This window comes from Bos taurus, chromosome X (genome assembly GCF_002263795.3).
Source record: "Bos taurus isolate L1 Dominette 01449 registration number 42190680 breed Hereford chromosome X, ARS-UCD2.0, whole genome shotgun sequence".
Classification (NCBI taxonomy): Eukaryota; Metazoa; Chordata; class Mammalia; order Artiodactyla; family Bovidae; genus Bos; species Bos taurus.
The window spans coordinates 35,324,001-35,396,089 of record NC_037357.1 but is presented as its reverse complement, the minus strand read 5'-3'; the positions used below and the strand labels follow the sequence as shown (position 1 = coordinate 35,396,089).

The 72,089-nt window shown below is 39.7% G+C and overlaps 1 protein-coding gene across 1 annotated transcript; it reads left to right on the top strand.

Moving 5' to 3' along the window:
• Positions 1–25,136: 25,136 nt before the first annotated feature.
• VAMP7 (vesicle associated membrane protein 7) lies at positions 25,137–69,913 on the top strand (the record flags this gene model as incomplete). The annotated part of the gene is given in 8 exon segments (NM_001076302.1): positions 25,137–25,249; positions 39,013–39,167; positions 45,621–45,678; positions 50,972–51,109; positions 63,107–63,205; positions 64,595–64,603; positions 68,520–68,533; positions 69,887–69,913. Coding segments are annotated over 5 exon segments (450 nt in total), but the record flags the coding sequence as incomplete, so codon positions are not given.
• Positions 69,914–72,089: the final 2,176 nt, after the last annotated feature.

The following is a 72,089-nucleotide window of genomic DNA, read 5'->3' as shown; positions in this document are numbered from 1 at the left end:
TGGTCCCAGGGCATCTGGCTGTGTCACCTGGGTGCCTGGGTGTGGGGCTGGGAGGGTCCCAGGGCTGGTCTGCTGCACTGGTGAGTGGGGTCCTATCCCTGCATCACTGGCTGCTTGGCCTAGGAAGTCCCAAAACTGGTGCTGCCTGTTTATGGCCAGATAAGCTCTCAGCACTAATAGGCTAGAGGGGGAACTCCAAAATGGCAATTGCCAGTCCCAGTGTCCTTGTGGTAGAATGAGCTCCCCAAAATGGCTCTCATCATTATGTGCCCCAGGGGGAGTTCTGGTTGCCTTCTGCCTCTATAGGAAGCTCTCCAATATCAGTGAGTGGGTCTGATCCAGAGCATGTGAGCTTTTATACATACCTTTAAGAGTGACATACCCTTAAGACTTCCCTGGTGGTTCAGATGGTAAAGTGTCTGCCTACAATGTGGGAGACCTGGGTTCGATCCCTGGGTTGGGAAGATCCCCTGGAGAAGGAAATAGCAACCCACTCCAGTATTCTTGCCTGGAAAAATCCCATAGATGGAGGAGCCTGGTAGGCTATAGTCTATGGGGTTGCAAAGAGTTGGCCACAACTGAGCGACTTCACTTTCACTTTAAGAGTGAAGTCTTCTTTTCCTTTAGCCCTCCAGCTCTCTCATTTTCAAGCCCTTCTTGCTTTCAAACCCAGTTGTTTTGGGAGCTCATTTTCCTGGTGCAGAACACACAGACTAAGGAACCCAATGTGGGCCTTAGAATCCTTGCTCTTTGTGAAGAACTTTTGCAGTTATGATTATCCTCTCATCTGTTGGTTGCCTACCATGGGAATGGGCCTTGACTATACTGCATCTCTCCTATCCATCTCATCATGGTTCCTTCTCTATATCTTTAGTTGTGAAACATCTTTTATGCTAGTGTTCAAGTCATCCTCATAGATAGCTACTCTGTAAATAGTTGAATTTTGTTGTCCCCGTGTAAGGAGATGATCTCAGAGTCTTCCTATTCCACCATCTTGACCATACCACCCCCATTTTGTTATTTTAGGAAATTCTTTCTGACATTTAGATCCTTCAAATGTCCATAAAAATTTTAGTATCAGCTTATAAATATCTTCTAAAAACCTTGAGATATTGATCATCTTGAGCTGATCTGTGAGTTAATGAAAATTTGATACAACTTTGACACAACTGAGTCCTCCAGTCTATGAATATGGTGGATCTGTCCATTTATTTAACTTTTTTTCTTTCAACAAAATTTGAACTGTTAAAGGTACAGGTTTTCACATATGTTGCTAAATATAGCTTTAACTAATTCATGTTTTAGATACTATTTTAAATGTGGTCGTTTTTATGTCAATATTCAATTGTTATTTGCTAATTTATTTTAAAAAATCAGTTTTTGTGTGTGATCCTATATCTTGTGACCTTGTTCAACTGTGTATTTAATAGCATTTCTGAAGATTCACTAGGATTTTCCATTTATACAAAATGTCACTTGTAAATGTCACTTGTAAATAAAGATATTTTTTTTTCTTTACAATTTTCATGATTTTATTTCTTATACTGATCTCATTATAATGGTTAGGATCCCCAGTACAATGTTGAAAAGAATGGCAAGAGTAGGCCTCAATTTTAAGGGTAAAACATCAGGGCCCTTTTTGTAGATGCCCTTTGTCAGGTTACTCTTCTATTTCTTTTAGCTAAGACTTTTTTAAAAAAAACCATCAATTAGCCTTGACTTTTTCAAATGTTTTTTTCAGCATATAAAGATAATCACATGGTTTTTCTCCATTACTCTGTTCATATGGTGAATTATGACAATTTATTTTCAAATATTTTTAATATTTCAAATAATGCAACCTTGCACTCACAGAATAAACCCCACTTGGTTGTGATACATTTTTAAATACATATTGCTGGATCCAAGTTGCTAATGTTTTGTTGAGTAATTTTATATATTTGTTCATAGAGAGGTTGCTCTGTAGCTTTCTATTCCTATATTATTTTAGTCTGGTTTTAATATCAGGGTTATGCTGGTCTAAAGATTATTTTTAAAATATCCTCTCTTCTAATTTCTGGAAGAGTTTGTGCAGGATTGGTATTTTGTTGTCATTGTTGTTTAGTCGCTAAGTTGTGTCTGACTCTTTTGTGACCCCATGAGCTGTCCATGGGATTTTCCAGGCAAGAATACTGGAGTGAGTTGCCATTTCCTTCTTCAGAAGATCTTTCTGACCCAGGAATCAATACTTCTTCCTTAAATGTTTCATAGAATTTTCGTGTCCATCTAGTCCTATAACGATTTAAATGATGAATTCAGTGTCTTTCTATAATATAAGCTTATTCCGATTTTCTTTTTTTTTTAGTCAATTTCAAAAGTTTGATTTTTTTCAAGCTATTTTTCAATTTCATCTAGTTGTGAAATCTCTTGGTTTATGGCAATAGAGTCTTCATTTTATTCCACTGTAGTCAGAAAACATACTTTGTATGATTTCACTCTTTTTAAATTTATTGAGACTTGTTTTATGGCCCCCAATATAGCTATTTTGGTGGCTAATAGTCCATGTACAGTTGAAAAGAATCTGTGTTTTGCTGTTCTCTATAAATGCCAATTAAATCATGTTGGTTGATCTAGTTCTTCAAATATTTTATACCTATACTGATGTTCTGTCTACTTGCTCTATCAGTTACAGAGAAAAACCTGTTGGAATATCCAACTATATCATGTTTTGTCTATTTTGTCCTGTATTTCTGTCAGTTTTTGCTTCATGTGCATTCAGTCCCTGCTGTTATGTGCATACATATTTAGGATCACTGTATCTTCCTAGAGAATGAACATGTTTATCATTGTGAAATGTCTATCTTTATTCCTAACAATATTTATTACTCTGAAATCTATTTTATATCATATTAATATAGCTACTCCATCTTTATTTGGATTATTTTTGAATTATGTACAATTTACCACATATTTCCTTTTAACCTGTGTTTTTATAATAAACTGAGTCTCGTATAGACAACATATAACTGTGTCTTGATTTTGGATCCAAGAGAGGAGAAAATATTTCTTTTCCTTTATAATATAAGGAACTCTAATTTCAAAGTCAAAGTAAGTGAAGTCAAATCAGTATGTTTTCCAAGATGAGTCAATGCCACCTGACCAAACAGGATTTTAAAAATCGCAGTAAGAAATAAGGAAAAATTAAAAATACTTCTGGGCATTTTGACACTGAATGAATAATGCATGACTTTTAAGCAGCATATAATACAAATTAAAATTTTGAGTCAACATCTCAGGCACATTTTATAATAAGATTGCATTAGAGAATTAAGTATATGTCTAAGTCACAGACACAATTGAAATACAGATATCTCTCAATGTTATACCTTAGTATAAGGGAGCAAAGATATCAACGACCTGTAAAGAGAAATCTAAAACTTTATTTATCAGTGGAATAGACTATAGCACATTGATATGTGCTCTTTTTTTCCCAGCAGTTTAAAAATAGACCAGATAGATAGTACACAACAATTAACAACACAATTACTATTTTAGCAGAAGGAAAACTGAAATATGTAATTAAATAAGTACATGTAATTAACTTCCTCAGCGATCAGTGCAAAGAAATAGAGGAAAACAACAGAAGGGGAAAGACTAGAGATCTCTTCAAGAAAGTCAGAGATACCAAGGGAACATTTCATGCAAATATGGGCACAATAAAGGACAGAAATGGTATGGACCTAACAGAGGCAGAAGATATTAAGAAGAGGTGGCAAGAATACACAGAAGAACTATACCAAAAAAAGCTTAATGACCCAGATAACCACTATGGTGTGATCACTCACCTAGAGCCGGACATTTTGGAATGCGAAGTCAAGTGGGCCTTAGGAAGCATCACTATGAACAAAGCTAGTGGAGGTGGTAGGATTTGGGTTGACCTATTTCAAATCCTGAAAGATGATGCCGTGAAAGTGCTGCACTCAATACGCCAGCAAATTCGGAAAACTCAGCAGTGGCAACAGTACCGGAAAAGGTCAGTTTTCATTCCAATCCCAAAGAAAGGCAATGCCAAAGAATGTTCAAACTACCACACATTTGCACTCCTCTCACACACTAGCAAAGTAATGGTCAAAATTCTCCAAGCCAGACTTCAACAGTACATGAACTGTGAACTTTCAGATGTTCAAGCTGGATTTAGAAAATGCAGAGGAACTAGAGATCAAATTGCCAACATCCATTGAATCATTGAAAAAGCAAGAGAGTTCCAGAAAAACATCTGCTTTATTGACTACACCAAAGCCTTTGTCAGTGTGGATTACAACAAACTGTGGAAAATTCTTAAAGAGATGGGAATACCAGACCACCTGACCTGCCTCTGGAGAAATCTGTATTCAGGTCAAGAAGCAACAGTTAGAACTGGACATGGAACAACAGACTAGTTCCAAATCAGGAAAGGAGTACATCAAGGCTGTATATTGTCACCCTGTTTATTTAAATTATATGCAGAGTACATCATGCGAAATGCCTGGGTGGATGAAGCACAAGCTGGAATCAAGATTGCTGGGAGAAGTATCAATAACCTCAGATATGCAGATGACACCACAGAAAGCGAAGAAGAACTAAAGAGCCTCTTGATGAAAGTGCAATGGGAGAGTGAAAAAGTTGGCTTAAAACTCAACATTAAAAGAATGAAGATCATGGCATCTGGTCCCATCAGTTCTTAGCAAATAGAACAATGGAAACAGTTACTGACTTTATTTTTGGGAGGCTCCAAAATCACTGCAGATGGTGATTGCAGCCACGATATTAAAAAATGCTTGCTCCTTGGAAGAAAAGCTCTGACAAACCTAGACAGCATATTAAAAAGCAGAGATATTAATTTGCCAACAAAGGTCCGTCTAGTCAAGACTACTATTTTCCCAGTAGTCATGTATGGATGTGAGAGTTGGACTATAAAGAAAGCTGAGCACTGAAGAATTGATGCTTTTGAAGTGTGGTGTTGGAGAAGACTCTTGAGAGTCCCTTGGACTGCAAGGAGATCCAACCAGTCCATCCTAATGGAAATCAGTCCTGAGTATTCATTGGAAGGACTGATGCTGAAGCCAAAAGTCCAATACTTCGGCCACCTGATGTGAAGAACTGACTCATTGGAAAAGACTCTGATGCTGGGAAAGTTTGAGGGCAGGAGGAGAAGGGGACGACAGAGGATGAAATGGTTGGATGGCATCACTGACTCGATGGACATGAGTTTGAGCAAGCTCTGGGAGTTGGTGACGGACAGAGAAGCCTGGCATGCTGCAGGTCACAGGGTCGCAAAGAGTCGGACATGACTGAGTGACTCAACTGAACTTAATAAAATCAAAGGCTTTAGCCTAGTCAATGAAGCAGAAGTAGTACAGGTTTTAGAATTATTTTGCTTTCTTGAAATGGCAACCCACTCCAGCGTTCTTGCCTGGAGAATCCCAGGGATGGGGGAGCCTGGTGGGCTGCCGTCTATGGGGTCGCACAGAGTTGGACACGACTGAAGCGTCTTAGCAGCAGCAGCAGCATGATCCAATGACTGTTGGCAATTTGATCTGGTTCCTCTGACTCTTCGAAACACAGCTTGTATATCTGGAAGTTCTCTTTTCACGTATTGCTGAAGCTTAGTCTGAAGGATTTTGAGCATGACCTTGCTAGTATATGAAATAAGCACAATTGTATGGTAGTTTGAACATTCTTTGACATTACCCTACTCTGGGATTAGAATGAAAACTGACTTTTTCCAGCCCTTGGCCCTGTGAGTTTTGCAAATTTGTTGACATATTGGGTGCAACACTTTAACAACATCATCTTTTAGGATTTTAAATATCTCTGTTGGAATTTCATTACCTCCAGTAGCTTTGTTCACAGTAATGCTTCCTTAAGCCCACTCGACTTCACACTCCAGGATACATGGCTCTAGGTGAGTGATCACACCATCATGATTATCTGGGTCATTAAACCTTTCTTGTATAGTTATTCTGTGTATTCTTGCTAACTTATCTTAAATCTATTTTGTTTCTGTTAGCTCCTTACCATTCTGTCCTTTATCATGCCTATCCTTGCATGAAGTGTTCCCTTGATATCCAGTTTTCTTGAAAAGATCTCTAATCTTTCCCATTCTATTGTTTCTCTGTATTTCTTTGCATCCTTCATTTAAGAATGCTTTCTTTTTTTTTTATGTTTATGGTACATTTAATTAAAATGTTTTCCAAAATCTTTTTAGAAACTTGAAATCTTTTCTTTATATATATATGTATATATATATGTGTGTGTGTGTGTGTATATATATATATATATATATATATATATATAAAAGTATAGTTGACTTACAATGTTTCAGGTGCACAACAAGGTGATTCAGTTATTCAAAAGCACATATATTATTTTTAAAAGTATTTTCCATCCTAAGTTATTGCAATATATTGACCATAGTTCCCTAAGCTATACAGTAAAACTTTGTTGTTTGTTGCACATTTATTTTTTAATTAAAAATCTAGCATCCTATTCATACTGAGTCAAACAAGTAGACTCAAAATGTCATATTTTTTAGTTAGGCAAAAATTCATGTTTTCTAAAATATATATGTTATACACACTTATGTATATGTATATAAAAGCTTTTCTACTACACTTGATAAAGGCTTGAAAAAGAACATCAAAAAAAGAAAAGATGGAGAAATTGGAGAATATAAACTAAATGAAATGGGAGCACTGAATATGAAATTAAAAATGTGAAACCAAGTAGATAAAAGTAAAAGATCCTCATATAGTCTAGTTGCTTTTAAACATGACTGCTCATTAGAAATATATCTGGACCTCTGGAGAAAGTAATACCTGAGCATTCATATTTTTCAAAAAATTTCAAGATAATTCTGATATGCATCTCTATTTTAAAAAGTCATTACAAGTTTTTCTATTAGATCTTAGTTTTGGTAATATAGAGTTATATTATGTTTCTGTTGACCAATCATAATAAAATGGTATTAAGTGAGTAATAGTTACATAATCACAATAGTAAAAGGTGTTTACCAGTTTTCATAATCAAGAGCCAGACAAAAAGTAAAAGGTAATTAAAATTTCAATCCATAATGGGAACATGATTAACTTAACAATATAAGATAAGTACATACAATTTGGGTGAGGGGGTGTCAAGCAGAGTGATGTGGTAAGTGGAAGTGCAGACATGCACATGGTTTCATCCACCCAGTCAGTCTCTGTCTTTTGGTTGATGCATTGAATCCACTTACATTTAAGGTAATTATCGATATGTACCCCGGTGGCTCAGATGGCAAGGAGTCTGCCTGCAATTCAGGAGCCACAGGAGGCACAGGTTTGATCCCTGGATAAGGAAGATCCCCTGGAGGAGGGCATGGCAACCCACTCCAGTATTCTTGCCTGAAGAATCCCATGGACAGAGGGGCCTGGAAGGCTACAGTCTATGGGGTCTTAAAGAGTTCAACAAGACTGAGCAACCAATACCCACACACATGATTCTTTTATGGAAAAAGAAATGGCAGCCTACTGCAGTATTCTTGCTGGGAAAATCCCACAGACAGAGAAGCCTGGCGGACTACCGTCCATGGGGTCACAAAGAATCAGACACATCTGAGCATATGCACACACACATGATCCTATTACTATTTTCTTAATTGTTTTAGGTTTATTTCCTGCAGGTTTTTTCCTTCTCTTGTGTTTCCTGCTTAAAGAAGTTCCTTTTTCATCTGTTGTAAAGCTGGTTTGGTGGTGCTAAATTCTCTTAACTTTTGTTTGTATGGAAAGCTTTTGATTTCTCCATCAAATCTGAAGAAGAGTCTTGCTGGGTAGAGTATTCTTGGTTGTAGGTTCTTCCCCTTCATCACCTTAAATATATCATGCCATTCTCTTCTGGCTTGTAGAGTTCCTGTTAAGAAATCAGCTGATAGCCTGATGGGAGTTTACTTGTACATTATTTGTCATTTTTCCCTTGTTGCTATTAATATTTTATGTATGTCTTTATTTTTTGTCTACTAGGTGTTTTGACTACTAGGTGTCTCGATGTGTTCCTCCTTGGGTATATCCCGCTTGGGACTTTCTGTGATTCCTGGACTTGGTTGGCTATTTCCTTTTCCATGTATGGGAAGTTTTCAGCTATTATCTATTCAAATATTTTCTCAGGTCCTTTCTTTCTCTCTCCTCCTTCTGGAACCCCTATAATGCGAATGTTAGTGTGTTTAATGTTGCTCCAGAAATCTCTTAGGCTGTCTTAATTTCTTTTCATTCTTTTCTATATTTTGTTCCATGGCAGTGATTTCTGCCATTCTGTCCTTCAGGTCTTTTATCTGTCCTTCTGCCTCAATTATTCTGCTATTGTTTCCTTCTAGTGTATTATTCATCTCTATTTGTTCTTTAGTTCTTCTAGGTCTTTGGTAAACATTTCTTATGTCTTCCCAGTCTTTGCCTCCATTCTTTTTTTCAAGATCCTGGATCATCTTCAGTATCATTATTCTGAATTATTTTCTGGAAGGTTACCTATCTCCACTTCATTTACTTGTTTTTCTGGTGTTTTATCTTGTCCCTTCATCTGGGACTTAACTTTCTGCTTTTTTATCACGATTGGCTTTCTGTCGTATGGTTTTTGTTTTAGCCACTGTGAGACTGTGCTTCTTCTGTCTGCCATCTAATGGATGAGGCTAAGAGGTTTGTGTAAGCTTCTTGATGGCAGGGACTGGCGATGGGAAAAACTGGGTCTTACTCTGGTGGATGAGGCCTTGCTCAGTAAAGCTTTAATCCAGTTATCTGCTAGTGGGTGGGGTTGTACTCCCTCCCTGGTAGTTGTTTTGCCTGAGATGACCCAGCCCTGGGGTCTATGGGCTTTTTGGTAGGGTTAATGGTGAATTCCAAGAGGGTTTACACCAAGGGGGACCTGCCAGTGTCCCTGTCCCTGTGGTGAGCTCCTCCTGACCCATGCCTCCACAGGAAGCCCACCAGCACTAGCAGGTAATTTTGGTTCAGTCTTCTGTGAGGTCACTGCTCCTCTCCTCTGGGTCTTAGTGCATGCAAAATTTGGTTTGTGCCCTCCGAGACTGGAGTGTCTGTTTCCCTCAGTCCTCTGGAAGGCCTATAACCAAATCCCACTGGCCTTCAAAGCCATATTCCCTGGGGATTCCCAGTTCCCTTGTTGGATCCCCAGGCTGGGAAACCTGACATGGGGTTCAGAACCTTCACAGTAGTGTGAGAACTTCTTTGGTATTATTGTTCTCCAGTCTGTGGGTCACCCTGGCAGGTATGGGATTTGATTTTACCACGATTGTGTCCCTCCAACCATCTTGCTGAGGCTTCATCTCTGTCTTTTGATGTGGACTATTTTTTTTTGGTGGGTTCCAGCATCCTTCTCCCCAGGTAGCTCAACCGGTAGAGAATCTGCCTGTAATGAAGGATACTTGGTTCGAACCTTGGGTCAAGAAGATCCCCTGGGGAAGGGCATGGAAACCCACTCCAGTTATTCTTGCCTGGAGAATTCTATGGACAGAGGAGCCTGGTGGGCTATAGTTCATGGGGTCACAAAGAGTGGGACATGACTGAGCGACTTACACTCACAGCATCCTCCTGTTCATGGTTGTTCAACAGTTAGTTGCAACTTTGGTGCTCTCACAGGAGATGAGTGCACATCCTTCTACTCTGCCATCTTGAACCAGAAGCCTAGTAACTTCTAAGAAGGCTTTCTTATCTCTCCTTGCTATTATCTGGAATTATGCATTCAGTTGGGTATATCTTTCTCTTTCTCTCTTGCTTTTGGCCTTTCTTCTTTTCTCAGCTATTTGGAAAGCCTCCTCAGACAATCACTTGGCCTTCTTACATTTCTTTTTCTTTGGGATTGTTTTGGTCACTGCCTCCTGTACAATGTTATGAACCTCCATCCTTAGTTCTTCAGGTACTTTGTCTATCAAGTCTAGTCCCTTGTATCTATTCATCACCTCCATTGTATAATCATAAGGGACTTGATATAGGTTGTGCTGGGATGGCCTAGTGATTTCCCTGTATTCCTCAATTCAAGCTTGAATTTTGCAATAAGGAGACCGTGATCTGAGCCACAATCAGCTCCAGATCTTTTTTTTTTTTTTCCTTTTGCTAACTGTACAGAACTTCTCAATCTCCTGCTGCAAAGAACATAATCTAATTTCAGTATTGACCATCTGGTGATGTCCATGTGTAGACTTGTCTCTTGGGTTGTTGGAAAAGGGTGTTTGCTATGATCAGCATGTTTTCTTGACAAAACTCTATTAGCCTTTGCTCTGCTTCATTTTGAATTCCAGGGCCAAACTTGCCTGTTATTCTGGGTATCTCTTGACTTCCTACTTTTTCATTCCAACCCCCTATGATGAACATGACATCTTTTTTTAGTGTTTGTTCTAGAAGGCATTGTGTTTCTTCACAGAACCAGCTTAGCTTCTTTGACATCAGTGGTTGGGGTGTAGACTTGGAATACTGTGGTGTTGAATGGCTTGTCTTGGAAACAAATCGAGATCATTCTGTTCTTTTTGAGATTGCACCCAGGTACTGCATTTCAGATTCTTTTGTTGACTCTGAGGGCTACTCTATTTCTTCCAAGGGATCCTTGACCACAGTAGTAGATAAGATGATCATCTGAATGAAATCTGTCTATTCTCGTCCATTTTAGTTCACTGATTCTTAAGATGTTGATGTTCACTCTTGTTATCTCCTGCTTGACCACATCCAATTTACCTTGATTCATGGACCTAACATTCTAGATTCCTGTGCAATATTGTTCTTTACAGCATCAGCTTTACTTTCGCCACCAGACACATCCACAACTGAGCATTTGTTTCCGCTTTGACCCAGCCACTTCTTTCTTTCTGGAGCTATTAGTAATTGCCCTCTGCTCTTCCCCAGTAGCATATTGGACACCTTCTGACCTAGGGGGCTCACCTTCTGGCGTCATATATTTTTGCCTTTTCATACTATTCATGGAGTTCTCAAGGCAAGAATACAGGAGTGGTTTGCCATTTCCTCCTCCAGTGGGCCACAATTTATCTGAACTCTTCACTATGACCTGTCTTGGGTGGCCCTGCAAGGCAGGATTCATAGCTTCATTGACTACAAACATTTCAATTTAAGCTTCTGGTGTCTATGTGCAGCTAGCAGTAATAGAATGTTCACATTCTCATAAGCCATTTTACTTCCTAACTGCAGGAATATAGATCTTTTGTATCCTTAAGTAGGTTTATTTCTAGATGTTTTATTCTTTTTGATGCTTTTGTAAATGGGATTGTTTCCTTAATTTCTCTTTCTGACCTTTCATTGTAAGTGCTGTTGTTGTTCAGTTGCTAAGTCAGTCTGAATCTTTGCAGCCCCATAGACTGGAGCACACAGTGGGGTCTAACTCATGCCCATTGAGTCAATGATGCCATCCAACCATCTTATCCTCTGTTGCCCCCTTCTCATCCTGCCCTCAATCTTTCCAAGCATCAGGGTCTTTTCCAATGAGTCAGTGTCCTTTTTTGTTCCAGCATTTTTGGTTGATGGCTGTCTAGCAGTTGGTCATGATTTTGGTGCTCCATCAAGAAAAGCGTGAGCATCCTTCTACTCTGCCATCTTGAGACCAATCCCTGCTTCACATATTTCTAACCTGCTTGGTATGTGTTGCTCCACAGATGCATCTTAAGACACAAAGCCTCTTAACCCAGCAGCAGTCTCTGTTTAGCATAATTTTCGGACCTTGCTTTTGTAGTCCTCTCTCAGCCAAAAACGTTCTCTCTTTTATCTTCATTTCAGTAACATTTGCCTTACATATTTAGGTGCTCCAGGGTTAGATGCTTATATATTTACAAAAGCTATATCCCCTTGATGAATTTACCCATTTATAATTAATCTACTTCTAATCTTCTGGCAGTTTTTGACTTAAAGTCTATTTCTTTTTCTTTGGATATACATGTATCCATTCTCCCCCAAACTCCCCTCCCATCCAGGCTACCACTAACATTAAGAAAATCCATTCAGGCACTCTGAGTCTTTTGACTGGAGAAATTTAATCCATTTAGAGTTAATTATAGATAGGTAAGGATTTTCTGGGTTTCCCAGGTGGTACTAGTGGTAAAGAACCCGCCTGTCAATGCAGGAGATGTAAGAGACTGAGGTTTGATCTCTAGGTTGGGAAGATCCCCTGGAGGAAGGCATGGCAACCCACTCCAGTATTCTTGTCTGGAGAATCCCATGGACAGAGGAGCCTGGTGGGCTACAGTTCATACAATCACAAAGAGTAGAACATGACTGAAGTGACTCAGGATGCACACACGCATTCACAGGGACTTGCTATTGCCATTTTGTTCATTGTTTTGTGATGATTTTAAAGTTCCTTTGTTTCTCTCTTACTGTCTTCCTCTGTGATTTGATGACTTTTTACAGTGCAGTGCTTTGATTCCTTTCTCTTTATCTTTTGTGACTCTGCTAGAGGTTTTTTTTTTTTTTTTCTTTTAGTTACTTATTGTTGTTGTTGTTTTAGTTGCTAAGTTGTGTCTCTTTTGTGAAACCATGGACTGTAGCCCACCAGGCTCTTCTGTCCATGGGATTTTCCAGGCAAGAATACTAAAGTGGGCTGACATTTTCTTCTCCAGGGGATCTTCCCAATCCAGGGATCAAACCCATGTCTCCTGCATTTCAGGCAGATCTTTACAACTGAGCCACCCACTATTAGGGTTATATAAAACAATTTATAAAAATTATAAAAGTCTAATTTAAGCTGATAGTGACTTAATTTCAATTGCATACAAGTTCTATACTTTTACTTCTCAGCCCATATTTTATGTTATTGATAACACAATTTACATCATTTTTATAATGTGTATCTGTTATCAAATATTGTAGCTGTAACTATTTTTAATACTTTTAACTTTTATGCTAGAGTTAAAAGTCATCATGGGGTCGCTAAGAGTCGGACGCGACTGAGCGACTTCACTTTCACTTTTCACTTTCATGCATTGGAGAAGGAAATGGTAAGCCACTCCAGTGTTCTTGCCTGGAAAATCCCAGGGACAGGGGAGCCTGGTGGGCTGCCGTCTATGGGGTCGCACAGAGTCGGACACGACTGAAGCGACTTAGCAGCAACTTAGCAGTAGCAGTGGTGATAAACTCCCTCAGTTTTTGTTTGCCCGAGAAAGACTTTATCTCTCCATGTCTGGGGGACATCTTTGCCAGGTATACTATTCTTGGGTTGCAGGTTTTTTTTTCTTTCAGGACTTTGAATATATATCATCTCACTCTCTCCAAGTCTATAAGGTTTCTGCTAAGAAATCCACTGATAGCCTTATGAGATTTCTTTTGTACATTATGAGTTGTTTTCTCTTGCTGCTTTCAAAATTCTCTGTCTTTGCCTTTTAAGAATTTGATTATAATATGTTTGCTGTTGTCGTTCAATGGCTAAGTCATGTCCAATTCTTTGAGACCTCATGGGCCGCAGCACACCAGGCTTCCCTGTCCTTCACTATCTTCTGGAGTTTGCTTACATTCATGTCCACCCAGTTGGTGATGCTATCTAACCATTTCATCCTTCTCCTTTTGCCCTCAATCTTTTCCAGCATCAGGGTCTTTTCCAATGAGTTGGCCCTTTGCATCAGGTGGCCAAAGTATTGGCCAAAGTACAGTATGTTTAGGTTTAATCTTCTTTTGGTTGATCCTGTTTGATGATCTGAGTTCCCTAGATCTGGATGTTGTGATTTGGAAGTTTCAGCTATTATACTTTTAAATAAAACATCTTCCCCCTTTTCTCTTTCTTGTTCAGGGAGTCCTATGTGTTTATTAGTTTGTTTGATGAGGCCTTTGAATTACATGACGGGGCTTCCCTGATAGCTCAGTTAGTAAAGAATCCACCTGCAATGCAGGAAACCCTGGTTTGATTCCTGGGTCAGGAAGATCTGCTGGAGAAGGGATAGGCTACCCACTCCAGTATTCTTGGGCTTCCCTTGTGCCTCAGCTGGTAAAGAGTCCTCCTGTAATGCGGGAGACCTGGGTTCAATCCCTAAATTGGGAAGATCCCCTGGAGAAGGGAAAGGCTACCCACTCCAGTATTCTGGCCTAGAGAATTCTATGGATTGTATAGTCCGTGGGGTCACAAAGAGTTGGACACCACTGAATGACTTTCACTTCACTTCACTTCTTCATTCTTTTTTATTCTTTTTTCCTCTTGACTGGATAATTTCAAATGGTCTGTTTTTGAGTTCACAGATTCTTTCTTCCATTTGATGAAACCTACTGTTGAAGCTCTCTATTGCATTTTTCATTTAATTCATCATATTCTTCAGCCCCAGAATTTCTGTTTTGTTCTCTTTTTATGATTTTTTTCCTTCTTTGTTGAAGTTCTCATTTTGTTCTTATGGTTTTTCTGACTTTGTTGAGTTGTCTATGTTCTTTTATAGCTTTCTAAGTGTCCTTAAAACAATTATTTTGAATTATTTGTCAGGAAGTTTGTATAGCTACATTTCTTTAGGGCAGGTTACTGGAAAATTATTGCATTCTTTTGGTGGTGTTATGTTTCTATGATTTTTTTTTTTATATTCCCTTGAATACTTGCATTGCCTTCTTTGTATTTGAAGAAACCATCACCTCTTCTGGTCTTTACTAACTGACTCCAGGAGAAAAGGATCTTCACCAGTCAGCCTCACTAGGGACTCTGGGGGCATCTCAAATCTTTCCTATGGATGTGTACACTCCATTCCTCTAGTTCCTTCTTGAGGGTAGGGGAGTTTTAGTCTCAATTCTGCAGAGACAGGCCAAGTACTGAGGGTCTCCCATTTGTTTCCCCTAGCGTAGTGCCCTGAAGCATTCAAGATTATGTACCTTCTCTCAAACCAGCAGCGTTGAGCCAGCTAAATGCATGTACTTGTGCATGGTCTGCAGAGGCTTACATGTACCTTTTATGGGGCAGGCACAGGGCACTAGCTCCAGGGAGGTGAGGGATGCATGGAGTTCTGGAGGCACCTGTGGACCAGCTGGTGGAGTCTGCAGGTGAAGTATCCTACTAGGTTAGTGTATAAGCCTCTTGGTGGATTCCACGAGGTGGCTAGTAGACTCCATGACTTTTTGTTGAATTCTATACATCAGTTCCTCTGAGTCCCCATTCCTTTTCCCTGCTCCTTGCTGCCTCCTGACTACTCACTGTGCCAAAATCCTAAATGTTATGGGTGGAGTGAAAATAAAGTTGGCCTCTGGAGCAGGTAGAGAAGCCAGATACTCACTTCTTCTGCCATGAGAAAACTCTCAGGCTAAGGTGATCTCTCTTGGCACTGAGCTGTGCTCCCTTTGGGGAAGTGTTACACAAATAAGGTAAAACTGTTCTTATTCTCATCAATGACTTGGACTTTTGCTCCAGTGAGGTGCTGGAACCTCTCTATGGACTTCGGCATGCCCACAAAGGTACTCTTGTCATGGGTGATTGTCAAAAATCTGTGTTTCTTTTGGAGGGAGGAGAGCTAAAACCCCTATTTCACTGTCTTGTTGACATTATCTTCTTGAGCTAGGCTTTTAAACCTGGTTTTTCTCAACCAAATGTCATTTTCTTTGCACTCTATAATACCACCTTCTTTATTAATTATATCCATGTAGAATATGTGTATGAAAATTAAACACATCTTTTCATTTTATTATACCAGATCAGGAGCTTTCAACACAAATGACCCTTCCTTCCTTGAAGTTCTTTCCTACCTTGGCTTGAATCAAACCTCATTTTCCTGGTTTTCCTCCTATCAATGTGGCTATTTCCCAGTCTCTTTTACTAGGTCCCTCTCTTATACCTGGTCCTTCAAGGTTGGAGTACCGAGAACTCTTCTGGACACTTTGCTTTCCAGTTCTACACACATGTCCTAAGAAATGTCATCCACTCTTGACTTTAATTACCACATGATATGCTGATGACTTCCCCCTTTGTATCTCCAGCATACACCATTTTCTAAGCTCAATAATATATCTAATTGCATACTCTACATCTGCATATTTCAAGTTCAATATGTTAAAAATTGAAGTTTTTTTTTCCCTGAAAGCTGCTCATCTTCTGGGATCTCCAAACTCAATAAATGGTAATGGTGCTGTGAGTACACTTAGTAGCGTCTGACTCTTGCAGCTCCATGAACTGTAGCCCACCAGGCTTCTCTGTCCATAAGATTTTTCAGGCAAAAATACTGGATTGGGTTGCCATTTCGTCCTCCAGGGGATATTCCAGACCCAGGGATGGAACCTGCATTTGTCAGTGTTTCCTGCATTGCAGGCGGATTCTTTCCCCTCTAAGCCATCAGGGAAGCTTCATAAATGGTAATACTATCCATTCAACTGCTGAAGCCATAAGCTTATGAATCAATCTTATTTTCTCCTTTTTCTTCATCCCATATGTGTGTATTTGTGTTATTCACTCAGTTGTGTCTGACTCTTTGTGACACTATGGACCATAGCCCGTCAGGCTCCTCTCTCCATGGAATTCTCCAGGCAAGAACGTTGGAGTGGGTAGCCATTCCCTATTCCAAGGGATCTTCCTGAGCCAGGGATGGACCCTGGGTCTGCTACATTGCGGGAAGATTCTTCACCATTTGAACCACAAGAGAAGCCCATCTCATATATCTGCTTGCAGTGTGAGAGACCTGGTTCTATCCCTGGATTGAGAAGATCCCCTGAAGAAGGGAATGGCTATCTCATATATACAATGGATCAAAAAAGTCCTGTCAAATTTACTTTCTTAAAAAAACTCTCCAATTTATTAACTTTCCTAGGTCTCCAAAACCATACCTACTAACCACAAAGTTATTAATAATGCTTAATTGTACTGCTCCAATACTTTCTTAACTAGTTTTAACATAAAATCTTTTGTCGCCATCCAATATTTTCTCTACATAACAAAGAGCAAAAATATTTAATTCAAATTTGATTATGTCATCAACTTGATTTTCATTGTTCTTTGCAGCCCCCTAATTACTATATCAAATTTCTTAACATTGTCACGTCACTGCCTAGTTCTCTCCTATCTCATGTCTTACATTCTCCCCTCACTTTATTCCAGGTATACTGGCCTTTTTTCATTTCCTTGAACATACCAAGTTTTCTCCTGCTTTGACTAGCTAATCAATCCTCTTCACATAGTTTACTCCAGCTCATTCTTTATATATGTTAACTATAACTTTTGGCTCTGGTCCCTTGAAGACTACACCATGTCCTCATCATACACTTCTGTAGCATTCAGTGCTCTCACTACTTAGTTCAGTTCAGTTCAGTTGCTCAGTCATGTCCGATTCTTTTCTAAATCCAGCTTGAACATCCAGAAGTTCACGGTTCATGTCCTGTTGAAGCCTGGCTTGGAGAATTTTTTTGCTACTAGTAGTAGCATTACTTTACTAGCATATGAGATGAGTGCAATTGTGCGATAGTTTGAACTTTCTTTGGCATTGCCTTCCTTTGGGATTGGAATGAAAACTGACATTTTCCAGTCCTGTGGCCACTGCTGAGTTTTCCAAATTTGCTGGCATATTGAGTTCAGCACTTTCACTGCATCATCTTTTTGGATTGGAAATAGCTCCACTGGAATTCCATCACCTCCACTAGCTTTGTTTTTAGTGATGCTTCCTAAGGCCCACTTGACTTCACATTCCAGGATGTCTGGCTCTAGGTGAGTGAACATATCATCGTTGTTATCTGGGTCATTAAGATCCTTTTTGTAGAGTTCTTCTGTGTATTCTTGCCACTTCTTCTTTATATCTTCTGCTTCTGTTAGGTCCATACCATTTCTGTCCTTTATTGTGCCCATCTTTGTATGAAATGTTCCCTTGATATCTCTAATTTTCTTGAGGAGATCTCTAGTCTTTCCCATTCTGTTGTTTTCCTCTATTTCTTTGCACTGATCATTAGGAAGGCTTTCTTAGCTCTCCTTGCTATTCTTTGGAACTCTGCATTCAGATGCTTATATCTTTCCTTTTCTCTTTTGCCTTTAGCTTCTCTTCTTTTTTTGGTGATGGACAGGGAGGCCTGGTGTGCTGCGATTCATGGGGTTGCAAAGAGTCGGATATGACTGAGCGACTGATCTGATCTCTTCTTTTGTCAGCTATTTGTAAGGCCTCCTCAGACAAACACTTTGCCTTTTTGCATTTCTTTTTCTTGGGGATGATCTTTATCACTGCCTCCTGTACAATGTTGCAAACCTCTGTCCATAGTTTTTCAGGCACTTTATCTATCAGATATAATCCCTTGAATCTTTTTGTCACTTCCACTGTATAATCATAAGGGATTTGATTTAGATCATACCTGAATGGTGTAGTGGTTTTCCCTACTTTCTTCAATATAAGTCTGAATTTGGCAATAAGGAGTTCATGATCTGAGCTGTAGTCAGCTCCCAGTCTTGTTTTTGCTGACTGTATGGAGCTTCTACATCTTTGGCTACAAAGAATATAATTGATCTGATTTTGTGATTGACCATCTGGTGATGTCAAATACATCAAAAATACAAAGGTCCACATGTAGTCTTTTCTTGTGTTGTTGGAAGAGGGTGTTTGCTATGACCAGTGCATTCTCTTGGCAAAACTCTGTTACCTTTGCCCTGCTTTGTTTTGTACTGCACGGCCAAACTTGCCTGTTACTCCAGGTATCTCTTGACTTCCTACTTTTGCATTCCAGTCCCCTATGATGAAAAGAACATCTTTTCTTCTTCTTCTTCTTTTTTTTGGTGTTAGTTCTAGAAGGTCTTATAAGTCTTCATAGAACTGTTCAATTTAAGCTTCTTCAGCATTACTGGTTGGGACATAGACTTGGATTACTGTGATATCGTATGGTTTGCCATGGAAACAAACAGATCATTCTGTTGTTTTTGAGATTACACCCAAGTACTACATTTTGGACTCTTTTGTTGACTATGAGGTCTACTACATTTCTTCTAAGGTATTCTTGCCCACAGTAGTAGACATAAAGCTCATCTGAATTAAATTCGCCCATTCCAGTCCATTTTACTTTGCTGATTCCTAAAATGTTGATGTTCACTCCTGTCATCTCCTATTTGACCACTTCCAATTTACCTTGATTCATGGACTTATCATTTCAGTTCCCTATGCAATATTGGATCACAACAAATTGGAAAATTCTTTTAAAAAATGGGAGTGCCACAACCTTATCTATCTCCTGAAAATCCTTTATGCAAATCAAGAAACAACAGTTAGAACTGGACATAGAACAATGGACTGGTTCAAAATTGGGAAAGGAGTATGCCAAGGTGGTATATTGTCACACTGCTAATTTAACTTATGTGCAGAGTACATCATGAGAAATGCCAGGTTGGATGTATCACAAGTTGAAATCAAGATTGCTGGGAAAAATATCAACAACCTCAGACATGCAGATGATACCACTCTAATGGCAGAAAGGGAAGAGGAACTAAAGAACCTCTTGATGAGGGTGAAAGTGGAGAGTAAAAAAGCTGGTTTAAAACTCAACAATTAAAAAACAAGATCATGGCAGATGGTTCCATCACTTCAAGGCAACTAGAAGAGAAAAAAAATGGAAGCAGTGACAGATTTTGTTTTCTTGGACTCTAAAATCACTGGGAACATGAAATAAAAAGACACTTGCTCCTTGGAAGGAAATGTTAGTCTCTTGGTCATGTCTGGCTCTTCGTGATCCCCATGGACTGTAGCCCACCAGGCTCCTCTGTGCTTGAAATTCTCAAGGCAAGAATACTGGAGTAAGTGACCATTCCCTTCTCCAGGGAATCTTCCTGACCCAGGGATCAAACCCAGGTCTCTTGCATTACAGGCAGATTCTTTACCATCTGAGCCACCAGGGAAGCTATGACAAACCTAGACAGTGTATTAAAAAGCAGAGATATCATTTTGCCAACAAAGGTCCATATAGTCAAAACAATGGTTTTTTCAGTAGTCATGTGTGGATGTGTAGGTTGGACCATAAAGAAGGTTGGAGGCCAAAGAATAAATGCTTTCAAACTGTGATACTAGAATAGACTTTTGAGAGTCCCTTGAACTGCAAGGAGATCAAACTAGTCAATCCTAAAGGAAATCAACCGTGAATATTCACTGGAAGGAGTTTTGCTGAAGCTCCAATACTTTGGCCGCTGGATGGGAAGAGCTGATTCACTGGAAAAGACACTCATGCCTTGAAAGATTGAAGGCAAAAGGAGAAGGGAGCAAGAGAGGATGAAATAGTTGGATTGCATGACCGATTCAATATACATGAATTTGAGCAAACTCTGAGAGATAGTGGAGGACAGAGGAGCCTGATGTGCCATAGTCCGTGGGGTCGCCAAGAGTGGGACATGACTTACCAACTAAACAACAACAAAGTCTTTTATTTGCCTACCAGCACTATGGCTATGTGTAGCCATTCAACTGAAAAATAATAAGTCATCAAAAGTTGGATGCTGCTTGGTATGTTATGAGAAGCACTTTTCTATTTCAGGTGGAAAGACATGGCATGCCCTTGGTGTGATGAGAAATACCACTGCTGTGTGGGATAGACAGTTCTGTTCAGTTCAGTTCAGTCACTCAGTCATGTCCAACTCTTTGCCATCCCATGAACCGCAGCATACCAGGCCTCCCTGTCCATCACCAACTCCCAGAGTCCACGCAAACCCATGACCATTGTGTCGGTGATGCCATCCAACCACCTCATCCTCTGTCATCCACTTCTCCTCCTGTCCTCAATCTTTCCCAGCATCAGGGTCTTTTCAAATGAGTCAGCTCTCTGCATCAGGTAGTCAAAGTATTGGAGTTTCAGCATCAACATCAGTCCCTCCAACAAACACTCAGGACTGATCTCCTTTAGGATTGACTGGTTGGATCTCCTTGAAGACCAGGGGACTCTCAAGAGTCTCCTCCAACACCACACTTCAAAAGCATCAGTTTTTCGGTGCTCAGCTTTCTTTATAACCCAACTCTCCCATCCATACATGACTATTAGGAAAACCATAGCCTTGACTAGATGGACCTTTGTTGGCAAAGTAATGTCTCTGCTTTTTAATATGCTGTCTAGGTTGGTCATAACTTTCCTTCCAAGGAGCAAGAGTCTTTTAATTTTATGGCTGCAATCACCATCTGCAGTGATTTTGGAGCCCACAAAAATAAAGTCTGACACTGTTTCCTCTGTTTCCCCATCTATTTGCCATGAGGTGATGGGACCAGATGCCATAATCTTAGTTTTCTGAATGTTGAGCTTTAAGCCAACTTTTTCACCCTCCTCTTTCACTTTCATCAAGAGGATCTTTAGTTCTTCTTCACTTTCTGCCATAAGGGTGGTGTTATCTGCATATCTGAGGTTATCGATATATCTCCCGGCAGTCTTGATTCCAGCTTGTGCTTCCTCCAGCCCAGCGTTTCCCATAATGTACTCTGCATATAAATTAAATAAGCAGGGTGACAACATACAGCCTTGACGTACTCCTTTTCCTATTTGGAACCAGTCTGTTGTTCCATGTCCAGTTCTAATTGTTGCTTCCTGACCTGCATACACGTTTCTCAAGAGGCAGGTCAGGTGGTCTGGTATTCCCATCTCTTTTAGAATTTCCCACAGTTTATTGTGATCCACACAGTCAAAGGCTTTGGCATAGTCAATAAAGCAAAAATAGATGTTTTTCTGGAACTCTATTGGTTTTTCGATGAACCAGCGGATGTTGGCAATTTGATCTCTGGTTCCTCTGCGTTTTCCAAAACCAGCTTGAACATCTGGAAGTTCACAGTTCACATATTGCTGAAGCCTGGCTTGGAGAATTTTGAGCATTACTTTACTAGTGTGTGAGATGAGTGCAATCGTGCAGTAGTTTGAACTTTCTTTGGCATTGCCTTTCTTTGGGATTGGAATGAAAATTGACCTTTTCCAGTGCTGTGGCCACTGCTGTGTTTTCCAAATTTGCTGGTATATTGAGTGCAGCACTTTCACAGCATCATCTTTTAGGATTGGTAATAGCTCAACTGGAATTCCATCACCTCCACTAGCTTTGTTCATAGTGATGCTTCCTAAGGCCCACTGACTTCACATTTTAGGACGTCCGAGTCTAGGTGAGTGTGAGTGATCACACCTTCATGATTATCTGGGTCGTGAAGATCTTTTTTGTACAGTTCTTCTATGTATTCTTGCTACCTCTTCTTAATCGCTTCTGCTTCCATTAGGTCCATACAATTTCTGTCCTTTATTGAGCCCATCTTTGCATGAAATGTTCCCTTGGTATCTGTAATTTTCTTGAAGAGGTCTTTCCCATTCTATTGTTTTCCTCTATTTCTTTGCATTGATCGCTGAGGAAGGCTTTCTTATCTCTCCTTGCTATTCTTTGAAACTCTGCATTCAAATAGGTATATCTTTCCTTTTCTCCTTTGCTTTTCGCTTCTCTTCTTTTCACAGCTATTTGTAAGGCCGCCTCAGACAGCCATTTTGCCTTTTTACAAATGGGATAGACAGCTTAGAAGTAATTCACAGCTGCTTTGCCAAAGCTTATGTTGGAATCATTGATGGCTCAGACCAGCAGAGCAGGATATGTGGCGACATTAACTGGAATGAGCTGCAAAGAGAAACTGTTGCATAGTAAATGGCAATGATTTTGTAGATATTGTTAATGTGTTCACTCCCTCTAGTGACTGTCAATTTTGAAGGAGAACAGGCATTCTTGAGGTAATTCTATCTTGAGCACAAATAGGAAGAAAATGTGCCCAAGTCCAAATATCCAGGAGAAAAGAAGCATAAACAGCACTGATGATCAGTGATATATTGCAATAATGTGAATGAATTTGATGTTGCCAAAGCAACAGTCACTGAATTAGTTTGTGAACTACAAAATAATACATCATGATCCAATCCTGATAAGCAGAATGTAAATCCAAGATCTCTCAAATATGAGTAGAGTTCTGTGTGATATATGTATCTTATTTTAGCCCACCAAATATTTCTCAAGCTTATGGTGTAAGGAAGCTAGTTCACAATCCAGGCTCCATCTCTTCTTGGCTTCATAATCTTTGTCATCCATACTGTTGGGAGATTACATTAGGTTATATAAATCATCAGTTCTATAATTCTAGGCTTGTTAACATCAGGAACTGAAACGGAAATTGAAACCTTTACTACAGAAGTTCAAACTATCTAAAATCATGTATTATGAAAAGAGATTCCACTCTTCAATAGCTTGGATAAATGGTAACAGAACTTATAAATTTGAAAATTATAAAATTATAAAGCCACCTATTTAAATGGTTCTGCATGCACTCTAATGTGGATATCCAGAAGCACTTCAAAAAAAGAATCATGTCCAACTTTCTGTGACCCCATGGACTGCAGCCCACCAGGCTTCCCTGTCCTTCACTATCTCCCAGAGTCTGTTCAAACTCATGTCCATTGTGTTGGTGATGTTATCCAACGATCACATCCTCTGTCATCCCCTTCTCCTCCTGCCCTTAATGTTTCCCAACATCAGGGTTTTTTACAATGAGTCAGATCTTCCTATTAGGTGGTCAAAGTATTGGAGCTTCAGCATCAGTCCTTCCAGTGAATAGTCAGGACTGATTCCCTTTAGGATTGACTGGTTTGATCTCCTTTTAGTCCAAGGCACTCTCAAGAGTCTTCTCCAACACCACAGTTCAAAAGCATCAATTCTTTGGCACTCAGCCTTCTTTATGGTCCAACTCTCACATCCGTACAGACTACTGGAAAAACCATAGCTTTGACTATATGGACCTTTGTTGGCAAAGTGATGTCTCTGCTTTTTAAATACACTGTCTAGGTTTGTCATAGCTTTTCTTCCAAGGAGCAAGTGTCTTAATTTCCTGGCTGCAGTCACCATCCACAGTGATTTTGGAGCCCAAGAAAATAATATTTGCCACTGTTGGTTGGAAAATGTCTATTTGTTTTAACAGCACCTTTGAGAATTTTGACTGGAAAGGGGAGGAGGTTAAGTCTGTGTGCGGTGAGAGGGTTGGGGCGGTTTCTCTCATCTTGTATGTCTGCAGCCATGAAATTAGAAGACAATTGCTTCTTGGCAGGAAAGCTATGATAAATCTAGACAATGTGTTAAAAAGCAAAGACATCACTTTGCCAACAGAAGTCTGTATTGTCTGGCTATAATCTTTTCTGTAGTCATGTGAGAGCTGGAAAACAAAGAAGGCAGAATATGGAAGAATTAATTCCTTTGAACTGTGGTGCTTCAAAAGACTGTAGACAGTCCCTTGGAAAGTAAGGAGATCAAACAAGTCAATCTTAAAGGAAATCAATCCTGAATTGATTTGGAAGGACTGTTTGGAAGGACTGATGCTGAAGCTGAAGCTCTAATACTTTGGCTACCTGATGGAAACAGATGACTCACTGGAAAAGACCCCGATGCTGGGCAAGATTGAAGGCAGAAGAAGAGGTCGACAGAGGATGAGATGGTTGGATGGCATCACCGACTCGATGGATATGAGTTTGAGCAAGCTCCGGGAAATGATGAGGGTCTGGTAAGCCTGGCGTGCAGCAGTCCATAGACTTGCAATGAGTTGGACACGACTTGGCTACTGAACAACAAAGAGCAAGTAAGCAGAGAGCCGTTGAGACATGAAACAGACGAGTTTCTTAGTGGAGTTCGAGTTTATTAGTGGAGCTCAAGTTGGTAAGAAGGAATAGGGATGTAAAAGGGATGAGGGAGTTTACAGCTAATAAGAGTAGTTTATTATTATTATTACTACTACTACTCTACAACTATCATTGAAAGGAATGGGAGAAAGGATTGCTGAGCGACCCAAAGCGGTTAAAAAATGTTGTGGCGAAAGTAGAGGGAATTTCTGTCAGATGAATTCTTTCTTGTCTATGAAGTAACAGGTGACGCTACCTGCTGCGACTAAGCAGGGAGACGGTTGGTAAAGCTCAGTTCTTCATTGATCCTACCAACTCAATGCTGGACTTTTGGTGGCCCTACATTCTCTCGTTTTCTCTAAGGAATAGCGCTTGATGTGGTTGATGATGAGAATTGTTGATTGAGCAGGCGCAACAGCGTCGGCGATAGACCAGCCGAAACTACCACTCCCAGGATGCAGTGCGGCTCCTGGGAAGTACGAGGACTGGGAACGCCGCCGGCCCCGCCCCGCCTCTCGCTCCCATTGGATGAGCGCTCACATTCCCAGGGGGCCGCGCGCGGGCGGGGCGCTTTTTTGCGGAAGCCGGCGGCGTCCGGTCCAGCCTCCTCTGGGAACGGGCAGCCTGGGATCCGGTGCTGAGCCGAGCGGCTGTGTCCTGACGCGGCGAGTTCTTGCACGGTGCCCGGACAGGTAAAAGCAGCGGGGAGAACGGGGTGGAAGGCGGGGAGACGACAGCAGGGGGACCGCAGAGATGCCCACGGGAAGGTGGAATTAGGAGGCAGTGGAAGGGTGACTAGGGCTTCTCTGGTGTCGACAGTTCGAATGGTCGGACAGGTTCACTTTGGGTGAAGTGCGTTTTATGCACCTAAAAAGGCCTCGAGCGAAAGAGTCCGCATGCGTCACAAGTTGTTACAGAAGGGAAAAAAAAAATGTTAAATTTTCCCTCACTTTGTATTCCATAAGACCCCTTTGTAGGTTTCGAATCTCTTGAGGTTTCTTGAATCTTCTAAAAACTCTACGCCCTAGTTTCGATGACGTCACTTTCTGCCTTAGCTTCTACTTCTGGGTTTGTAACCCTCTGCGAGCCCTTCCTCCAAGGCCTAATGTTGTCATTTCTTCTTCCTCAGTTCAAATAGGAACTCTCTGTCTCTGCCCAGACTTATTTCCTCAGCGTCAGACCTGTGTGGTGATGTTCTTGTTATTACTATTGGCCGATATTTAACGAACCGAACGCGTACTAGACTCTTGAGGAAATGCTTTACGCCTCCCTCCTCCATAACCCTCACAAACAGTTATCTTTATGTTTTATGAATTGCTTTCAGCTACCTGTAACTCCATGGTCTCTTCCTCGACCCCAGAGGATACTGTCATGTTTTGGACATTCTTTCACTTTGAATAGCTGTGATTGAAAGCAGAGCCACTCATATGTTTTACAAACATTCATTGAACAGCTAATATGAGCTAGACACTCTTCTAACTGCAGGGGATATAGCTGGTAGTAAGATAGATCGCTACTCTCAGTAGCTTACATATTTGTGAGTGTGTGTGGAAGGGGCAAACAGAAAGAATCAAGATGATATTATATGGTGGTGGTGGTGAATGCAAAATAGAACAGGTATTTTTTTACTTGACAGGGTAATCTCCTGTCTTGAGAAAGTGACAAGGATTAGGTTGGGTCTCAGAGCATCACCCCAAAAGAATATTTACAATACCAACAAGAATATCCTTGATCTGGGACCAGATTTCAGGATTTTCATAAACATATCTTCTTTTTCTCCCATATAAATGATTGTTCTTCATTCTTCTGTCTCTTCCAAGGTTATTGCATCAGAATTGGTGGTTTTCTGTCATTTGCTTATTTCCTCTCTGAGAAGAGTTGAGGACTGCATTACTCTCAGCTCAACTCATTTATCTTACTTAGGGAGATAGCTTGGTTATCAAAATATTGTTCTTGCCAGGTCCTACTGGATATAAAGTTATCTACCATTTATGTGTGTGTATGAAAGTCACTCATATGTGTCCAACTCTTTGTGACCCCATAGAGCCCACCAGTCTCCTCTATCCATGGAATTCTCCAGGCAAGAGTACTGGAGTAGGTAGCCATTCCCTTCTCCAGGGAATCTTCCCCTCCCAGGGATTGAACCTGGGTCTCCAGCATTGCAGGCAGATTCTTTACCATCTGAGCCACCAGGGAAGCCCCCAATAAAACCAAAAGATGCTCAGTGTTTATTAATTTATTAAATATTTGAGGGATTATTATATGTAAGGCACTGTGCTGGGTTTTGAGAACCTAGTGAGGATAAAATAGACACTTTGACCTCTCTTCCAAGAAGAAATAATTGTATACTGAGGAAATTCCCAATATACAGTCTGACACCTGCATTTTTTTTTCTTTTTTCATTGTCCAAGATGAGATAATCACAAGAAATCTGAGCAGTTGTGTACATTCTTAGATTATTCACTCTTAAACTTTATTGCATTTATTTGTTTCTTTCTGTCTTCCATATTGTACTCTGGCTCCCTTGAGTATAGCTATCCTTTCTCACTGGTCTTCATGCCTCCAATGTGTGCTGTACTGAGTGCTTAGAACATGTGTTGAACTGAAATCGAAAGACTATTTGAGCAAATACAAAGTACTTAATTTATGCAAGGCCTTGTTTTTACATATGGCCATTATCCTTATCCCTAAATCATCTCATTTGCCAAATGCCAACTGTTCCATCTCATCCAGCTAGTTCATGAACCTTCTCTAGCATGTTCTCACTTCTATGCCTTCTCTTGTTCCATGCAGTGTGCTCAGCTGCTTAAGTCGTGTCCCACTCTTCGTGACCCCATGGACTAGCCCACCAGGCTCCTCTGTTCATGGGATTCTCCAGGCAAAAATACTGGGGTGGGTGGCCATACCCTCCTCCAGGGGATCTTCCCCACCTAGGGATCGAATACAGGCCTCTTGTGTATTGGCAGGCAGGTTCTTTACCACTAGCACCACCTTCCTGAGCACCTTCCGTCTCCACCTGCATTTAATTTAATGGGCCAGTTTAATAGTATGGCCTATGATACAAGGGTGGAAAATTTAATTTTCTTGACATATATTCTGTGAAACATCCTGCTAATAAACTGTTGTAAGGATTAAACATAATACATCTTGCAATAATACAATTTATGATACGGAATGCTTTCTTTTGATTTAGCATTGGCCATTACCATGCACTCTGTGGCAAGTTAATTTTTCCATTTCTTTGTTCTGTTTGAATAGTTGCACTACCTTTGTTCATATAGCACATTGTAGTATTACTTGGTTTCCACTTGATACAAACACCTTTCAGTATTATTTTCTGCTTAGCTTGAGATAATTTATGTGTTAATGCTATTTTTCCACACCGTCATTTTCAGGCTATCAGATAAAAGTCTCAGCTCTTGTAAATCATTACTGCAAGAGATAAATTTTGTCTCTATAACAGATTTAAAAACACAGCAGGAATACAAGAGTGCTTGAGTCATGATTGTCATTATGATTTTAGGATGTGCCAACCTAACAGCAGCCAGACATGCTTCCAGTACATTGAAAATTAAGCACTGTTATTTTAGGGAATTTCTTGGCGCCTATGCCTTTGTAATTCAAACGCAGCACTGAATTGTGTGCCATCACTCATTTAATGGGTATACATGTAGATAATCCAGGATACTTTATATATTTTTTGTTTTGTTTTTATTTTTTATATATATTTTTAATGTTATCAAAATAAAAATACAGAATTTAAAAAATTGTTCAAACACATAAACTTGAGTGCGAGAAACACCGACTCATCCTTTTTCAATACTCAGTTCTCTGAAAGCATCTTCAGCTTCCATTTAAAGATGCCTTCACTGAGGAGGAGCATTTATATTGTTGCTGTGCTATTTTGTTAGCAGTTTTTTTAAATGCAAGCAGCCTCTTACTTACAAATGGATATAACCCAAAAATTCCTTTGTAAGATTTTTTGAAAATCTGGGTGCATTTTTTTCTATAAATAAGGGTACTCATGACATTTAGGTTGTTAGGTCAACCAGTCACATCTTATATAACCTTTAATTTAATGGACTGAAAGACCTTCACCACAATTTCTAATAATTCCTCTATAAGAAAAAACTGCATTCAGAATTCTCACTTGGATTCCCCAATAGTATATCTTTTTTTTTTTTGGGGGGGGGGGAACCCCAGCAACTGAACCAAAAATGTTCTTTCCTTGGAACTTTCTAGGCAGAAGAAACAGGTCTTTTTAATTGGAGGTTCCCTTTCGGGTCCATTGTTCTAAGGACATGCTTCTAATATGATTAAGGAAAGGGATAAGATAGAGGTTTTTGAGAGGTCAGGGAAGCAAATTGGGGTGATAATGAATCTGTAGACGGAGGAGACTAGGAGTGATTTGAGAGGAATGGTGAGTTTCCAAGACAAGGATTTGTTGTATCCTCAAAAAACATGTGTTGAATCCTGACCCCTGCTACCTGTGAATGGGACCTTATTTGGAAATAGGGTCTTTGCATATATAATTAAAATGTAAGTTAAAATGAGGTCATACTGGAGTAGGTGTCCTTATGAGAAGAGACACAGAGACTCCCATGTGAAGACATGGATGCACCAAAGAACACCAAGGATTGCTGGCAAACCACCAGAAACTAGGAAGAGACAGGGAAGGATTCCCCCCTACAGATTTTAGAGGAACATGGACTTGCCAACATCTTGATTTGGGGCTTCTGGCCTCCAGAATTATGAGACAATAAATTTCTGTTGTTTTCAACTTTGCATCTTTTGGTATTTTGTCACAGCAGCCACAGGAAACTCATTCAGCATTCTTAGCAGAAATGTAGTGGAATAGGGTTAATGGCTGTGGGACAAAGCAAGGAGTGAGTTCTTACCACAGGGAAGAACTGTGGTAAGACGACTTTCCTTTATATTTCGTTATCTTTTTTTCCTCTTCTCTTTATGGCTTAGAATTTAATTCTTTTTCTTCTTGACTATGATCTTATATGGTGCTTTATCATTTATTGGGCATTCACATACTCCTCATTATTAGCAGAACATATTTTCTGACTTCATATGCAGTATTCTTTGTCCTATAGTTATTTCCATTATTCCACTATTCCTTTAGACATTACAGATTCTGTTGCAAGAGCATTGTAGTGGGCGTATGTGAGACTTGATTATAGGTGTGAGTTTTAGCAATATAGGAGAGAATAAGAAATGCTTGTTAGTGACATCTGAGAGGAAAATAAAGTTTCTGTGGCTTTATACCCGGTATGTAATAGCCATTTTTAAAATTGAGGACTTTTTAAATTGACTAAAACACTGTATGCATAGCTTCCAGAGCTATCCTTATATCCACTGTTCCTAGTTATATTCCAAATAATGTCATCCCCCTTCTAGGTGATTTGTATGCTTGTGCTTAGTTGCTCAGTCATGTCTCTTTGGCGACCCCATGGACTGTAGCCTGCCAGGTTCCTCTGTCAGTGGAATTTCCCAGGCAAGGATACTGCAGTGGGTTGCCATGTCTTCCTTCAGGGGATCTTTCTGACCCAGGGATTGAACCCTTATCTCCTGTATCTCCTGCATTACAGATGGATTCTTTACCCACAGAGCCATTGGATTACACTTTATATGAACTTGAAGATTGCTGTCGCATTCCATCTAAGTCTTTTTCATGTTTAATATTTCTAGTCCTCTAGTCATCTTTTGGGTGATAACAGTCTCCAGGTCTCTCACCATACTTTGCAATTCTGTCTAGTCTTAATACACTGTCCCAGAATTGAACTCAGTATTACACATGTGTTCTAACCAACACAGGGTATAATGGCAAGAGTACTTAAAGTGATCAAGACATCCCGTTACTTGATATAATTTTAAAATCTCATAAGCGTAAGAATTTTAAGCAATTACCTCATAACCCTTCATAAAGAACTTATGGTCCACTAAGACCCTAGATATTTTTGTATTGTTGCTAAACTCAGTTTTCTTCTTGAAGGCTGCTACATTTTCATCTCTGTCTCAGGGACCATATGAATTGTCATCACTGTTTCTCTTGTGTTTTTCTCCACTCCATAGCATGTCTCTTCGACCCTTACCAATGGCCTCTTTCCTTGTAAAAATTCAGTGACTGTTTTACAGTCCTAATGCTGTCTATCAGTGAACAGAGCTGGGAGGTGACACTTGTTCCTTCTTGAAGTTTTTTTTTCCCCCTTTGGCTTCAAGATCACCTCACTTTCCTGGTTGGTTCTCTTCTGTCTTTGTGGGTCTCTATTCATCTACCTTTGCCTCAACTATTTGGTATACCTTGGGTTTTGTCTTTGGTTTGCCCCTCAGCTTTAGTTATGCCTTTTGTTTTTTTCTGTATGCAATGTGTCTTCAGCAAAGAACGTATGTTTATTATGGCAGGTCTAGATGAGCTTATCTAGGGTTAAGAGAGTGCAGAACCAGTCCCCATGGGAAGTCAGCATTTAGAGGTCAGCTAGCAGAGGAGGATTCAGCAGGGAGACAGAAGGAGCAGCCAGACCTGTAGGAGTGTTTACAGAAGGAGGGTTATTTAGCTGTGTTGAGTATTCTTGAGAGATCAATTGAGGTGAGAATAGAGAAGTGAATATAGAATTTTGCTATATAGAGGCTGTTGGTGCTCTTCACAGGCATGGTTTTCTGGAGTGTTGAGAGCAAAAGCCAGATTATAGGAAGCTGAAGAACTACAAGGAGATAGAGATGCAGTGATAGTGTGTAAATGATTTTAAGAAATGGACCAGTACCTGGAGCAGGTTAGAGGGTCAGATCAAGCTTTTTTTTAAAAAAAAAATTAATTTATTTTAATTGGAGGCTAATTGCTTTACAGTACTGTAGTGGTTTTTGGTATACATTGACATGAATCAGCCATGGGTGTACATGTGTTCCCCATCCTGAACCCCGTCCCACCTCCCTCCCTATCCCATCCCTCAGGGTCATCCCATTGCACTGGCCCTGAGCTCCCTGTCTCATGCATTGAACCTGGACTGGCGATCTATTTCACATATGATAACATAAATGTTTCAGTGCTATTCTCTCAAATCATCCCACCCTCGCTTTCTCCCACAGAGTCCAAAAGTCTGTTCTTTACATCTGCGTCTCTTTTGCTGTCTCGCATATAGGGTCATCATTACCATATTTCTAAATTCCACGTATATGCGTTAATATACTCTATTGGTGTTTTTTTTTTTCTGACTTATTTCACTCTGTATAATAGGCTTCAGTTTCATCCACCTCATTAGAACTGATTCAAATGCATTCTTTTTAATAGCTGAGTAATCCACAGCTTTCTTATCCATTCATCTGCTGATGGACATCTAGGTTGCCTCCAAGTCCTAGATATTGTAAACAGTGCTGCAGTGAACATTGGGGTACACGTGTCTCTTTCAGTTTTGGTTTCCTCGGTGTGTATGCTCAGCAGTGGGATTGCTGGGTCGTATGGCAATTCTGTTTCCAGTTTTTAAAGGAATCTCCACACTGTTCTCCAGAGTGGCTGTACTAGTTTGCATCCCCACCAATAGTGTAAGAGTGTCCTCTTTTTTTTTTATAGATATATATTTTTATAATTTTATTTTTTAACTTTACAATATTGTATTGGTTTTGCCATATATCAACATGAATCCACCACAGGTATACATGTGTTCCCCATCCTGAACCCTGCTCCCTCCTCCCTCCCCGTACCATCCCTCTGGGTCGTCCCAGTGCACCAGCCCCAAGCATCCAGTATTGTGCATCGAACTTGGACTGGCGACTCGTTTCATATATGATATTATACATGTTTCAGTGCCATTTTCCCAAATCATCCCACCCTCTCCCTCTCCCACAGAGTCCAAAAGACTGTTCTATACATCAGTGACTCTTTTGCTATCTCGTATACAGGGTTATTGTTACCATCTTTCTAAATTCCATATATATGCGTTAGTATACTGTATTGGTGTTTCTCTTTCTGGCTTACTTCACTCTGTATAATAGGCTCCAGTTTCATCCACCTCATTAGAACTGATTCAAATGCATTCTTTTTAATGGCTGAGTAATACTCCATTGTGTATATGTACCACTGCTTTCTTATCCATTCCTCTGCTGATGGACATCTAGGTTGCTTCCATGTTCTGGCTATTATAAACAGTGTTGCGATGAACATTGGGGTACATGTGTCTCTTTCAATTCTGGTTTCCTCAGTGTGTATGCCCAGCAGTGGGATTGCTGTGTCATAAGGCAGTTCTATTTCCAGTTTTTTAAGGAATCTCCACACTGTTCTCCATAGTGGCTGTACTAGTTTGCATTCCCATCAACAGTGTAAGAGGGTTCCTTTTTCTCCACACCCTCTCCAGCACTTATTGCTTATAGACTTTTGGATCGCAGCCATTCTGACTGGTGTGAAATGGTACCTCATAGTGGTTTTGATTTGCATTTCTCTGATAGTGAGTGATGTTGAGCATCTTTTCACATGTTTGTTAGCCATCTGTATGTCTTCTTTGGAGAAATGTCTATTTAGTTCTTTGGCCCATTTTTTGATTGGGTCATTTATTTTTCTGGAATTGAGCTGTAGGAGTTGCTTGTATATTTTTGAGATTATTTGTTTGTCAGTTGCTTCATTTGCTATTATTTTCTCCCATTCTGAAGACTGTCTTTTCACCTTGCTTATAGTTTCCTTTGTTGTGCAGAAGCTTTTAAGGTTAATTAGGTCCCATTTGTTTATTTTTGCTTTTATTTCCAATATTCTGGGAGGTGGGTCATAGAGGATCCTGCTTTCTCTGCACCCTCTCCAGCATTCATTGTTTGTAGACTTTTAGATAGCAGCCATTCTGACTGGTGTGAGATGGTACCTCATTTTGATTTTGCATTTCTGGTTTTGATTTGCATTTCTCTCATAATGAGTGATGTTGAGCATCTTTTCATGTGTTTGTTAGTCTTATTTGGAGAAATTTCTGTTTGGTTATTTGGCCCATTTTTTGACTGGGTTGTTTATTTTTCTGGAATTGAGCTGCAGTAGCTGCTTGTATGTTTTTGAGATTAATTCTTTGTCAGTTGCTTTGTTTGCTATTATTTTCTCCCTTTCTGAAGGCTGTCTTTCACCTTGCTTATAGTTTGCTTTGTTGTGTAAAACTGTTAAGTTTAATTAGGTCCCATTTTTTTATTTTTGCTTTTATTTCCATTATTCTGGAAGGTGGGTCATAGAGGATCCTGCTGTGATTTATGTCGGAGAGTGTTTTGCCTATGTTTTCCTTTAGGAGATTTATAGTTTCTGGTCTCACATTGAGATCTTTAATCCATTTTGAGTTTATTTTTGTGTATGGTGTTAAAAAGTTTTTCAACTATTATCTCCTCAAGTATTTTCTCATGGCCTTTCTTTTTGTCTTCTTCTTCTGGGACTCCTATGATTTGAATGTTGGGGTTTTAACATTGTCCCAGAGGTCTCTGAGGTTGTCCTCATTTCTTTTAATTCTTTTTCCTTTTTTCCTCTATGCTTCATTTAATTCCACCATTCTATCTTCCACCTCACTTATTCTATCCTCTGCCTCAGTTATTTACTGTTGGTTCCCTCCAGATGCTTTTGACCTCTGTTATTGCATTATTCATTATTGAGTGACTCTTTTTTTATTTCTGTTAGGTCCTTGTTAAACATTTCTTGCATCTTCTCAATCCTTGTCTCTAGTCTGTTTATCTGTAACTCCATTTTGTTTTGAAGATTTTGGACCATCTTTACTATCATTATTCTGAATTCTTTTTTTGGGTAGACTCCCTATCTCTTCCTCTTTTGTTTGGTGGGCATTTATCATGTTCCTTTACCTGCTGACTATTTCTCTGCCTTTTCATTTTGTTTAGATTGCTGTGTTTGGGGTGGCCTTTCTGTAGGCTGGAAGTTTGTGGTTCCTCTTTATTGTGGAGGTTCCTCCCTGTGGATGGAGTTGGACTAGTGGCTTGTCAAGGTTTCCTGGTTAGGGAAGCTTGTGTCTGTGTTCTGGTGGGTGGAGCTGGATCTCTTCTCTCTGGAGTGCAATGAAGTGTCCAGTAGTGATTTTTGAGATGTCTGTGGGTTTGGTGTGACTTTTGGCTGCCTGTATTTTAATGCTCAGGGCTGTGTTCCTGCATTGCTGGAGAATTAGCTTGGTATGTCTTGCTCTGGAACTTGTTGGCTCTTGGGTGGAGCTTGGTTTCAGTGTAGGTATGGAGGCTTTTGGATGAGCTCTTGTAGATTAATGTTCCCTGGAGTCAGGAGTTCTCTAGTGTTCTCAAGTTTTGGATTTATGCCTCCTGCCCCTGGCTTTCAGTCTTATTCTTACAGTAGCCTTAAGACTTCTCCATCCATACAGCACTGATGATAAAACATGTAGATTAATGGTGAAAAGATTCTCCACAGTGGGGGACACCCAGGGAGGTTCACAGAGTTGCATGTAGAAGAGAAGAAGGATGAGGGAGACAGAACTGACCAGGAGGAGAAGGGAGGGAGCCAAAAGGGGAGAGAGCCATCTAGCCAGTAATCAATTCCCTATGCACTCTCCACAGCCTGGAATGCCCAAAGAGATTCACAAAGTTAGGTAGAGAAGAGAAGGGGGAGGGAGGAGATAGAGGTGACCTGTGGGAGAAAAAGGAGAGTCAAAAGGGGAGAGAGGAATCAAGCCAGCAATCACACCCCTAAGTAAAAATGGGTACTGAAGATTAGATTCTTAAAGGTGCAGAGTTGATAACAAATACCAAAAAGCAAAGATTAAAAATTTAGAGTAGTGCTTAGACTCTCAAAAATACAATATTAAGAATACAAAACAAAATCACAGAAATTATGAAAAATATAAATGTGAAATTTGCTTTAAAAATAGTTTTTTTTGCAAGGTGATAGTAGATTGTAAAAATGAAAAGGGAGTAATAAAGAATTTAAAAATAAAAAAGTTAAAAAATGTTAATAGTAGAATATATCTAGGAATTTGTCTGGAGCTGCTGAGGGCAGTGTGGGGTCATTTCAGTTTCAGATAGTCCTGGTTCCAGCTTTAACTTTTTCTCCAAAGTTTATAGGCCCCTTCCAATGCTTAGTCAATGCTAACTACAGGGTTTTAATCTGTTGCACCTGTCACTTTTAGAGTGGCTCCCTGTTCTTTCTTTATTTTGGCTTCAAGTCTCTTCAGTGTCTAATTTCCGCCCTGACAGAAGGGGGCAAAGGTGGTCACTTATTTAGGCTCACTTGTTCAGTTGTGTTGTGGGGAGGGAGGAACACGGCAAACAAATATCACTGGCATGTTTAGGGAGTGCTCGTAGTGTATAGACCACATGGGGTTTGCCCCAGCTCACGATGGCCTGTGCTTTCCCAGTCTACACTGCTCAGGCTCCAGGTTGCTCTGCAGGGGAACTGTCCAAAGTGGGCCCTGTGTTTTGTGAACTTCCCAGGTCTAAGCTGCTCAGGTTCAGGTTCTCGGGTACTCCACAAAGGCACAGACTCGGTTGGGCATGCTTTTTGTGCCCTTCCCAGGTCCGAGCAGCTCAGGTGACCAGGTTTTTAGTGAGTGCACTGTCCCATGTGGGCTGTTCATCTTAATCTCCTCCCTGGTCCTGGCGCCTTGGTTTCCCGGGTGCACTGCAAGAGCATGTTTCAGTTGTGCCATGTGTCTCCTCTTGGAGGCTGATCTTAGGCTGTGACCCTCCTGGCAGATGTCAACCATCCAGGATCCCAGGAAGATGTGATTAGCAACTGGGAGCCTGCTCACAGTTTGGTGGAGGATGCTGTCTCTGGGACTGAGATGGCCCCTTGCCTTCGGGCTATGGCTGTTGCACGCCTGCCTTTCTGCCTCCAGTGGGCAAGGGGCTGGTCCACAGCCAGCCAGCTCTCCTTTGGTGATCATTCAGTCCTTTGTTATGTGAGCTGGCCAGACTGTGCCTTAGGTTAGAGCTTTTCGTAGGAAAGTTCTCTCTCTCTCTCTTTTTTTCTCTCTCTCTGGCTACCCCATGGTTTGGGTTGCTATCTCACCTTAGCTCCCTTAGATTGCCCTCAGGGCATTTACACATGGTCCTTACCCTAAGCAGTGCAGCCCGCACCTCCCTGTTCAGTACCTGCTCACTGCTGACAGATGCGAGCATCTGGGCTACTTCTTCCACTGGTAGTTGCAGTTAGGCTTGTATCCTGTGAGTTTTCTTTTTCTTTCTCCCGGTTATGTTGCCCTCTGAGATTCCAAACTCCCCACAGACCCGCCATTGAGAGGGTTTCCTGGTGTTTGGAAACTACTCCTCCTTCACGACTCCCTCCCCGGGATGGGTCTCTGTCCCAAACTCTTGTCTCTCTTTTTGTCTATTATATTTTGTCCTACCTCCTTTCGAAGAGAATGGGCTGCCTTTCTGGTGCTTGGTGTCCTGTGCCAGCATTCAGAAGTTGTTTTGTGGAAGTTGCTCAGCATTCAAATGATCTTTTGATGAATTTGTGGGGGAGAAAGTGGTCTCCCCATCCTATTCCTCTGCCAGTTGAGGCTTTTAGAATCAAGGAATATAATGTATGAGAGAGTAATTTAGAAATTAAGACATGCTACTACATATGTGTTTGGAGAAATCCAGAAAGAAGATGGCTGAGAACACAACCCTTGAAACACTTTCATTTAGAGAGTGAAATGAAGAGACCTCAAGAGGAGTTCAGCTCAAGAGACAGATAAGCACTTCTGTATACTGTCCTTCTTACCAAGGACATTCTAAGAGGGAATCAGTGGATTCCCTCACCTCAATATAATTGCTGTGTTTCACAAAATGTGGGCCTGTGAATCACCTGCATCGAGACTGGGTTGGCTTAAATGTATATTTCAGGGCCCTACCTCAGGCCTACTTGAAGAGAATTTCAGGAGGTTTTACCAGGGATTTGAATTTTTAATAAGGAATTCTCAGTCTGCCACCCAGGATGACTCTGGCTTATTGGATGAAATGGAACATGTTAACAAATAACATTAGGTTGAAGAGTTAGTTGAAGAATATAAAGACATTTGTTCATCCCTTTTATAAGTTTATGGCATTAAATAAGACAAACCTGACTGTTCTGTGGGGAAAGATAGTATAAATTGATAAATATAAGGAAAATATGGGCAAACCTCTTTTTATTGCAGTATGCTTTATTGTGCTTCATGGATATTGCCTTTTTTTTTTAAAAACAAATCAAAGGTTTGTAGCAGTTCTGCACTGAACAGGTCTGTCAGCATCACTTTTCCAATGATATTTTGCACATTTCATGTCTCTGTGTAACATTTTAATAATTCTTGCAATATTTCAAACTTTTTCATTTTATTTGTTATGGTGATCTGTGATCAGTCATCTCTGATGTTACTATTATGACTTGCTGAAGGCTCACATGATGGTTAGCATTTTTTAGCAATTAAGTACTTTTATTTAAGACATGAATATTATTTTTTAAGATATAATGCTATTGCACACTTAGTAGACTATAGCATATTATAAACATATCTTCTGTATACATTGGGAAAGCAAAAAGTTCATGTTACTTGTTTTATTGTTATATTTGCTTTATTGTGGTAGTCTAGAACTGAACCTGCAGTATCTCCCAGGTATTACTGTAGTCTTAAACTCATGCTGTATTGTTTTTGAAATATTTTGTTTATAAAAGATCTTACAATAATTTATAGAACCATTCTTCTCTTGTGGAAGATTTGGGTTATTTTCACTTAGTTCCTGTGATGGTTAATGCCTTCATAGTAGAGGCAGTATACAGTATAGAGATAAAATTGTGGGTATTAGAATCATCCTTCTTCAGGTTAAATCACAACTTTTGCCACTGTAATTCTGGTTCAGTAATTCTGGATAAATTATGTAAGTCATCTATCCTTAAGTTTCCTCATTTTACTCTAAGTGTCATAATAGTGTATTAATTTAATTGATGTAAGGATTAAATGAGTTAATAAATGTAAAGTGCTTAAAATTGTGCCTGGCATATAGTAAGTACTTAATAAATATGGGCTATTATTATTGATAATACATGTATTTGTGAATCTAGAATCTAACTTTTATTGAACTGTTTCCCTAGGATAAATTTTCAAGATGAGATCACTTCATTAAAGAATGAAGACATCTTTCTGTCCCTTTGCCATCTATGGCCATTGCTTTTCAGGGGGTGATATCAGTTTGTGCTGTATAATTTGAAAATGCAACCTATCAATCAATGCAATTATGTGTGTATGTATGTATCATATGCATTGCATTGTATACACACATACACATAAAAGTATATATATGTATCCATTTGATTTGTCTCTATATTTGAATGCACATCAGTATGTTTTAGGCTTGTACAAGACTGTGACCTTGTTAAGTCTGTTCTGTTTACTCTTACAGTGCCTTGGTCAATATTGTCTCCAGATGGATGTTGGTAAATGATAAATAGTAAGTTACTTTTGAAAGGTTATGTCAAAGAAATATTCTAAATCTTATGTTTCTTTTTTTTTCTTTTTGATAGATTGAAGCCATGGCTATTCTTTTTGCTGTTGTTGCCAGGGGAACCACTATCCTTGCCAAACATGCTTGGTGTGGAGGCAACTTCCTGGAGGTGACAGAGCAGATTCTGGCTAAGATACCTTCTGAAAATAACAAACTAACGTACTCACACGGCAAGTGAGTTCTGCTCTGTGTGGGTAGCGGGTAAAAAAAATTATATTATTATACTCAGAACAGTAGAAAACTAGAAAAGCAAGCTTCTCAGTAGATAATTTGAATAAGCTGACAGAACAATAATCTTTACCAGCTTAGAAAATGTCTGGTTCTATTAATTTTAAATTTAACTAAAAATTATTTTATTCTGTCACCTAAGTGATACTCATATTTTAAAGAACAATATGGAAATGTTAGATATAAAAGTGACTCTGCTATAGAGCTCTAGGATATGTGAAACTTGATATAGTTATGATAAATAACAATTATTTGTTCATTCTTTCTGTAAATATTTACTGAGCACTTAACTGTCACCAGACACTTTGGTGGTGCTGGAGATACAAGAAATTACTCAGTATTTGTCCTCGTTGTTTAATGGAGGTTATAGTTTAATGAAGGAGATGGTCAAATTCATAGATAATCACGGTAGAGAGTAGAAGGTAGTGGGTAGGGGGGTGGTATTCCAGGTAGAAGGAACAGCTGGTAGAGAAGTATGGAGACATGAGCTCATGATGCATATTTAGTGAACTTCAGGTGATTCTCTGTGACTGGTGCCCAACGTCATGAAAATAAAGCCAGAGAGATTGACAAGAGAAGTCCTATAGGGCCTCATAGGCCACGTTAAGGGGTTGCCACAGTGGGCAATGGGAAGGCATTGAATGTTTCCAGCTGGGGTGTGACATGGTAAGGTTTTGCTTTAGAAAGATCACTGTTGTGGCTGGTTGGAGAATGAATTGAAGGGGGCATAGGTGGGAAATCTTAGTAATCGTAAATATTGCCTCAGCCTTCCTCCTTAATACTTAAAAATCTTTCAATACCTAACTCATCCTAATTTCCTTAGACCCTATCTCAGGAGGAGGTCCTTGTTGGTTTCCAGAAGTAACTCCTTATATCATTTAGGATTTAGTGTAAGTTACTGCAACAGAGAGACCCTAAAAGACAGTGTTAATTTATGAGATATCCCAGAGAGGAAGACTTTGGGACTGTTGGAGTGGCTCTGCCAGTTTTAATTAGTGCCTTCCAATTCTGGCCAAGGCAGCTTCTTCAGTTCTGGTATTTTTTAAGGCACAGTCCAGAAGTGGCTGATAGTATTGTTCACTACATCGTTATGTAGCTAACCTAGCTGGAAATGAAGACTAGAATTTGTCATTTCTAGCTATGTAGCCATGTGCTCAGCTAAAACTCCATTACTCTGGAAGAAGTTATAGGGTATCAGGAGACAGCTCACAATCTTCCAGTCTACTGTTCTGGGCCTCCAAAATATTTGGATGTGCTCTTCTTCCCAAAGCACACTTCCTCTCTGCAGGAAGTGGCCCCAAAGATTTATCTGATCGCTTTGTCCAGCTCCAGGTCCAGACAATCTGGGTGATAACAGTCCTCTCTATCATACCCAGGGATGACTCCTGTGGCCTATTGACATGTAGATGTCACTGCTTCCCAGCAGTATTCAAATACTACCACACAGCAATTTCAGAGACTCCTGTTCAGATCCAGGAGTGGTTCTGCTTTGCAGGAAGAATTTCTTCATCTTTTCTCCCTTTGTTCTCCCGGAGGCTTTTCCTGGTACATTATCCTCTGTGGCCACGTCCAAAATGGGTATTAGTGAGTTTGTCATCTTTGGAAACTACAGGTTCTGTAGTCTACTACTCTCTGCTGTAGTTTAGGGTCTGAGAAGTTACCTGGGGGTTAAATGACCCCAGTTGCTCGTGAGTATGGCTTTAGGGTTTCTTAAAAAATTTGCTGGGCTTAACGATCATGTTTCTAGTTAGTTTCCAGGAAAATGCTCAGGGAAAGCGTGTGTCATCTTTTTAGAGGCAGGACTGGGAAGCAGGGTATGCACCTTCCACTCACATTTTATCAGGCAGAACTTATCACATAGCCATATCTAACTCTAAGGGAAGTTGGCTATGTAATGCAATGAAAATGTGGTTATACTGCAAGAAAGCAATGTTAACTTATCTGCTGTGTCTTTCTACCTGCATCCTTACCCAGTCCTACCTGGTCTCATTTGGAGTAAGTATCCATCACTGAGTTGTTTCTTTCTTTTTAAGCTTCTACCTTGGTTTCTTTCCTATAATCATGTTCCATCATCCCAATCAAAGATAAAGATATCTTTTATTTCAGTCAGTTCAGTTCACTCAGTCATTTCCACTCTTTGTGACCCATGGACTGCAGCACGCCAGGATTCCCTGTCCATCACCAACTTCCGGAGCTTACTCAAACTCATGTCCATCGAGTTGGTGATGCCATCCAACCATCTCATCCTCTGTCATCCCATTCTCCTCCCGCCTTCAATCTTTCCCAGCATCAGGGTCTTTTCCAGTGTTATTACTGTATACCAAAATAAAAAGTTCCATTTTATTATGTGAAAATCATTGCTTCCTGAAATCTGACCTTCTTCTTGCTATTTCTTTCTTTCATTAATAGCATCACCAGTCATTCAGCTGGCTAATCTTAAAACTTCAGAATCACATTTGACTTCTTCACCAAATCTTTGCCATTCAGCTACAAGAGGTATTTCAGTCTCCTCTCTCCACATTCATCATAGTGTTTGTCCAGGCATTCATTGTTTCTCATTCCTAATGACCTCCCCCTAACTGGTTTTTCGTCTCCCCTGGTGGCTCAGTCAGTAAGGAATCGATCTGCAATGCAGATCACCTGCAGCACAGGAGACACAGGTTTGATCCCTGGATCAGGAAGGTCTCCTGAAGAAGGAAATGACAACCCACTCCAGTATTCTTGCCTGGAGAATTCCATGGACAGAGGAGCCTGGTGGGCTACAGTCCATGGTGTTGCAAAGAGTTGGACATGACTGAGTGACTAAACCACAACTGGTTTTTCTGCTTCTAGTTGGTCCCTCCTTAAATCTGTATTTAACATTCCTAAGATTATACTTTCTTGCTTAAAACCCAAACTAAGCCTTCATTATTTTGTGTATTTCTGTTACATCTTTGTCTCTATAGATATCTTTGTCATTCCCAGACCAATCTATGTTATTTTAAGCTTTGGTATATTTTTTTTTCCTTGATTTTGCATCTTGGAATGTCCTTCCCCTCCTATTTTACAGGTCCCAAATGAAATACTTTCTAATTTTCATTTTAATCCTTCTAAAAGGGCGATTCTAATAATGTCCCTTCCTTCAGCAGGTACGCAGGATAAAGTTTCTTAACACAACTTGAAAAATTCTTCAAGATCTGCCTCTTCTGGCCTCATCTCTCATTATTTGAGCTCTCAGTTTTGTTCTTCAGCCATACTTAGCTATGTGCATATCAGTTCTGGGTTTGTTCTCTCTTTTTAGCCTCTGCAATAGCTGTTACTTTTTCAAAATTTGAGTTTGTCTTCCTGAGCTTATGTTTCCTCTTCTAGAAACCCCTGAAAACTCCAAGACTGTGCCAGGTGCCTCCTTTTTATGTGTCTCCATAGTATCCTGTCGGAGAAGGCAATGGCACCCCACTCCAGTACTCTTGCCTGGAAAATCCCATGGACGGAGGAGCCTGGAAGACTGCAGTCCATGGAGTCGCTGAGGGTCAGACACAACTGAGTGACTTCACTTTCACTTTTCATTTTCATGCATTGGAGAAGGAAATGGCAACCCACTCCAGTGTTCTTGCCTAGAGAATCCTGGGTGGGGAGCCTCGTTGGCTGCCGTCTATGGGGTCGCACAGAGTCGGACACAACTAAAGTGACTTAGCAGCAGCATAGTATCCTGTGTTTATCCATTATAGCACTTCTGACACTGTGTTATAATTGCAATCTTCATTTTTTGTCTCTGTACCGTGACTATAGGCTCTTTGATGGCAATAACCATACCTCATTACCTCCTATGGTCTTGTACCAAGGTACTCCCAAGTGTGATTTTGTTGTTGTTGTACAGTCACCAAGTTGCGTCCGACTCTTTGTGACCCAGTGGACTGCAGCATGCCAGGTTCCCTGTCCCTCATCATCTCCTGGAGTTTGCCCAAGTTCACATCCATTGAATCAGTGATGTCATCTAACCATCTCACCCTCTGTCGACCTCTTCTCCTTCTGCCTTCAATCTTTCCTAGCATCAGAGTCTTTTCCAAGGAGTCAGCTGTTTGCATCAGGTGGCCAAAGTATTGGAGCTTCATCTTTAGCATCAGTACTTTTAATGAGTATTCATGATTGATTTCCTTTAAGAATGACTGGTTTGATCTCCTTGCTGTCCAAGGAACTCTCAAGAGTTTTTTCCAGCACCACAGTTCGAAAGCATCAATTCTAAATGTGATTTCAGTTCTGTCAGTTCAGTCACTCAGTCGTGTCTGATTCTTTGCAACCCAATGTACTGTAGCACACCAGGCTTCTGTGTTTTATCACCAACTCCTGGGGCCTTCTCAAACTCATGTCCATTGAGTCGGTGATGCCATCCAACCATCTCATCCTATATCGTCCCCTTCTCCTCCTGCCTTCAATCTTTCCCAGCATCAGGGTCTTTGCCAATGAGTCAGTTCTTTGCATCAGGTGGCCAGAGTATTGGAGTTTCAGCTTCAGCATCCATCCTTCCAAAGAACTTCCAAAGTCCTTGAGAACCCCATGAAAAGTATGAAAAGGCAAAAAGTGTGGTTTAGCAGAAACAAATTTTGTGGGGGAAATGATGACTTCCATTTTTGCACCTGCTGTGTTTGTCTATGGTATATCTAGTTAGATATGTCTAACCAACAGTAGCATATTCAGGCCTTGAGCTCAGGAGATAGGTCACATTTAGATTTGGAAATCAGTGTAATTGTATTAGCTGAAAACAGGTATCGGCAGCAAAACATGAAAGTGGGTGCCACCCTCCAAGGAGTCTTTGTGAGAAAAGCAGGGGACTGAGGATGCTGGAAAGCATCAACAGAGAGGGAAAGAGATTACCATATAAACCAGGCAAGCCTGGTGTCAAAAAATCTAGTGAAGAGAGAGCAGTTTCTAGAGGAAGGAAGTGGTCACAGTATCAAATGTGTCAGAAAGAGCCACTGGATATGGAGTGTGGAAGTGATTGGTGGAGTTGATGTAACAGTTTCAGAGTGGTGGAGGAAGACATTTGAGTTCCAATACCTCCCTATAATTCACATAAAACCTCTATGTGAACATTAATGATACAATTCAGCAGCTACTCTTGTCTATCTACTTGCCCAGAGTAGAAATCTGGGAAGCAAAATCGAGTTATCCCTCTGCCTCAACCCCAGTAGCCAGTCCTCAAGTTCTTTTCTCTGTTCCTTCTTCATTGCCCATAGTACTTTAGTTTGTTTCCTTCAGTGTTCTACTTCAGTACTTCAGTAGTCTCTTGCCTGCTCCTCCTTTTTATTAGTTCTCATACTCTAGCCAAAACATCCTTTTCTGTGGCAGTTCTGATCACTCTGTCCCCTTGCTAAGACCATTTGATACTTGATCATTGTTCTTAGGATTGTATAGATACAGTGAGACTTGAAAACCTTATACAAGATTTGAAAGTATTTGCTTGCTTACAACCTCCTTTGTGGAAGCCATTTATTTTTGTTCCGTACATTCTATACTTTAGCCATGTTAATTAATTTTACTTTCAAACCCATTATGTGCTGTTTTATCCCAAAGCCCTTAAGCTTGTTGGTCTCTCATTCCAGAACTCTCTTCACTTGTTCTTCTTCTTGCCATCTGTTACTTAGTCTTCAGGTTCAGCTCAGACATGTGCTCTGGGATGTCCTCCAGTTACCCTTTGCCAAACTCCTCTATATAAGATATGGGTGTCTCTTCTATATCCCCATAGCACCATGTACTGCCTTTAACTCTTCCCCTCCCCTCTAACTCTTTATCATCCTCCTTACTATGCTGTTCCACAATTGCCTGCATTTTCATTCTCTGAAGGCAGGGACTGATGATTTTGCTTATTTGTATCCTCAGCACCTAACCCAGTAACTGGCTCCGAGTCGATGCCAAATATATGTTATTGTTGAGTATCTGGTAGAAAAAAATGTTTGCTCTGTGTGGCCCATTTGGGTGTTTATCTTAATTATGTGTCCTTCAGATGTCATCTCTTGTTCAAACCTTAAGAATCTGAGACTTCTCTAGCAGTCCAGTGGTTAGGATTCAGTGCTTTCCCTGCTGGGGCCTGGGTTCAATCCCTGGTCAGGGAACTATGGTCCGGAATGCCATGCAGCAGAGCAAATACAGTCCAATTATGCTTTCTTAGATATTATTATTATGGATAATGTGCATCATGTTGCACTATTTAGATAGAATAGAGACCCTGTTTTAATTTCTTATTTATTTCTATCAAGTTTGACTTGAGAGAAATAGGTATATAGGGGAGAAGGAAAATAGACAGTATTTGTAAATAATATGGTCATGTTGGCAGTTCTAAAATTTCTTATACGTAGATAGAAGATAGAAGTGAAAGAGATATTGCTCATAACCACAGTAAGTTTTATATCTTTTATTCTACAGTTATCTGTTTCATTACATCTGCCAAGACAGGATTGTATATCTTTGTATCACTGATGATGTAAGTAATTTGAGGACATGTTGCTCTTTAACTATGTGTAAAATTAGTAGAGTTAGTTCTTAATTATCTGTATCTGTGGTGGGTAAAGTTGACGCAAATATAACTTTCTATAGCTCAGAATTGTTTTTTATGCTTTGCATTTGTCATGTAGAGTAGCAAATCACAGAAAAAGTTGATATCTGGGTATTTGCAAATCAGTTTGGTTTTGTAGAGTTTTAGCTGAACCTTTTATTATAACTTCTACACTTAATTTATTGTATAGTGAGAATTGGTGTTCATTATTATGATTCTTCAGTATCAGACCCTCTCAAAATTTATCTGAAATAGTAAATAGATTATTTCACTCCTTTAATCAGTAGTTAGTGAATTTTCTAATGTATGTGGACTTTGGGAAAACGGAATCACAACACATTATAATCAACTTTGTAAACCCATAGTTTACAATGGTAGGTTGTTTTTTGAGTATTTGTAGTTTGATGCAAAATGCTCAGTACCTTAACAGTGCCATCCAGGTCCTCTCTCCTCTCTGCAATCCTAGTGTCGACTTCTTCTTGGACACATTTCCATTATGGTTTCAAAGAGCTACGTGCTTGTTTATTTGTGTCCAAAAAAGAGGGGCTATGTCTTCGCAGGTCTCTTCCTGCAGGAATGAGGAAACTCCCCAGAGGTACACCTTTCCCTTCTCCCACTTTCAAAGCGGACTTTTCATGCCTTACTGGCTAGGACTAGGTTATGTACTTATTTTTAAATTGGAATTGGCATGATTGCCATAGATCATGGTTCTTAATGTTTATTGTATCACAGACCTCTTTGCTGCTCGTGGATCACTCCCAGAATTTTTTAAATGCATGATTTTATTAGGTTGCTGCAAAAGTAATAGCGGTTTTGGACCCTGAATTTTAAATCATTATAACTAGGCTCAAACACATCTTTATTAATCAAAATAAGAACCATTATAATCAACACATTTTTGCCAATGAGAAATAAGCTTGATTATTCCTGTAGCAAAAAAATCCGTGCTTCAGGATTTGATGAACTCTTGGAAAGCTTTTTCTGTGTGCTGCTGGTCGTGGAAGCATTTTCCTTGCAAAAAGTTGTTGAGATGCTTGAAGAAGTGGTAGTCAGTTTGCAAGAGGTCAAGTGAATATGGCAGATGAGGCAAAACTTCATAGCCCAATTCATTCAACTTTTGAAGCATTGGTTATGTGACAAGTGGCCGGGCATTGTTGCAGAGAAGAACTGGGCCCTTTTTGTTGACTGATGCCGGCTGCAGGCATTGCAATTTTTGGTGCATCTCCTTAATTTGCTGAGCACACTTCTCAGATGTTAATGGTTTCGCCAAGATTCAGAAAACTGTAGTGGATCAGATGGGCAGTAGACAACCAAACAGTGACTAATACCTTTTTTTTTCTCTTGGTGCAAGTTTGGCATTGGGAAGTGCTTTGGAGCTTCATCTCAGTTCAACCACTGAGCTGGCTGTTGTGGAAAATCCAGTTTTTGTAGCACATCACAATCCAACCAAGAAGTGGTTTGTTGTTGTTGTGTAGAGTAAGAGAAGATAACAGTTCAAAATGATGATCTTTTTTTGATTTGTGGTCAGCTCAGGAGGCAAAAGGTTGTCTGAGGAGGCCTTACAAATAACTGAGAAAAGAAGAGAGGCGAAAGGCAAAGGAGAAAAGGAAAGATATACCCATCTGAATGGAGAGTTCCAAAGAATAGCAATGAGAGATAAGAAAGACTTCTAAGTGAACAATGCAAAGAAATAGAAGGAAGCAATACAATGGGAAAGACTGGAGATTTCTTTAAGAAAAGGGAACATTTCATGCAAAGATGAGCACAATAAGGACAGTAACAGTATGCACCTAACAGAAGCAGAAGATACTAAGAAGAGGTGGCAAGAGTACACAGAAGAACTGTACAAAAAGATCTTCATGACACAGATAACCGCAATGGTGTGATGAGTCACCTAGAGCCCCACATCTTAGAGGGCAAAGTCAAGTGGGCCTTAGGAAACATCACTATGAACAAAGATAGTGTAGGTGATGGAATTCCAGCTGAGCTATTTCAAATCCTGAAAGATGATGCTGTTAAAATGCTGCATTCAATATGCCAGCAAATTTAAAAAATTCAGCAGTGGCCACAGGACTGGAAAAGATCAGTTTTCATTTCAGTGCCAAAGAAGGGCAGTGCCAAAGAATGTTCAGACTACTGCCCAATTGCACTAATTTCACATGCTAGCAAAGTAATGCTCAAAATTCTCCAAGCCAGACTTCTATAGTACATGAACTATTAACTTCCAGATGTTCAAGTTGGAGTTAAAAAAGGCAGAGGAACCAGAGAGAGATCAAATTGCCAACATCTGTTGGATCATAGAAAAAGCAAGAGAATTAAAAAAAAAACATCAACTTCTGCTTCATGGACTACACTAAAGCCTTTGACTCTTGTGAATCACAACAAACTGTGGAAAATTCTTAAAGAGATGGGACTACCAAACCACCTTAATTGCCTCCTGCAAAACCTGTATGCACGTCAAGAAGAAACACTTAGAACAGGACATGGAACAATAGACTGGTTTCAAATTGGGAAAGGAGTATGTCAAGGCTGTATATTGTCACCCTGTTTATTACATGCAGTGTACATCATGCAAAATGCTGGACTGGATGAAGAACAAGCTGGAATCAAGATTGCTGGGATAAATATCAATAACCTCAGATATGCATATGATAACCACCCTTATGGCAGAAAGCAAAGAACTAAAGAACCTCTTGATGAAGGTGAAAGAAGAGAGTGAAAAAGCTTACTTAAAACTCAACATTCAAAAAACAAAGATCATGGCATCTGTTCCCATTACATCATGGCAAATAGATGGGGAAACAATGGAAAGAGTGACAGACTTTATTTTCTTGGGCTCCAAAATTGCTGCAGATGGTGACTGCAGCCATAAAATTAAAAGGCACTTGCTCCTTGGAAGAGAAAATATGACCAACCTAAACATTAAAAAGCAGAGACATTACTTTGCCAACAAAGGTCAATATAGTCAAAGCTATGGTTTTTCCAGTAGTCATGTATGGATGTGAGAGTTGGACCATAAAGAGGGCCAAGCATTGAAGAATTGATGCTTTTGAACTGTGGTGTTGGAGAAGACTCTTGACAGTCATTTAGACTGCAAGGAGATCAAACCAGTCAATCCTAAAGGAAATCATCCCTGACTATTCATTGGAAGGACTGATGATGAAGCTCCAATACTTTGGCCACCTAATTCAAAGAGCTGACTCATTAGAAAAGACCCTGATGCTGGAAAGTACTGAAAGCAGGCAGAGAAGGGGATGATAGAGGACAAGATGGTTGTATGGCATCACTGACTCAATGGACATGATTTTGAGCAAGCTCTGGTAGATGGTGAAGGACATGGAAGCCTGGCATGCTGCAGTCCATGGGGTTGCAAATAGTTGGACACAACTGAGTGACTCAACAACAACAACAGTAGGCAACCACTTTTCAAACTTTTTCACCTTACCAATTTTCCTCAATTGCCAAATGATCATAGAATGATAAACATTGAGTTCTTGGGTAACTTCTCATGTAGTTGTAAGAGGATCAGCTTTGATGATGCTCTCAGTTAGTTATTGTCAACTTCTGATGGCCAGCCACTGTGGTTCTTATTGTCAAGACTTGATTTCTTTGGAAAATTTCTTGAACCACCACTGCACCATACAATTTGTTAGCAGTTCAAGGGCCAAACACATTGTTGATGTTGTGAGTTTTCTCTGCAGCTGTGACGTATATTGAACTCAAATAAGAAAATCACTCAGATTTGCTTTTTGCCTAATATAATTTCCATAGTCTAAAATACATATAGTTAGCAAGTAATAATTAGCAAAAATCATAAAACAAGAAATGCTCATTAAAATGATATGTAACATAACCACATGTATTTAAAAATATTTCAATATCAAATGGCAAAGTTCAACAATGCAAAATCGAAATTACTTTTGCACCAACCTAGTAATACCAGTTATGTTGAAATCCAGTATTCAGAGCTTCCCTGGTGGCTCAGTTGATAAAGAATCTGCCTGCAATGCAGGAGACCTGGGTTTGATTCCTGAGTTGAGAAGATCCCCTGGAGACAGGAACAGCTACCCACTCCAGTATTCTGGCCTGGAGAATTTCATGGACAGAGGAGTCTGGCAGGCTACAGTCCATGGGGTCTCAAAGAGTCAGACACAACTGAGTGACCTTCACAGTATTCAAAATAGTTTAAATATTGATTTAGTAATACATGCTTCTTTATGAATTCACTAATAACAAGATATAGTCATGGGTTTAATAAAATAGTTTTGATGTGGTGTTAAGTATTAATGATATTTTGAGAGATGTCTGTAACTGATGGTACATGTAAAAAAGACTTCTCTTGGTGACAGAGTCCCAGGTACTGTTTAATACTACTCTATTTTGTTACTACATTCACAGTTGAAATTTGAGTTAAAGTTTGGTGAAAATAATGAGTTTTTTTTTTTTAATCCAAGTACATTGGCCCCTTGAATTTGGACCATTGACCCAACTTTAAGAACTCTTGGCTTAGACTATTAATCTTAGGTGAAATGGAGATGTGTGTCAACCACAGTGATTATCACAATGACTTATATTCCCTGGTTTCACTGTATTTTCTAAAATTATTTTAAAAATCCAGTTATATTTGAAATGACTGATGTGAAAGTGCTGGGAGTAGGTGAGAAATAGCACTAAATTTGGGATGGTCAGAGTTGAGTCTTACATTTCTTAAGCTATAATTATACTTTTGTGTATAGGTTATACACATACATACACTTTTTGACTGGAACTAGACAAGAGTACATTCCTTGATCTTTTCAAATATACCACCACTACTGAAAAAAGTTAATTAAAAGTTTATGTCAATAGTGTTATCTTTGTGTGTGAAAGACTGTACTATTACTATGGATTTCTCAAGCATCTTCTCGTGCTGGATTTTCTAATAGATCCTGTGAAAGATATGGATGGAGTAAAACCCAATTCCTGCTCTTAAGATGCTAACCTAGGTATTGTTATCTTAGTTGGCAGTAATCTAACATTTGGATTCGACTCAGCTCTTTCATTTACTAGTTTCACTTTTGGCAAGTTAGTTTCTTTTCAGAGCCTTTGTTTCTTTATCTGTAAAATTAGGTCAGTTCCTCCTCATAGAATCATTGCTCAGTAAATATTAGCTGTTCTTACGGTTGTTTTTAATCATCCATATCATTTTTGTTTAGTGTTAACTCTGTATTCATCTCCTCAGGATTTTGAGCGTTCGCGAGCCTTTAATTTTCTGAATGAGATAAAGAAGAGGTTCCAGACTACATATGGTTCAAGAGCACAAACAGCACTCCCATATGCCATGAATAGTGAGTTCTCAAGTGTCTTGGCTGCACAGCTGGTAAGATCTTTCTCGGGATATAGTATTTGATTCATATCTTCTTTATTACTTTAAAGAACCATGGATATAGAGGACCCTGACCTGCAGTGTATTTTTCTGACTGTTATTATATGCCAAGATAGTAAAACTTCCCAGATTAAAAAATATATATAAATGGGCCATTTTAGGATGGAAAGTGATATTCTCTATAAATGGTGGTCAGAGTATCTCATGATTGGGAAGGAGATTAAAGATCATCTACTTCAACTACCCATTTAATGTGTAAATCCACTCAACATGCCAAATGGTGACTTAACCTGTAGATTAACTTCTACCTTCCCACAAGGTAAATTTAATTTTTGGGTAGCTCAGTTAGTCATTTGAAAGTCTCTTTATCTGTATGAATACTTAATTCTCAGTTCAGTGAATTTATACATATATATATACATATTATACATATATATATACATAGATATATACATATACATATTTACATACTTTTTACAGATACAAAACATCTCATGACCCTAAAGGAGTCCTCATGTTCCTATGCAGTCAGGTCCTTCCCTGAGGCAACCGCTTCTCTATTTTTGTCACCATAAATTAGTTTTATCTTTTCTAGAATTTCTTATAAATGGAATCATACATTATATACTCTTTTGTATCTTCCTTGTTTTGCTCAGTGTAAGGTTTTTGATATTGATCCATATTGTATAAATCAGTAGTTTCCTTTTTTTCTGAGTAGTATTGTATGCATATAACACAATTTGTTTATCCATTCACCTGTTGCTGGATATTTGAGATACTTCCAGTTTTCAGCTATCACCAACAAAACTATTATGAACATCCATGATGTACAAGTCTTTGCACAGACATGTGTTTTTATTTTTTTTTTGGTAAATACCTAGGGGTGGAATTGCTGGGTCATATGGTGAATGATGTTTAATTTTATAATGAATCATCAAACTTTTTTCCAAAGTGGTTGTACCATTTATATTCCCACTAGTACTTCCAGTGTTTCTGCATACTTGCCAACACTTGTTACGGTCTGTCTTTTTAATGTTATTCATCCTTGTGGATATGTAATGATATCTCATTGTGGTCTTATTTTGCATTAAAGAATGCTTACTTTTTATCCATCAAACCATATGAGTGCAAAGACAGAAGTTTTATCTATGATAGTGTTGTGAATGAGAAAAAAGGACTCACTGTCGTTGAATAATTTCCTGTTTGTTTCTCCTGTAAGTGTTGTTTTTAATACCTTTTTGAGGATTATACTTCTAAATATGCATCCTATGGGGATGAAGTTTGTTTAAATAGTTAATGAGTCTTTATTATTCAGTTGGTTTGTTTCATACTTCCACTAGGAAATACTTATATACATGCACCTATGTAAAACACCATCAGCAAAATATATACCAATGCCCATTTGAAAATAAATAGGGTCAGGTTGATGGCCAAGATGGTGAAGTAGGAAACCCTGAGCTCACCTCCTTCCATGGACACACCAAAATTACAACTATTTACGGAGCAGCTATTGATGAGGAAGATCAGAAGACTAGCAGAAAGGATCTTATACTACTGAAGATATAGAGAAGGAACCACAGCAAGACAGAGGGGCAGGCACACAGTATAATCAAGATCCATACCTTGGAGTGGGTGGCCCACAAGTGGAAAGATAATTACAATTGCAGCGATTCTCTCCAAGCAGCTAGGGGCTCAAGCTTCCCATGGGGCTCCCCAGCCCTGGAGTCCTCCATTGGGAAGAAGAGCCCCCAGAATATTTGGCTTTGAAGGCCAGCAGGGCTTAATTTCAACAGTGCTGAAAGACTGTGAGAAATAGAGACTCTACAGTCTTTATACAGCATGTATAAAATCCACATGCTCAGGAAATGAGGGCAGAAGCAGTAATTTGAAAGGAGCCCAGATCAGATCCACCTGCTGATCTTGGAGAGTCTCATGGAAAGGTGGAAAGCCACTGCAGCTCACCCTAGGGACATAGACATTGGTGGTAGGCATTTTTGGGAGCTCATTCTACCATTCTGTACCAGTGGAGCCCATAAGGACGATTTAGGAATCTTCCCTTTAGACTATTAATGTCAGGACGTGGTCCTACCCACCAGCCTATCTGCACCAATGCTGAGACATCTCAAGCCAAACAACTAGCCAAACAGGGAATCAGCCCCACTCACTGCAGGCTGGTTGCTTTAAGAACTCCTGAACCTACAGGGGTCTCAGGACATGGCCCTGCACACCAGTGTGTGTGCACTAGCCCTGGGAACCCCCACTTAGGCCCTGCAGCCAGAGATCCTGGAACCTGGATCTGCCCACCAGTGAGCCAGCATTATCCCCAGGGCCAGGATCACCTACCGGTGAGCAAGCGCCACCCCAGGACCCCCTGGACCCCAGCCTCACCCACCAGCAGGCTGACACATCAACTCTGGAACCTCCATAAGCCTTCAGCCAGAGATCCCAGGGCCCAGCTCCACAAACCAGTAGGTCTCACCAGCCAGTGGACAAACAGCAGTCCCAGGACCCACTGGATGCTTGCCCTGCCCAGCAGTAGGCCAACACCAGCTCTGGGACCCTCCAAGGCCCTTCAGCCAGAGATCCCAGGACCCCCTGGGTCTCTGCAGCCAGCTGCCTTATGACCTGGCTCTGCCCACCAGTGGCTGACAGCCTCTGCACAAGGTAAGGTCTGGGAACCAACCAGACTGGGGGCCAGCCATGCCTACCAGATTGTCCACAACAGAAGGACCCACACAGCCTATGTAGGTATTGTCCGTACAGCATATGGCTCTGGAGACCAGAGGGAAGTGCACTGCTAGGATTCATAGGACGTTTCCTAGAAAAGGCCACTTCTTCAGGGTCAGGAAATGTAACCAACTTACCAAATACATAGAAATTAAAAAGGAAATTAGGCAAAATGAGACAGAGGAACATGTTGCAAATGAAAGAACAAGAGAAAAGCCCATAAGAAGAGCTAAGTGAAGTGGACATAAGCGACCTACCCAATAAAGAACTCAAGGTAGTGATTGTAAAATGATCAAAGAACCCAATAAATGATTGGATTAACAGAGTGAGAAATTAGAATTTCTTAACAAAGAGAATATGTAAAGAATGACCAAGCAAAGATGAAGAATACAATAACTGAAATAAATAAACTAGAAGGAATCAACAGTGAATTGTATGATCAGTGAGCTGCAAAACAGATTAGCGGAAATCTCTGAAGCTCAACAGAAAAAAAGAAAAAAGAATAAAAAGAAATGAGTACTGTTTAAGATACCTCTGAAACACCATCAGATGTACTAACATTTGCATGGTAGGGCTTCCAGAAGAAAGGAGAAAAGGGGGCAGAGAACATATTTGAAAGCAAATTAACTGAAGACTTCCTTAACTTGGGGAAAGAAACAGAATCCAGGTCCAGCAAGCACAGAGAGTTCCCACAGGATCCACCCAAAGAAGACCACACCAAGACATTATAATTAAAATGGCAAAAATTAAAGATAAAGAGAGAATATTAAAAGCAGCTGGGGAAAAGCAAAATGTTGCACACAAGGAAATTCCCATAAAAGGCCAGAACGGAGTGGCATGATATTTTTCAAGTGGTAAAAGGGAAAAACCGACAACCGAGAATCCTCAACAAGGCTTTCACTCAGATTTGATAGAGAAATAGAAAGTTTTACAGATAAACAAAAGCTAAAAGTGTTCATCACCACCAGGCTTGCTTTAAAGGAAATGTTTAAGGGGCTTCTCCAAGCTGAAAAAAAGGTTGTAAGAAGAAATATGAAAATTATGAGAGGAGAAATCTCATTGGTAAAGGCAAATACACAGTAAAGGTACTAAACCAACCACATATAAAGCTATGAGGAGGATTACAAAAGGAGTAAAATCACCCATAACCACAATAAGGGATTTCAAAACAAAAAGAGGTATAAAATATGTCAAAACAGTAACTGTGGGAGGGGGCATAAAAATGTAGGGTTATTAAAATGCATTTCTACTTAAGAGATTAAAAACTGAAAATAATCATGTAGATATATACAGATTGTTATATACAAACCTTATGATAATCGTAAACCAGAAAACCTATATTAGATATACACAAAGGGAAAGAAATCCAAATATAACACAAAAGATACTAATCAAATCATAAGGGATGAAAGCAAAGGACCAAAAGAGAAGTACAAAAACAACTGAAAAACAATTAACAAAATGGCAGTAAATACATACCTATCAATAATTAAATGGAAATGGACTAAATGCTCCAGTCAAAAGACACAGAGTGGCTGAATGGATAACAAAACAAAACCCGTATATATACTGCCTACAGGGGACTTGGTGTGGCTCTAAAGACAAAAACAGAAAGTGAAGGGATGGGAAAGGTTATTCCATGCAAATAGAAATGAAAGGGAAGCTGGGATAGCAATACTTATATTAGAGAAAATAGACTTTAAAACAAAAACTGTAAGAGACAAAGACATTAATGATAAAGGAATTAATCCGAGAAGATACAATTGTAAATGTATATGCACCCAGCATAGGAGCACCTAAATATATAAGGCAAATATTAATAGACATAAAGTAAGAAATTGATAGCAACACAGTAATAGTAGGAGAGTTTAACACTACACTTACCTCAATGGACAGATCATCCAGACAGAAAATCAGTGAGGAAACAGTGGTCTTAAACAACACATTACACCTAATTGGGCTTAATTGACATATATAGAACATTCTGTCCAAAAGCATCAGAATACACATTTTTTCCAAGTGCACTTAGCACATTCTCCAGGACAGATCACATGCTGGGCATAAAACAAGCCTCAGTAAATTTAAGAAAAATTGAATTCATGTCAAGCGTTTTTTCTGACCACAATGTTATGAGGCTAGAAATCAACTATAAGGGAAAAAAATGCAAAAAACACAAACACTTGAAGGCTAAACAATATGCTACTAAACAACAATGGATTACTGAAGAAACCAAAGAGGAAATAAAAAAATACTTGGAGAAAAAGAATACTTGAAGACAAATGAAAATGAAAACACAGTGATTCAAACTCTATGGGATCCAGCAAGAGCAGTTCTAAGAGGGATGTTTATAGTAATAGAATTTTACCTCAGGAAACAAGGAAAATATCAAACAAACATTACACTGAAAGGACCCAGGAGAAGAAAAAACAAAACCCCAAATTAGTAAAAAGAAAGAAATCATAAAAATGAGAGCAAAAATAAATGAATCAGAGATAAGGAAATAATAGAAAAGATCAATGAAACTAAGAGCTAGTTCTTTGATAAGATAAAGCCGATCGCTTTTATCCAGACTCATCAAGAAAAAAATAGGGTTCAGATCAATAAAATAAGAAAAAAGGAAAAATTAAACAGATAACACAGAAATACAAAGTTCATAATAGACTACTATGAACAACTATATGCCAATAAAAAGGACAAACTAAGAGAAACAGGGAAATTCCTAGAAATGCACAGTCTCCCAAGACTGAACCAAGAAGAAATAGAAAACATGAACAGAACAATTACCAGTAATGACATTGAAAATTGAAGTTTTAAAACTTCGAACAAACAAAAGTCTAGGACCAGATGGCTTCACAGGTGAATTCTACCAAACATTTAGAAAACTCTTCCAAAAATTGCAGCAAAAGGAACACATCCAAACTCATTCTGTAGGTCGTCACCCTGACACAAAAACCAGACAAAGATACCACAAATGAAGAAAATTACAGACCATTATAGCTAATGAACATAGATTTAGAAATCACAATTTAACAAACTGAATTCAACAATACATTGAAAGGATTATACACATGATCAAGTGGGATTTATTGCAAAGATGCAAGGATGGTTCAGTATCTGGAAATCAATGTGATACACCATGATAACAAATTGAAGAATAAAAATCATGATTATCTCAATAGGTACAGAAAAAGCTTTTAACAGTATTCAAATCCATTTATGATAAAACCTCTTAACAAAGTGGGAACATACCCCATCATAATAAAGGGTATATATGACAGGCCTACATCTAACATCATACTAAGTAGTGAAAAACTGAAAGTATTCCCTCTAAAATTAGGAATAAGACAAAGATGCCACTCTTGCCACTTTTATTCAACATAGTTTTGGAACCCCTAGCTACAGTAATCAGATACAAAAAAGAAATGCAAGGAATCCAAATTTAAAAATAAGAAGCAAAATTGTCTCTCTCTGTAGATAACCATCATACTATCTATAGAAAATCCTAAAGATACCACCAAAAAAGCAATTGTTAGAAATAATACAGTACAATTGCAGGATACAAAATTATACAGAAACCTATTGCCTTTCTATATACTAAAAACAGACTATCAGGAAAAGAAATTAAGAAAACAATCCCACTTAACCATCACATCAAAAATAATAAAATACTTAAGAATGCATTTAACTAAAGAGGTAAAAGACCTGTACTCTGAAAACTTTAAGAACCTAATGAAAGATATTGAAGATATTGAAGAAGTTGGAAAGATATACTGTGTTCATGGATTTGAAGAATTTATATTGTTAAAAATGATTATACTGAAAATAAAGACTATGCTATGCATTATACAGAGGCAATGCCATCCCTATCAAACTAGCAATAATGATTTTTTTTTAACAGAACTAGAACAAATAATTCTAAAATTTGTGTGGAGACATAAAAGATGGCAGAATGGCCAGAACTATCTTGAGAAAGAAGAAAAAAACTTGATGTATTACACTCCCTCATTTCAAGCTATACTACAAAGCTGCAATAGTGAAAACAGTACAGTACTGTCAAAAAAACAAAAAAACAAAAACAGACACATATATCTGTGGAATGAAATGCATGCATGCTCAGCCTTGTCCAACTCTTTGTGACCCCATGGACTGTACCAGGCTCCTTTGTCCATGGGATTTTCCAGGCAGGAATGCTGGAGTGGGTTGCTGTTTCCTTATCTGGGGGATCTTCTCAACCCAGAGATTGAACCTGTGTCTCTTGTATCCCCTGCATTGGCAGGTGGATTCTTTACCACTGAGCCACCTGGGAAGCCCATAGAACAGAATAGAGAGCCCAGAAATAAAACCCATGCTTATATGGTCAATTAATCTATGACAAAGGAGGCAAGAATATACAGTGGGGAAAAAAGCTATCTTTTTCCCTTTCCACTAAATGGTGTTGGGAAATCTGGACAGCTACATGCAAAAGAATCAAACTGGACTACTTTCTCACACCGTGGACACAAATTAAAAATGGATTAAAGGTTTAAATATAAGACTTGAAACCATAAAACTTCTAGAAGAAAACATAGTATGCTCTTTGACGTTGGTATTGATAGTTTTTTTGGATATGTCTCTGGCAAGGGAAACAAAGTAAAAATAAACAAATGGGAGTACATCAAACTGAAAAGTACATCAAACCAATACAAATTTCCTTCCTCAGTGAAGGAAATTACCAATAAAATGAAAAGGCTGCCTACTGAAAGGGAGAAGATATTTGCAAACAATATATCTGATAAGGGGATAATACCTACAATGTGCAAAGAACTGATAAAACTTGGACATCTAAAAAACAAACCACAATGGAGTATTACTCAGCCATTAAAAAGAATACATCTGAATCAGTTCTAATGAGGTGGATGAAACTAGAGCCTATTATACAGAGTGAAGTAAGCCAGAAAGAAAAACATCAATACAGTATACTAACGCATATGTATGGAATTTAGAAAGATAGTAACGATAACCCTGAATGTGAGATAGCAAAAGAGACACAGATGTATAGAACAGTCTTTTGGACTGTGTGAGAGAGGGCGAGGGTGGGATGATTTGGGAGAATGGCATTGAAACATATATAATATCATATGTGAGATGAATCGCCAGACCAGGCTCAATGCATGATACAGGATGCTTGGGGCTGGTGCACTGGGATGACCCAGAGGGATGGTATGGGGAGGGAGGTGGGAGGGGTGTTCAGCATGGGGAACATGTGTACACCTGTGGTGGATTCATGTTGATGTATGGCAAAACCAATACAATATTGTAAAGTAATTAGCCTCCAATTAAAATAAATAAATTTATATTAAAAAAAACTCAACTATAAAGTGGACACAAGAGCTGAATAGCCATCTTTCCAAAGAAGACAGACAGATGGCCAACAGGCACATGAAAAAAGATACACAATATCACTATTTGTCAAGGAAAAGCAAATCAAAACCACAATGAGAGATATTACCTCACACTTGTCAGAATGGCTGTTGTCCAAAAGGCAAGAAGTTAACAAGTGTTGGTGAGGATGTAGAGAAAAAGGAACCCTGCTATACTGTTGATGGGAGTGTAAATTGGTGCGGCCACTATGGAAAACAATATGGAGATTCCTCCAAAAATTAAAAATAGAACTACCGTATTATCAGCAATTCTGCTCTTGGGTATTTATCTGAAGAAAACAGAAACACTAATTAGAAAAGGCACATGCACCCCTATGTTCATTGAAGCATTATTTACAATAGCCAAGATATGGAAACAACCTAAATGTGCATCAATAGATAAATGGATAAAGAAGATGTGATATGTATACACACACACACACACACACGAGTATTACTCAGCCATAAAAAAGAAGGAAATCTTGTCACTTGCAGCAACATTGATGGATCTAGAGGATGTCTTGCTAAGTGAAAAAAAGTCAGAGAAAGACGTAGATACTGTATGATTTCACTTATATGTAGAATCAAAAAAAGAAGCATAATAAAACACTAACAGAGATACAGATACAGAGAAGAAATATATGATTGCCAGAGGGAAAATGTTGGGGGTAGGACAGAAATAGGTGAAGGAGTCTGAGTTACACAATTCAAGTTGCAATGTAAAAGAGTCACAGGTATGAAATATGCCATTGTGAGTATATAGTTGTAACTATATAATGTCTTTAGATTTTGACATATGATAACTAAGCTTACTGTTTGTGATCATTTTGAAATGTATAGAAATACTGAGTTCCAAAGAATACCAAGGAAAGGTAAGAAAGGCTTCTTAAGTGAACAATGCAAAGAAATAGAAGAAAACAATAGAACAGGAAAGACTAGAGATCTCTTCAAGAAAACTAGAGCCACCAAGGGAACATTACATGCAAAGATGGGCACAGTAAAGGACAAATGGTATGGATCTAACGGAAGCAGAGGATATTAAGAGGTTTCAATAATACACAGAAGAACTGTACAAAAAAAGGTCTTAATGACCTGGATAACCACGATGTTGTGATCACTCACCTAGAGCCAGATATCCTGTAATGTGAAGTCAAGTGGGCCTTAGGAAACATCACTATGAACAAAGCTAGTGGAGGTGGTGGAATTCCAGCTGAGCTATTTCAAATCCTAAAAGATGGTGCTGTTAAAGTTCTGCACTCAATATGCCAGCACATTTAGAAAATTCAGCAGTGGCCATAGGACTGGAAAACATCAGTTTTCATTCCAATCGCAAAGAATGTTTAAACTGTCGCACAGTTGCACTCATTTCACATGCTAGCGAGGTAATGCTCAAAAACCTTCAAACTAGGCTTCAATAATACATGAACCAAGAGCTTCCATATGTACAAGCTGAATTTAGAAAATACAGAGGAACCAGAGATCAAATTGCCAACATCTGTTGTATCATAGAAAAAGTAAAAGAATTTCAGAAAAAAATCTGCATCATTGACTGTGCTAAAAGCCTTTGCCTGTGTGGATCACAAGAAACTGGAAAATTCTTAAAGAGATGGGAATACCAAACCACCTTAACTGTCTCCTAAGAAATCTGTATGCAGGTCAAGAAGCAACAGTTAGAACCAGACATGGAGCAATGAACTGGTTCCAAACTGGGAAGGGAGTATGTCAAGGCTGTATATTGTCACTCTGATTATTTTACTTACATGAAGACTACATCATGTGAAATGCTGGGCTAGATGAATCACAAGATGGAAGCAAGATTGCTGGGAGAAATATCAAAAACCTCGGATATAGCAGATGATACCACCCTAATGGCAGGAAGCGAAGAAGAACTAAAGAGCCTCTTGATGAAAGTGAAAGAGGAGAGTGAAAAAGCTGGCTTAAAACTCAGCATTCAAAAAATAAAGATCATGACATCTAGTCCTGTCATTTCATGCGAAATAGATGGGGGAAAGTGGAATCAGTAACAAATTTTATTTTCTTGGGCTCCAAAATCACTACAGACAGTGACTCCAGCCATGAAATTAAAAGATGCTTGCTCCATGGAAGAAAAGCTATGACAAACCTAAACAGTGTATTAAAAAGCAGAGATATCACTTTTCTGACACAATCCATCTAGTCAAAGCTATGGTTTTCCCACTAGTCATGTACAGATGTTAGAGTTGGACCAGAAAGAAAATTGGGGCTTCCCTGGTGGCTCAGACAGTAAACAATCTGCCTGCAATGCGGGAGACCTGGGTTCGATCCCTGGTTTGGGAAGAGCCCCTGTAGGAAGGCATGGCAACCCACTCCAGTATTCTTGCCTGGAGAGTCACTATGGACAGAGGAGTCTGGCAGGCTGTAGTCCATGGGGTCTCAAAGAATCAGACATGACTGAGCGACTAAGTACAGCATAAAGACAGTTGAGTGCCGAAGAACTGATGCTTAGGTGCTGAGAAGACTTGAGAGTCCCTTGGACAGCAAGGAGATCAAACACGTCAGTCCTAAAGGATATCAACCCTGAATGTTCATTGGAAGGACTGATGCTGAAGCTGAAGCTGAAGCTCCAGTACTTTGGATACCTGATGCAAACAGGCAACGCAACGGAAGACCCTGATGCTGGGTTAGACTGAAGGCAAAGGAGAAGGGGCGACAGAGGATGAGATCATTGGATAGCAACACCTACTCAATGGACATGAGTTTGAATAAACTCTTGGAGATAGTGAAGGAGGGGGGAACCTGGCGTGCTGCAGTCCATGGGATCTCAAAGGGTCAGACACGACTTAGTGACTGAACAGCAATGTGTTGTGCAACAGAAACTAACAAACTCTCATAACAAACTCATAATCTCAAAACAGACTCATAGAAAAAGAGATCAGAGAGCTAGGGTTGTGGTGAGGGATGATTGGATAAAAGTGGTCACAAAGTACAAACTTCCAGTTATAAGATAAATAAATACTAGGGATATAGTGGACAACATGATAAATATAATTAACAGTGCTTTATGTTATACATGAATGTCATTGAGAGTAAATCCTAAGAGTTCACATCATAAGGGGAAAAAAGGTATTTGGTTCAGCTGGCAGTAAAACTTTCAATTTAGCCAGTTTATCTTTAGCTCCAGATATGTGTGTGAACCTCTAAACAAATCTGTGCCAGAATCTTGTCTATAAATGGAAATAAAAATAATGGTATCTTCATAGAGTTTTTGCATGGTTTAAATAATATCCCGTATTTGAAGCACTTAGCACAGTGAAGTGACTGGAATATTGTGTTTTAAGTCCACGATTATTTGCTATAGATAATAACTTCAAAATATATACTCTCATCAGTGTCTTACATTTTTAGATCCTATAATAAGCCAGTGAAAATAGCATGCATACTCTTATCCCAACAGATACAAAAATAGATGCCCAGAAGCTAGGCCAGTCCCTACCTCATCACACCCAAGAAATAAGAAAAGATTAAGAGTACCTTTTCCCTAACCTGTTACTTCTGCCTCAACTACAGTCTTTTCTCCTTTCTTCCTTGTCTGAACACAGATTATATAACACCCTACTTCTGCCCAGGAATCTCAGATGTGTATTTGATATACTTAGCTTTATTTCATTTGAAATAAGGTGATATTTTTATAACACTTATATTTCATATGGTAGCAAATTTTATGCTTTTGTATATTTTTTCCCTAGGTCTGGTAACAATTTTTGAATGAAGTGACATCTCTTTTGTACCTATGTTGTAGCTTTCCTCAGTGTCATTCCTCTTCTCTTTGTTTTCGTATTGTGAATAATATCTGGGTATCATAAGTTAAATCATATTTTTTTTATAGAAGCATCACTCTGAGAATAAGGGCCTAGATAAAGTGATGGAGACTCAAGCCCAAGTGGATGAACTTAAAGGAATCATGGTCAGAAATATAGGTATGTTTCATGACATACTCTGCATGTATGTGGGCAAAAATGATATTAGATTACTTGATTGGGGTCAGATCATTCTAGAGAAATTGAAATAGCACTTCTTTATTCTTAATATTGGAAGGTAATTGTCAGCTGAGTTGTGGATATTTCTTACCTTAATACTGCCTGCTGTATGAATGGTTTCTTTTTAGCATTTATGACTTTCTTCATTCTAAATTGGTTAGTTTAGGGACTTCCCTGGAGGTCCAGTGGTTAAGACTTCTTCCAGTGCAATGGATGAGGGTTCAACCCTTGTTTGTGGAGCTGAGATCCCACATGGCTTGAGACCAAAAAACCAAAGCATAAACCAGAATCAATGTTGTAACAAATTCTGTAAAGATGTTTTAAAAAAATAAATACATTAGTTTACTTAGCAAGACTTATGTCTAAGACTCTTAAATAGTTTCAATTCAGAATAATTCAGTCAATTTGGGTTAGAAATACCCAGATAGTTGATATTATCAGTATAGATACTTAGAGTATAACTCTTTGACCTCCTTGTAAAGTTTGTTACTCTTGACTGAAAGAAGTAATTGGATCAAAAAACTGACTGTTCTATTCTTCAAGAGAATGAACTGTGACATAAATTTCATTGGCCTGTGTTTTGTCAAGAACCTATATAGCACATTAAAATAATCCAAGAAAATACATCAAGTTTATTTTTTGATTGATTATAATGATGGTATTTAGATTTAGGATGATGTTAATTTTTACTAGCTCCAGTTTTCACATTGTAGTTCTTGGGCTAGCAGCATCATCATCCTCTGGGTTCAGTTCAGTTCAGTAGCTCAGTCATGTCTGAATCTTTGTGACCCCACGGACCACAACACGCCAGGCTTCCCTGTCTGTCCTCAACTCCCGGAGCTTACTCAAACTCATGTCCATCGAGTTGGTGATGCCATCCAACCACCTTATCCTCTGTCATCCCCTTCTCCTCACTCCTTCAATCTTTCCCAGCATCAGGGTCTTTTCTATTGATTCAGTTCTTTGCATCAGGTGGCCAAAGTATTGGAGTTTCAGCTTCAGCATCAGTCCTTCCACTGAATATTCAGGACTGGTTTCCTTTAGGATGGACTGGTTGGATCTCCTTGCAGTCCAAGGGACTCTCAAGAGTCTTCTCCAACACCACACTTCAAAAACATCAATTCTTCAGTGCTCTGCCTTCTTTATGGTCCAACTCTCACATCCATACATGACTACTGGAAAAACCATAGTTTTGACTAGACGGACCTTTTTTGGCTTCATGTACCAGGTTTTTCAGCTGGAAACTGGCTTTAAGAAGCATTTCACCTGACTTCCCCAGGACCAAGCTGTTTCCTTAGAATTGATTGTGATTAACTTGCAAGCAGTTTGAATTGAGCTGTTTGAATAGTAAAATGTTTGAGCTGTTTAAAATCATTTTTTAAACTCTAGGGAAAAACCACTAATAATTGAGATCCCAGTTATCTAAATATTTTGAGGGTGCTCCCCCCAACAGGATTCCAGCTGATTTTATGTTTAAAAGCAATGGTCCTTGCTCATGTGTCTTCTAACTAAATGGACTGACTTGCCCAAAGGCAATTTAGAATACCAATGGCCAATGGGGAACTTTTGAAATTCTCAAGCTTAATTTCCATAAAGCCAGATTTAATTACAATAGCTCAAAAATTTCCAGACCTGAGTGGAATGCTTATTTCATTTGGTATTTTGGGGCTTCCCAAGATTATTAGGAGTCTCCCTAAAATTGCCTCTCTAAAATAAAATTTTTAAATGAACTGAGGCGAACAGTGAGATAAAATGGCTCCCAAAGCTTCAGGCTCTTCCTTGGGTTTTTTTTTTGTTTGTTTCAGGCTCTGCCTCCAGTGCCATCTCATCTCTCTCCCTCTGCTCTTCGTGGCTGGACTCTACAACTGGCCACCATCTTCCCACTTCCTTTCTGTTAGGGGAAACACATTGACTGAAACTGCCCACCCTGGCCAGGCACCATAGTAACTGTTTACATGAGTTGTTTTACAACAGGAGGTCCTGGTAAGGAACACGGAACTAATAAACCACCACCAGTTGGAAGAGTTTGGGAAAGGTGACAGCATGTGTCCAACCACCTCCTAGAATCCTTCTCGCTGGCATCCATCTTGGCTGAGCAATGTATGCACTACTGGGAAGGACTCTGAGTCAGAATGACTGGCCAGAGACAACCCAGAAATTAATCCCATCCTCTGGGAACCTGTTAGAAATGCAAACTTTCAGGCCCCACCCAAAGCCAACTGAATCAGAAACTCTTAGAGTGGGAAATCTGTGTTTTCACAAGCCCTCCAAAGGATTCTAATGCATACTCAAGTTATAGAACCACTCTTAAATATATCTTGTAAGAGGAATGTCTTACATACAATAAATTCTTTTATAAAATTGAACAAAAATTGGTACATAAATGCTTTATAAAATGTTTACCTTCGATGTCATTTTATAAATGTCCACTTATAATTTTGAATTTACTTTTACACTATTAGAATACTTGAAAGTAATGAAAAGATGTTTTAAAAAATTTACTGTCTCACCATCCTAAAGTTTATTTCCATTTACTTTACTTTAAATTTTTATTCATATGTTTACATAGTTGAAAGTCATATTTTATATTCAGTTTTATGGAGGCACTGTAATATAGTAATCGAGATTTGGAGTCATATATGCCTGAGTTTGAATCCTTATTTCACTTCCTACCTTCTGGTAGGCCTTCATCAACCCTCTAACCTTTCTGACCTTTATCTGCAAAACAAAAGGAGATAATAAAACCTAAGTTTACCAGGATAAAAATGGTAATATATATATAAAACACTTCGTACAGTGCTTGACACATAGTAAGAGCTGAATTATTATTAGTTGTTAGTCTGTTTTATGCTTGTACAGTATTTCTTTGAGTTATATCACAGTTTGCCAATTATGTCCTTCTGTTGGACACTTCGGTTATTTAGAGCAGTATTACTCAGAATTTAAGCAGCTTGCTCGAGAATGTAAGTCAATGGTGTGTTCCTTCATTGAGAACATCTTGGTATGAAATCAATTCGACTAAACAGTGTGTTTGGAGACTTAGTTGAGCAGTAGCAGACACTCTTATGTAGCACTGATTGAGAAGTTTCTGTTATAGTAAGTACTGTTATAAATATTTTTATGCCTATTATTTTTTCTTGGGCTTCTCAGGTGGAACAGGGGTAAAGAATCTGCCTGTAAATGCAGTAGGTTCAGGAGACAGGGATTCAATCCCTGGGTTGGGAAGATTCCCCAGAGGAGGAATGGGAACCCACTTCAGTATTCTTGCCTGGCAGATCCCATAGACAGAGGAGCCTGGTGGCCTACAGTCCATGAGGTTGCAAAGAGTCTGACACAACTTAACAACTGAGCATCATGCTTATTTTTCTTGTCTTGTTGAGATTAATTCCCAGAAATGAGATTAATAATCAAAAGGCAGAAACATTTTTACATTTCTTAATATGTATGTCTCGGTTATTTGAAGGGATTTTCTTTCATTAATATTAATTTTGATTGTATGTCTAGATGCAGACTAGAGAACCTAGTGAAAAACTACTAATATTTTTCTCTCTTTTTGGTCACCAAGTATATTTATTTTGCTTGAAAGTGGAAGCAGTCAACTGCTGAAATATTATTTATTGCAGATGCGTAATGTTTCCAGAAAATGAACCTTTTTAATCAACTCCTCTTAAATGACTTATTTTTAGAATTATAGAAATAACAAATTTAAAATGTAGGAAAAACATATCTAATCTTCTCCCTTTGATTTTTTAGCAGCTTTATTGAAATGCAATTCATGTACCATACAATTCATCCTTTTAAACTATACAATCCAACTGTTTTTACTATATCCACAGAGTTGTGTGACAATCATCACGATCAATTTTAGAACATTTTCATTATCCCCAAAAGAAATCCTGTGCCCATTTACAGTCACTCCTCTTTTCTCTTCAACCTCCAGACCTAAGCAGCAATTAATCTCCTTTCTGTGTACATGTATTTGCCTGTTCTTGACATTTTATATAAATGGAGTTATATAAAGCATGGCCTTAGTGATTTTGAAGTATATAATACAGTATTATTGACGATAACCTCAGATATGCGGATGACACCACCCTTATGGCAGAAAGTGAGGAGGAACTGAAAAGCCTCTTGATGAAAGTGAAAGTGGAGAGTGAAAAAGTTGGCTTAAAGCTCAACATTCAGAAAACGAAGATCATGGCATCCGGTCCCATCACTTCATGGGAAATAGATGGGGAAACAGTGGAAACAGTGTCAGACTTTATTTTCTGGGACTCCAAAATCACTGAAGATGGTGACTGCAGCCATGAAATTAAAAGACGCTTACTCCTTGGAAGGAAAGTTATGACCAACCTAGATAGCATATTCAAAAGCAGAGACATTACTTTGCCAACAAAGGTCCGTCTAGTCAAGGCTATGGTTTTTCCTGTGGTCATGTATGGATGTGAGAGTTGGACTGTGAAGAAAGCTGAGCGCCGAAGAATTGATGCTTTTAAATTGTGGTGTTGGAGAAGACTCTTGAGAGTCCCTTGGAAGCAAGAAGATCCCAAGCAGTCCATTGTAAAGGAAATCAGTCCTGAATATTCATTGGAAGGACTGATGTTGAAGCTGAAATTCCAATACTTTGGTCATCTGATATGAAGAACTGGCTCCTTTAAAAAGATCCTGACTCTGGGAAAGATTGAAAGCAGGAGGAGAAGGGGATGATAGAGGATGAGATGGTTGGATGGCATCAGCGACTCAATGGACTCAGTTGGTGATGGACAGGAAGCCTGTCGTGCTGCAGTCCATGGGGTCGCAAAGAGTCGGACATGACTGAGTGACTGAAGTGAGCGTATTATGCACCAAGGTACAATGACTTCCTTGCTTAACTCTCATCTCCTTAGGATTAGTTTTTCTTATCATCCTTACTTTACAGAACAGAAACTTTGAGTCTTAGAAAAGTTACCTGTTGAAGGTCACACAGCTCTTCATTGGCAGAAATTCAAAATCATATGTAAGTCAACAGAGCCTCCACTCTAACCATGATAATACACATTGTGGGCTGGGGAGGCCTCAGGGCAACACTTAAAGTCAACTTTGCAGGCCAGGTTTGGGCCTAGGAGTGAGGATGGTATAGGGGGCCTTCCAGGCAGAGAGTACCACATGGGGAAAGGCAGGGATATGTATTGTTTGAGGAGGCAGAAGAGAGCCTGTGCAGATTGCTGAATGGAGTTTAACTGCTCCCTCCATCTGCTCTCAGATGTGTCTCTGAAGGTGGTTTGTGAGATGGTGTCCTGGATATTCATCCCACCCTTTGGTGCTGGCAGAGGATGGGGGTTACACACACTGGCTCTGAACCAGAGAGACCTGTCTGAGTTCAGATCACTGCTTATTTGATACCTGACTCTGTTTGACTTCTGGTTGACTGTCCCTGAGCCTCAGCACACTGACTGTGACATTGACATGCTGACAGTGTTGGCCTCATGGGTAATCCAAGTACGAAACACACACCAAGCACCAGCAGACTTGTGCTGGGCATCCCAGGGTTCACTTGATAACCATTGTCTCTTTCACACTCACAGCAACCTGGCAGTGGGAACAATTAGGGTATTGATGCAGAAATCACTGCTCAGAGAAATGAAGCGATGTCCCCAAGGCCTCACAGCTGGCAAGGGTCAGGTTGAAGAAGCTGTGTTCAGACTTAGGAGTCTGGCACCAGTGCTGGGGACATGTCATCAGTTGGATGTTGCACAGAAAGTGCTCAGCACGGAGCCAGGCCCCTAGGAGGTACACACCCCCGTGGGATTCAGAGCTAGGGTCCTTCTAGATTGTTCCAGTGATTGAGTGACATACTCTAGCCTCATTCTGTTAGCCACAAGGGTGACATCCCTGCCTCTCTTTGACTTTCTAGGGATCAGTGACCTTTGAGGATATGGCCATGTCCTTCATTTCAAGTTCCTGGCCTAGAAGACCTAGCCCCAAGGACCCCATAGCAGGAGGTGATGCTGTAGAGTTGGAGGACCTGCTTTGACTGGGTAGGTCCTCCTCCACACCTCCTGAGGGAACCCGCAGCCTCCTCCACTCTGCCTCATGCTCCAGCCGGGTTTGCCCTCCCTCCTCCCTATAGTTCCTGACCTGTTTGGCTCTCACATCCTGCCTGGTCTCCCTGTGTCTCTACCACGGACTGGTGGGGCTAGAATCAAGTCCCCTTCAAAATGATTCAAAACAAAGGCAGGATTTATTACTAGTAGAAGGGAATAGGGTACAGTGCAGTATATTCCAGAAACCAAGGGCCAAATGTCTAGCTGGGCCCGGGAAAGACTGAAACCAAGAACTGAATGGAACAGTGATCTGCCTTGGCCTTGAGGTCTTATCACTAGGGCTTCTCTCTGGGTCACTCGTGGTACTCTTAGGTGGGTGGTTATTTCTCCTGCAGTGAATTTGAGGCAGGATTTGGTTATCCAAGTTCTAACTCTGAGGCCCCTGGATTTCTTGCCTCCACTTTTTTACTAGTTCATGAAATGCCCATGAGCTCTGGCAGTCACCATATTAGCCACTCGCACTGGCCCCTATTTTCCCAGGAGTGAATCCTCCCACTCACAGTCCTTCATCTCTATGGCCTACTTTCTCCAAAGCTGCTGGCCTCATGCCAGGCTCTGAGCTGTTTCTTTCTTGGATAGCATTCAGGACCCTGGGTTTTGCAGCCATGCTGCCTGGTGCCCAATCCCAGCTCTGCCATTCATGAGCTCTGACTCTGGGCAAGTGACTTAACCTCTCTGTGCCTTAGTTACCTCATTGGTAAAATAGGGTAATATGTTATCTACTTCACATGGCTGTTGCCAAGGCTAATAAATTAATGTATGAAAAGGCTTAGAACACAGCATGATGTTCACTGACTGCAGATGGACAGTTCTGATCCCTATTGCAATAATCATCAACTATGATTTATGTTGTCATCATGCCTGGACTTGGTACCTTCCGAAGCCACATTGTGTAGTTGTGTGGATCAATGTCACAGAGGCCAGCCACAGCCATACCTGGGCTCACATCTGCACTCGGCCACTCATCGTTTCTGGACATGCCTTGTTGACAAATCAGTTCATGTCCCTGAGCCTCTGTGCCTTCATTCATGAAATGGTGCCCATCCCAGCACCTGTTTCCTGAGAAAAACCAGGAAAATCATTTCATAAAGGGCCTACAGCAAGAAGGACCTATGCAAGTCTTGGCTCAATGACTCAGTGATTCATACCTTGTTCTGAAATGATGAGACTCCATGTGTTAGCCATGTAACTTCTCCAGATGAGTCCACAATTGGAACTAAGGTTAATGAATGCACTGAAGGTACAGCGCACAGACCCTGAGATGTGGTAGCAACTCATAATGTTCGTTTTGCTGCCACTAGGATTGGAATTCCCATGGCAGCGTGGCCAGGGAAACACGTGAAACTGTCTTGGCCTCGGTTTCCTCATCTGTGACTGGGACAATAGCAGCACTGGCCTGGTAGTGTATTATATAAATTACAATCAGTTCCTATTTGTATAGCTCTTAGGGAAGACCTGGACACATAGCAAGGACTGTCTACATTTGTGTTAAGTAAGACAAAGGAATACATCCCATGTTTTCCCACCCAACCTCTAGTGGTCTTTTAGCCAGGAATTGGCCAGGCTAAGAAATGAATAGAAACCTGATGGCTCCCTTATCCCAGGTGGCCACGTGGTTCCCCCTGACAGAGCCGCATCCCTGGGCCTCAGTGTCCAGACAGTCTCTCCCAAGAGTCAGAATTTCCTCTTTCCTAGAATAACAGGTACGTGTCAGCATAGGGATTTAGTCCTCCACCTCCTGCTTTCCTGAATGTGACTCTGGTCTGGGAAACCCCTATAGTTTTGGGAGGATGAACACGTGGATGGCAACCAGCCTGTGTCACTCATCATTCATGGAACATCACCTCTGAGCCTCTTTTTCCTCATCTAGAAGATGGAATGATTCAGGCTGAGGTGAGCGTTATCTTGTAAAGCACTTTTCACCAGGCCTGATTCACTGTAAAATAACATGAACACCTCATTGAGTGTCCTGTTAGGGAGTTAATCCCCTTTCTACCTTCCTTATACTTTCTCCCAAGTTTTACTGTCCTCCATGGCTCTCAACACTTTCTTTTTTTTTTTTTTTTAATTTCAGGTATACACGCGCTCCCCATCCTGAACCCTCCTCCCTCCCCCCTCCCCATACCATCCCCCTGGGCCGTCCCAGCGCACCAGCCCCAAGCATCCAGCATCGTGCACTGAACCTGGACTGGCATCTCGTTTCATACATGACATTTCACATGTTTCAATGCCATTCTCCCAAATCTTCCCACCCTCTCCCTCTCCCACAGAGTCCATAAGACTGTTCTATACATCAGTGTCTCCTTTGCTGTCTCGTATACAGGGTTATCGTTACCATCTTTCTAAATTCCATATATATGCGTCAGTATACTGTATTTATGTTTTTCCTTCTGGCTTACTTCACTCTGTATAATAGGCTCCAGTTTCATCCACCTCATCAGAACTGATTCAAATGTATTCTTTTTAATGGCTGAGTAATACTCCATTGTGTATATGTACCACTGCTTTCTTATCCATTCATCTGCTGATGGACATCTAGGTTGCTTCCATGTCCTGGCTATTATAAACAGTGCTGCGATGAACATTGGGGTACACGTGTCTCTTTCCCTTCTGGTTTCCTCAGTGTGTATGCCCAGCAGTGGGATTGCTGGATCATAAGGCAGTTCTATTTCCAGTTTTTTAAGGAATCTCCACACTGTTCTCCATAGTGGCTGTACTAGTTTGCATTCCCACCAACAGTGTAAGAGGG